General features: G+C 35.5%; 2 protein-coding genes across 2 annotated transcripts; both read left to right on the forward strand.

Moving 5' to 3' along the window:
• The first annotated feature begins 17479 nt into the window (after positions 1-17479).
• LOC127136274 (E3 ubiquitin-protein ligase RSL1) lies at positions 17480-18373 on the forward strand. The gene is made up of 2 exons (XM_051062859.1): positions 17480-18193; positions 18281-18373. The coding sequence occupies exons 1-2, from the start codon at positions 17856-17858 to the stop codon at positions 18354-18356; spliced, it is 414 nt and encodes a 137-aa protein (XP_050918816.1). The 5' UTR covers positions 17480-17855; the 3' UTR covers positions 18357-18373.
• A 22341-nt stretch (positions 18374-40714) lies between these two features.
• LOC127106652 (E3 ubiquitin-protein ligase RSL1) lies at positions 40715-41719 on the forward strand. Its single transcript, XM_051043961.1, has 2 exons — positions 40715-41465; positions 41566-41719. Exons 1-2 carry the CDS (start codon positions 40750-40752, stop codon positions 41717-41719), a joined length of 870 nt encoding a protein of 289 aa, XP_050899918.1. The 5' UTR covers positions 40715-40749.
• The last annotated feature ends 20268 nt before the right edge of the window (positions 41720-61987 follow it).

The raw sequence follows: 61987 nt of genomic DNA on the forward strand, positions 1-61987 counted from the left end.
TAACACGACCTTAACCACTCTCTCTCAGCATCTTAAGAACCGCAACAATGGTCGTGGTGGTTGTGGCATGGGTAAAAACAATGGTCGTCGTGGAAGTCGTTCCCAGCCTCAGCAACATCAGTGGACCGCTCCCGCTTATCTCAGACAACAACAATAATGGGCATATCCTTGGCAGTCATGGCCCACTCCAATATGTCCATATCCCACAACGGGGGCTCTCAATCAAAAATCAGGCATATGAGGTCACAAGCCCTCAGCAAGCTCACATTGCATCTGCTCCACCTCATATAAAAACAGTCAACAAAGCTCATCTTCTTACGCTATGACTGACATCATGGATGTTATGCATACTCTCTCCATCTCTTATCCTGATGATCAATATTACTATTGGAAATGGTCATCATATTCCTATTATTGGTTGTGGACTTGCATCTTTACCCAAGTTACTAACCCTAAACAATGTTTTACATGCTTCAAAACTTATTAAAAATATTTTTTCTGTCAGAAAATTTACAATCGATAATGATGTATCTGTTGAATTTGTTCCTTTTAGTTTTTCGTTGAAAGATTTTCAGACAGGAACACTATTAATAAGATTTAATAGTTCTAGTGACCCTTACCCTATTCCCACGAGACTAAACACAATAACTCTATATCATACGATCATTTTTATTTTGAGGTAGGCGGTGCATAGTTGTTAGATGCCCAAAAGTGCTTATTTGAGCTATCATATGTGGGCATCTTTCACTCTTTTTCCTTGCTAAAATTGTCAAAACCACATTTGTTTTACATGGAATGCATTACATTGATAAACAAGCTTGGTGCCTTTGATTTGTGTGTTATTGTGCAGGAAAGACATGAACTAATTGAAAATGAAGACACAAAGAAATTGGCAAAGGAACCAAAGAATACAAGCATTTCATCAGCCTGCTCGCTAGGCGAGGCTGTGGCGAAGCATTGGTTCGCTAGGCGAGTTCCTGGCGAAAAGCTCCAGTAAATTAGCAAATTAATTCGCTAGGCGAGCTCAAGGCGAATGTGGTAGCGAATTCATTCTGTTTTGGTGAAAAAACGCAGCCAGCACTCACTCGCTAGGCGAAGCTCTAGCGAGTCCCCAACGAGCATTCCAGTAGCAAAACCTCTCAACCTCGCTGGGGCGAAGGTTGAGGCGTGTCCTTCGCTAGGCGAAGGTATGTTCGCTAGGCGAACATCACAGTTCAGCAGGCCCTGTTTTCTCTGGGCGCAGGGGCCTTTTGTGCCCATTTTTGACCCTCGCTAGGCGAGCAATTCAGCTCGCCTAGCGAACTTGACAGACCAGCTGAGGTCTATAAGTAGCAGGTGCCACTTTTGGGCACCATACCTCATTTTTTACCAACTTTTTCCACTTTTGTACTTTCTTCTAGATATTTTTGCAGCATTGTTCTTGGGATCTTTATGCCCTAGTTTTGATTTTCTCTTCATCTTAGAACCATCTTCTACAAAAAGAAGGTGGATTCCCATCCAACTTCGATTATTCGACTTGGATGTTGATCAACCTTCTTTCCTTACTTGCCGACCAAGCTACCATGAAAATGAGTAGCTAAGTCATCCATTTGTCAAGGTTAGATGTAAGTGATTACTAGCTTTGTGTGTAAATGTAAGGATCCTCATATGTAAACTCTTTAACGGTAAATATATGATGAAAACTTTGTTTCTATTTAAAACTCTTTGTGTTGGTTTATGATCGAGAGATGTTTACCGACTCTTGACCTAGGTTTTCATCCAAACTTGTTTGTTAGCTAGAGATAGTAACGAATGATTTTGTTCACCATAAGGTTGAACCAAAAGTTGTCATTTTGATAGATTGTGTTCGAGAGAAACAATGGATCAAAATGGCAAAACTCACAATAGGTGTTCGAGAGAAACATATTGAGAGGACTTTGTGAAATGATTTATCATCTAAAGGAGTTTATAAGATTGTTGACCGAGCAAATACATACAAAGTGATCATTGAAACCTAACTTTGATAATATTTCTCATTTAATCAAACCATAACTTTTACCGCAATTTATTACTTTTTATGCAAGATACCTTGATTAAAACCAAAACCCTATTGTCACATTAAGTTAAGATTAAAACAACCATCGAACGGCGGTGATATCTTACAATCTCTGTGGATACGATAACAAAAACCCGACACGAAATATACATTTCAACAAAATGGCGCCGTTGCCGGGGATTGTAAATTGATATTGCGAGCATCGCAATGGTTGTTTAAGTTTTAGCTTGTGAATTTTTGACTTGTGCTTGTAATTTGTTTGGTTTAGTGTGCAGCTTACGTTTTATGCGAGGGCAAATCCCTGTGGACGAACTTCTTTTTGATCCTGAGATCGAGAGAACCGCAAGGAGGCTCAATAGCAAAACGAGACGTAGGAGGCAACAGGCTAGGCAACGCCAAGAGCAAGGAGAAAGTTCTTCAACCACAAATCCTCACCCATTCATACCAAACATGGAGCCACAACCACCACCACCTATTTCTACTCCATGTATCAATAGTCCAAGGAACACCGCTCAGTTTGCCAACCACACAGGAAGGCAAGCTGAGATGAAGACGGGAACTCTGAATTTATTATATGGGAGTCCATTCACCGGAATGGACCATGAAGACCCATTTGCTTTTCTCACTAAATTTTATGAGATAGCATTGGCTGCCGGAGTGGATCAGGCTCAGGAGCTTCCGTTGTTCAGACGATTATTTCCCCACGCTTTGCTCGGTAAAGCAAAGGATTGGTATCTCGATCAAACACCTGCCGTAATGACAGATTGGAACGTGTTAGAGGAGAAATTCATTGAAAGATTTTTCTCCCATAACCGATTCATGGAATCAAAGACGGCCATCTCGGTGTTTTCTCAAGGAACCAGTGAATCTTTAAATGAAGCGTGGGAGAGATTCAAGTCCATGCTTAGGAAATGCAAAGGGCATGGATTTGACGAATTGACTCAAATCCATATCTTCAGAAATGGACTTCAACCAAACTGCAAGACGTTGTTGGATGCCACCTCGGGTGGCTCGTTGATGTCAAAAAGTGCCGAAGAAGCCACAAACATTATTAATCGCATGGCTTTGAATGATCTTCAGAGTCAAAGTCGTGGAAATTCTTTGAAGAAGGCGGGAGTGCTTGAGTTTAGGACGAATGATGCCATCCTTGCCCAAAACAAGCTCATCTCACAACAAGTGGAACTCTTAACGCAACAAATCAAAGAGTTAAGAGAACCGTCAAAAGCTAAACAAATAGCTTGTTGTGAACTTTGTAAAGGTGAACATGACACCGGATTTTGTCCACCTCCCGGTTTTGACGAAGTGAACTACATGGCCAATCAACGGGACTATCAACCGAGACAACAACAACCTTATCAACCGCACCCTCAACAACAACAACAACAACAACAATTCCAAGGGAACCAAGGGTTCCAACCTAGAAGCAACTATTATCATAACCAAGGTTATGGAGGTGGTTCTTCTAGCCGTCAAAACCCTCCCCAAAATCCGTATCAATCTCAACAACCGCCGGTAGTCAATTCTAAATTGGAAGAGACATTGACGCAATTCATGCAAATGTCAATGGCCAATCAAAAGAGTAATGACGCGGCCATAAAAAATCTTGAAACTCAAGTTGGGCAACTTGCCAAGCAACTCGCTGAACAACAAATCGGTCCTTCTTTTTCGGCTAATACGCAAACAAATCCTAAGGAGCACTGTAAGGCGATTATGACGAGAAGTGGGAGGGAGTTGGGTAGTGAAAATGAAAAAAGAGTTGAGAGTGAACAAAGAGAGAAAGAGAAAGAAATTGAGGAGGAAATAGTGGAGGAAAATGTTGATGGTGAAGTAGGAGTGTGGAGTGATGAGGAAGTAGTTGAAAAGAATAAAAATAATGGTGAAGTTGAAAAAGAAAAAGGTGTGGAGATTGAGGAAAATAAAAGTGATGAGGTAATAAGGGAGGTAGTGAAGAAGCCTAGATGGAAAAGTGCTAGAGTTGCAAAGGGAAAGGAGGTAGTGAGCGCTACTCCTATCCAAAACCTTCCTTACCCTCATGCTCCTTCCAAAAGGGAGAATGAACGGTATTACGCCCGGTTCATGGATATTTTTAAACAGTTGCAAATCAACATCCCGTTTGCCGAAGCCTTGGAACAAATGCCAAAGTATGCCAAATTCATGAAGGACATACTAACCAAAAAGTGGAGGTATACGGAACCGGAGACCATCGTCCTTGATGCGAGCTGTAGTGCCATTATTCAAAGGACGCTTCCTAAGAAAGAGGTTGATCCGGGAAGAGTTACATTGCCGGTTAAAATTGGTGACGTGTTTGTCGGAAAGGGACTTATTGACTTGGGGTCGAGTATAAATCTTATACCTTTGTCAATTATCAAGAGGCTTGGCAACATCGAGATTAAGTCCATCCGAATGACATTGCAATTGGCGGATAAGCCGACGACCCATCCTCATGGCGTAGCCCAAGATGTGTTGGTGAAGGTCGACAAATTCTTTTTCCCGGTGGATTTTATTGTAATTGATATGGAGGAAGATGATGATGCTCCGCTCATATTGGGCCGACCATTCATGAAGACCGCAAGAATGATGATAGATGTTGATGACGGTTTAATGAAGGTGCGGGTTCAAAATGAGGAGGTCACATTTGATCTATTCGAGGCGATGAAGCATTCCAAGGATAGAAATGATAGCTTTCGCATCGATGTGATTGAAGACGCTATTATGGAAGTTTCAAAGCATATTCATGAGATATCTCCTATGGAGTTAGCTCTCGACGACTCATTGGAGGCTTTCACTGTTGAAGAGGAGCTAGCTCTTGAGGAATGCTTAAAGGAACTTGATAGTTTGGAAGACCTACAACCGTGGGAAGTAGAGGAAGAAAACTTGAAGAAGGAGGTCATTGACGAGAAAGCGCCAATTGAATTAAAAGAGTTACCTTCGACTTTGAAATATGTGTTTTTAGATGAGACCGAGGCAAAGCCGGTCATCATAAGCAACCTTTTGACCAAAGAAGAAGAAGCCCGTCTAATCATTGTGCTAAAAACCAATCAAGAAGCTATGGGTTGGACTCTTTCCGATCTAAAAGGAATTAGTCCATCCTATTGTATGCACAAGATTTTGATGGAGGAGGATTTCAAGTCGGTAGCTCAACCACAACGCCGCTTAAATCCTACCATGAAAGAGGTTGTAAGGAAGGAAGTGGTGAAGCTATTGGATGCGAGAATGATTTACCCGATCTCGGATAGTCCGTGGGTTAGTCCCGTGCACGTGGTTCCGAAGAAGGGTGGAATGACCGTAATCCGAAATGACAAAGACGAATTGATCCCGACTAAAGTTGCCACGGGGTGGAGAATGTGTATAGATTATAGACGGTTGAATACCGCGACTCGTAAGGACCATTTCCCACTCCCATTTATGGATCAAATGCTTGAAAGACTATCGGGCCAACAATACTATTGTTTTTTGGACGGCTACTCCGGGTACAACCAAATTGCGGTTGACCCGGTTGATCATGAGAAGACGGCTTTCACGTGTCCGTTTGGAGTGTTCGCATACAGAAAAATGCCCTTTGGGCTGTGCAATGCACCGGCGACCTTCCAACGATGTGTCCAAGCCATTTTTGCCGATCTGATAGAGAAAACAATGGAAGTCTTCATGGATGACTTCTCGGTATTTGGTGGGACGTTTAGTCTATGCTTGGCAAATTTGAAGACGGTGTTGGAAAGGTGTGTGAAGACCAATTTGGTGCTAAATTGGGAAAAGTGTCACTTCATGGTGACCGAGGGGATCGTGCTAGGCCACAAAGTCTCTAAAAGGGGGCTTGAAGTGGATAGAGCTAAGGTTGAAGTAATTGAAAAATTACCCCCTCCGGTGAATGTGAAAGGCATCCGTAGCTTTTTGGGGCACGCGGGGTTCTACCGGCGCTTCATCAAGGACTTATCAAAGGTGGCTAAACCTTTGAGCAATTTGCTCGCCAAAGACCAGGTATTTCTTTTCACCGAAGATTGTTTGCAAGCTTTTGAGGTTTTAAAAGAAAAATTGGTTACCGCTCCAATAATAGTCGCTCCCGATTGGAATGAAAATTTTGAACTAATGTGTGACGCGAGTGACTATGCTGTTGGAGCGGTACTTGGCCAAAGAAAAGACAAAACTTTTCATGCGATACATTATGCGAGAAAGGTTCTTAACGAGGCTCAAATAAATTATGCCACAACGGAAAAAGAACTACTCGCAATAGTGTATGCGCTAGAAAAGTTTAGGTCCTATCTTATAGGGTCTAAAGTCGTTGTGTATACCGACCACGCGGCGATTAAATATCTGCTAACCAAGCCGGATTCGAAGCAAAGGCTCATCCGTTGGATCCTCTTGTTACAAGAATTCGATGTCGAAATCAAAGACAAGAAGGGGTCGGAAAACTTGGTAGCGGATCATTTATCCCGCTTAGTGAATGTCGAGGTTACCGCATCTGAAAAGGAAATCCGGGAAGAATTTCCTGATGAAAAATTGTTTAAGGTTCAAGTTAGGCCGTGGTTTGCAGACTTTGCAAACCACAAGGCTAGTGGTTTCGTGCCTGCCGACCTAACTTCGAACCAAAAGAGGAAGTTCCTTTCGGATGCGAAGTATTATGTTTGGGATGACCCATACTTGTTTAAGTTGGGTAGCGATAACCTGTTAAGGAGATGCGTAACTGGTGATGAAGCCCAAAGCATCCTTTGGCATTGTCACAACTCGCCTTATGGCGGACATTATAATGGGGTTAGAACGGCCACTAAAATTCTTCAATCGGGATTTTATTGGCCAACTATTTTCAAAGACGCACATACCCATGCGCAAAGTTGTGACAGTTGCCAAAGAAGTGGTGGGATAGGTAAGAGAGATGAGATGCCTCTCCAAAATATCCAAGAAGTGGAAGTGTTCGATTGTTGGGGCATAGATTTTGTAGGACCTTTCCCACCCTCTTATGGGAATGAGTACATGCTTGTTGCTGTTGATTATGTCTCTAAGTGGGTTGAGGCGATTGCCTCACCTCGGGCGGATGCCAAAACGGTGATAAATTTTTTAAAGAAAAACATCTTTTCCCGTTTTGGAACCCCCCGAGTGTTGATAAGTGACGGAGGGTCACACTTTTGCAATGCACCTTTGGAAACAATTCTAAAACATTATGGTGTGTCGCATAGGGTGACAACTCCGTACCACCCTCAGGCTAACGGGCAAGCGGAGGTCTCTAATCGAGAGATTAAGAGAATCCTAGAAAAAACCGTGTCTAATTCTAAAAAAGAGTGGTCCCAAAAATTGGACGAAGCATTATGGGCCTACCGTACGACCTTTAAAGCTCCAATTGGCCTAACTCCGTTTCAATTGGTATTTGGTAAAACTTGCCATTTGCCGGTTGAATTGGAGCACAAGGCCTTGTGGGCCCTAAAGTTTTTAAATTTTGAACATGAGTTGGCCGGTAACAAAAGGAAAGTACAACTACTTGAGTTGGAGGAGATGTGCAATGCCGCATACCACTCAAGTTGGTTGTACAAGGAAAAAGCAAAGAAGTATCACGACAAGAAGATCCGTAACAAAGAATTTGTGCCCGGACAATTGGTCCTATTGTTCAACTCCCGGTTGAAGTTGTTTCCTGGGAAGTTGAAATCAAAATGGTCCGGGCCATTTCGGGTGAAAGAAGTAAAAGAGTACGGGGCCATTGTCATTGAAGACATGGACAAGAAAGATAGTTGGACCGTGAATGGCCAACGATTGAAAGTGTATCTCGGCGGTCATGTGGATCGCGAGAGTTGTGCTCAGCCGCTCGATGCTCCTCTGTGAGCATCGCATCGTCGAGCTTAGCCGACGTTAAACAAGCGCTAGTTGGGAGGCACCCCAACATTGTAAGTATTTATTGTTTTATGTATCATGTTGAATTCTGTTACAGTGTGCTAAATCAGGCTGGATGACTTGCAAGTGCTGCATTTGCAAATGCACTTGCTGTCATGCTCGCTTGCAACTCGCTAGGCGAGGCTGCAGCGAGCACGCTCGCTGGCTGCTCGCTAGGCGAGGCAGTAGCGAGCGCATCAGTACTGTTTTCTATAAATTTCTCAGCAGGGCATTTTGCCCCAAACCCTTAAAAACATTCTGAACGGCTCTGCTGAGAAAATTTTGCGAAGCTTCTCAAACTCTCGCATTCGCATCGCTATCACCAACCCTCGCTCCTTCCTATCGATTGCAAACTCTCTTCACTTCACATTTCCAAATCCGTCTAACTAAGGTTTGCCCTACTACATTTGTCTTTTTGTTAGAACTCTTAATTTCCAAATGTGTATGACAAATAGGATGAGTGTGGTATGGGAACATTGAGGTTGCATGTGGTATTTTGGAGTTTGCAATTTTAGAGAGATTTAGGTTTTCAAATTGGGGATTTAGTGTTACTTTAGGTTTTGCATGCAATTAGGCAATCCCCAATAGCATAGAACGATTAATTTTCATGAGAAATCATTAGGTTCTGATGTGGGAACCAATAGAGTATGGGTATTGGGGGAAAAATCTTTGAAAATGCAGAAAACCCCAAAACCCGTAAGGTTCGCTAGCACTCGCTAGGCGAACCTGGGGCGAGCGTTCGCTGCCACTTCGCTAGGCGAAGCAGCAGCGAGCAAGGCAGTATTTTAAACTTTGCTTTGATGGCTAATCTGTTGTTTGGTGTGTGTTGTTTCTTTGTATATTTTGCAGATGGAGTCTAGATCTGGAGCTGGTAAGAAAAGAAAGGGAGCATCTACTTCCAGGACCGTGCCGATTCAATTCGATACCGACAAGTTTGTCGGTCCAAAACAGGCTGCACGGTACATAGCTCTGGAGAAGCGAAAAATACTTCCAGAGAAGCGTTTTCTGATCAACCCTCAGGGCACTTACAGAACTTTCGCCGGGTTGATAGATGCTAAGAAGTGGGATAGGTTGATAAGTCCCTTAGAGCATTACGACATTGCGACAGTGCGGGAGTTTTATGCTAACGCACTGCCCGACGACGACGAGCCCTTTACTTGGGTTTCTAGAGTTGCCGGGCGTGCAATTCCATTTGACCGGGATGCTATCAACCGAGTCCTAGGGGAACCGCTCCAGCTGGGAGCTGACCAGAGAGACCAATACCACACCGACCTAAGGCTTCACAGAGATGTCCCTGCCATTACCGCCGACCTGCTTTTACCTGGGAAATCGGTTGAGCCGAACCCATCTGGGGTTCCTGTGAGATATCACCGGGAGGACATGACTCCCATGGCTCAGCTGATACTACTCTTGGTTTTGACCAACATCCAGCCCAAATCACACACCTCTACTGTGCCGATCCCAGTGGCACATTTAGTCCATTCCATCCTCACAAATGTCGAGATAGATGTGGCGAGGATAATCGCCAATGAGCTGAAGACCGTCGTCGAGAGCGGGCTTAAGTCGGGGGCTCGTGTTAATTGTCCCCTGGCCTTCCCGTGTTTGATTATGAGCTTATGTGTTCAGGCTAGGGTGAGACTTCCGTCTCGTGGGCAGGTTAGGATCCCGGCACCTATCGATGATAGGTATGTGGCTAAATATTGTAGGCCAAAGACTACCGGTGGCAGTGCAGCCTCAGGAAGTACTAGGGCTATTGATGGTCCTAGTGCTTCTACTCCCGGGCTTGATCCCTACCTACGAGCGGTGTGTGACTACAGTTTTGAGTGGATGGCAGCATCCCAACGAGCTATGATTGATATGCACAACAGTATGCAGAGGTTGGAACTGCAAGGTAATGACCCCTCCGGTGCTCGAGCATTGTTGGCGCGTGAGCAGTTTATGCTTAACGCTAATTGGCCTGTGGACAGGCCAGTCTATGGTGAGGGGGTGGACGCTGATGCTGATGATGATGATGTTGATGATGAGGCTACCGGTTCTGAGGCCGGTAGCGAAGAGGAGTCCTGAGCCCTTAGTGGGTTAAGTTTTTGTATTTTTTCAGTTTTTATGTTATTTCTATTTGTATCTTCGGATTTTGTATTTTGACCATGGTGTTGTACTATTGGGGTGTTTTGTCCCCCACGAACAAATTTATATTTTCAGTTAATGTTATTTATTTTTTGTTTTTAATTTTGTGTGTTTAATAAATTTTTGGTTGATTGAGTGGAAAACCCTTCTAGATTGGTTGCTCCTCAAGAAGTACCCAATGAAGGTGCATCCGAGCTTGGATGGCAATGATAAGAATAAACAAGTGAATGAAGCTAAGGTACATGGTTACCGTCGGCTAGAATTTTAGAATGCATTAGGAACTTTACTCTTTTTGGTAAATTGAATATTGTCTTTTTGCAACATAATTGAATGAATGCTTCATCTAGAACTTAAAACCACAAATTGTGAGGAAACCTCCATTGTTCACTTAAATGCTGGATTCTAATAACTTTTGTTGATTCATGTGATTCATTATTTGTCTTTTATTATTGTGAAATTGTGGAAGCAATTAGAAATGATCAAGGCACTTGTTTTCTTTCGAGCACAACTACATCCAAAAACAACTTACCTGTGAGCAGAGAGAGTATTTGTTAACCCCTTTGAGCCTAAACAGTTGAATCTCGGCTTGAAATAAAGCGAGATCTCAAAAATCTTTTTTTTACAACCCGAAAAATCTTGATTATTGTTCTTTTGCCGTAAAAAGTTAAGAGCATTCACTTAGGGTGTGGAAGAAATAAGTTGGGGAGAACGAAAAAGAATTGGTAAGTACCACAACTCTTGAAAAAGAAAAGAAAAAACCGAGCAAGCATAGAAAAATATATGTATAGAAAATATAGAAAAGAAACATCTGTTTGTATATATGATGTGAAAGAAAAGAACAAAAATAAAAGAATGAAAATGAATGCTTGCTTGGAAGAAAAAAATAAAAATGGAGTTGTAGAATATGTGTTGTGAAGGTTACAAATAAGAAACAAATGAAACAAAGTCGAGTAGTGTGAATAATACTGTGAATGTCTCTTTTGCATCGGCACTTTCGTTTCAATGGCCTTAGAAATGACCCTTGTTTGTTAACCTAACCAAGCTTCAACCGAAAAGCCCTTAGTGATCTTTATGCTTCCACAGTACCATTTTTTAATTGTTAGACATTGTATGAATCTATTTGATTTCTTCATTATTTGTTAGAGAGTGAGATTAGTCCCGCGGTTGCAAACGCGCAAAATCTTCATTCCTTATTCGAAGAGGAGAGATAGGATGATTCATTCAGAATAGTATTGTTGTAGATAGATAAATATTTTGCATTGCTATTTAAGTTTTAGTTCCTAGGTATTATTTTATTCGAACCGTTGGGAACTTGTATTTGCTGATTTCGCTTGTGTTTGAGCCGTTTATCCAACTTCGGAGAAACCGTTTCTTAAAGCAAATCCTCTTCTCCTTCAAGAGGCATACTTTGCTTGAGGACAAGCAAGAATCTAGTTGGGGAGAGTTGTTAGATGCCCAAAAGTGCTTATTTGAGCTATCATATGTGGGCATCTTTCACTCTTTTTCCTTGCTAAAATTGTCAAAACCACATTTGTTTTACATGGAATGCATTACATTGATAAACAAGCTTGGTGCCTTTGATTTGTGTGTTATTGTGCAGGAAAGACATGAACTAATTGAAAATGAAGACACAAAGAAATTGGCAAAGGAACCAAAGAATACAAGCATTTCATCAGCCTGCTCGCTAGGCGAGGCTGTGGCGAAGCATTGGTTCGCTAGGCGAGTTCCTGGCGAAAAGCTCCAGTAAATTAGCAAATTAATTCGCTAGGCGAGCTCAAGGCGAATGTGGTAGCGAATTCATTCTGTTTTGGTGAAAAACGCAGCCAGCACTCACTCGCTAGGCGAAGCTCTAGCGAGTCCCCAGCGAGCATTCCAGTAGCAAAACCTCTCAACCTCGCTGGGGCGAAGGTTGAGGCGTGTCCTTCGCTAGGCGAAGGTATGTTCGCTAGGCGAACATCACAGTTCAGCAGGCCCTGTTTTCTCTGGGCGCAGGGGCCTTTTGTGCCCATTTTTGACCCTCGCTAGGCGAGCAATTCAGCTCGCCTAGCGAACTTGACAGACCAGCTGAGGTCTATAAGTAGCAGGTGCCACTTTTGGGCACCATACCTCATTTTTTACCAACTTTTTCCACTTTTGTACTTTCTTCTAGATATTTTTGCAGCATTGTTCTTGGGATCTTTATGCCCTAGTTTTGATTTTCTCTTCATCTTAGAACCATCTTCTACAAAAAGAAGGTGGATTCCCATCCAACTTCGATTATTCGACTTGGATGTTGATCAACCTTCTTTCCTTACTTGCCGACCAAGCTACCATGAAAATGAGTAGCTAAGTCATCCATTTGTCAAGGTTAGATGTAAGTGATTACTAGCTTTGTGTGTAAATGTAAGGATCCTCATATGTAAACTCTTTAACGGTAAATATATGATGAAAACTTTGTTTCTATTTAAAACTCTTTGTGTTGGTTTATGATCGAGAGATGTTTACCGACTCTTGACCTAGGTTTTCATCCAAACTTGTTTGTTAGCTAGAGATAGTAACGAATGATTTTGTTCACCATAAGGTTGAACCAAAAGTTGTCATTTTGATAGATTGTGTTCGAGAGAAACAATGGATCAAAATGGCAAAACTCACAATAGGTGTTCGAGAGAAACATATTGAGAGGACTTTGTGAAATGATTTATCATCTAAAGGAGTTTATAAGATTGTTGACCGAGCAAATACATACAAAGTGATCATTGAAACCTAACTTTGATAATATTTCTCATTTAATCAAACCATAACTTTTACCGCAATTTATTACTTTTTATGCAAGATACCTTGATTAAAACCAAAACCCTATTGTCACATTAAGTTAAGATTAAAACAACCATCGAACGGCGGTGATATCTTACAATCTCTGTTGATACGATAACAAAAACCCGACACGAAATATACATTTCAACAATAGTAGGAAAAAAGTTTATGAAAAAATGTATCGTGTAAGATCAATACACATTATATCATACACACATGTTATGAGGTGACCCATTTCAGGGAAGCACATATATTTTGCCTTCGGTGCCAGTCCACTAATGCAAGGAACGAGAGATCCATAAATTGCATCAACATTTTCTTTCTTTCCGTAAAACAATGTGTATGACTTTATGAATCCTTAACTCATGGACAAGTTGATGGAAGGCAAGTGTATGTTTATCTTCTCCTTTAACGATTAAAGTCGAAACAACTTGATAAATGCAATTACAGTCACCCTCAATATTAACGATTCACCGATGTATTTGTGCATAAAAACCGACATCTCATCAATGAATGGAATCTTTGGTGGAGGCAGCGAAGGAGGTGGTTTTCTAATGCAATCTCCTATGAAAACTTTTTTTTTTAGATTTTGGAGTTTGTGTGTTCTGAAAAACTTTGTCAACATGTTCAAAATACGAAGGAGACGACACTTTTGAATTGTCACTCGGTGTAGGCTTGAGCTTCCTCAGATCACCTTTTATTTTTACCGATTGAGATGGTTGCTTCAAGTCGGTGGTTTCTAGATAAGAAATCTTCCTCAACTGTTCTTTGATGTAGAGTTTCACATTTTCATCGAATTTAAAATATGTCTCTTGTATCACTTTCCATTCAATTAAGATAGAGATATTTGATTTGCTATCTTTCATGATACCATCATCATCAAACCTAAGCCTCTTCCAGTGAGTGCGAACTTCATCCATTATTATCGGGCTACCAAGTTTCACCTTCTTTGCAATAACACAAGCACACGGGAGACCATATGTTTTCATAATGGTGCATCCATACTTTGTGCTATCAGAGCCTACATTATCAACTCGTTTAGCTTCGTCGAAAATATAATTCAAACCCTCTCGAGATATGATGTTGACCAACTAAGAATAAATATTATTGTCTTTAAATATGTGTTCCAAAACTGTGATGCTTCGACCAAATGATGTTTGTATCTCATTATGTTGTTTCTATATCATTTGGTTCAAAGTGTCCCAATCTCTACACAAATTGTCCTTACTATTTCCCAACCAATTCTTAATGTAGCATGGGCAGACTGGAATCAGTTAGTTGTTGTATTTCTAAGGTGTATAACATGATTGGTCCATGCACATACAACTTTCTCCTTCATATGGTCAAGAATTATGCTTTCAATATATTTCAACAAATCAGGATATTTCTCACACACTTTCCTGAATTGTATAACGAAATCAGCATATAACTCTTTAATGGAAGAACTTATTATACCATTCCAAGCATCCATTAATTTTTCCACAACCACACCCACCTCCACCATTTTTTCATCTTCGAACTTTATCTGTTTCGTCCCTACCGCGGGTTTAACCTGACTTATCACATTCTTTGTTATGTTTTACCTACAAAGTGATGCATAAGAAGTAGGCAATATATTTGCAACCGAATTCATTAGTGTGGTATCACGATCTATAATAATCACTTTAGTCATCTCTTCTTGGTCCTTCACCATTGTCCTTCAAACCTCTAAGGTCCAAGTAACATTCTCCTCTTTTTCGCTATCTAGAAATGAACACTCGATAGAATAGGTCTTCTCAGTAAATGTAACACCAACCAACTCCAATAATGGAAGTCTGTACTTGTTGGTCTTTTACGTTGAATCAATTATGAACACAGTAGGAAACGTGTTGAACAATTTGATGGAATCAGGATGGGTCCAAAAAATATCTCTAACGGTTACTCCATCCTCGCACGTTCGGTACCTAGACACATAATTATTATCATCCAACAATTTCAAGAGTTGTTGCATTTTAGTTCTATCACCCCCCCCCCCCCCCCCCAGCGCCTTGTTAGTTTGGTACCGAATATTGCACACTTGCTTGATATTTGAGATATTTTCGGGTCTTTTACGTTTCAAAGTTGCAAGTCTATTTTTCGATTGAACCAAATTCAATATCATGTCTAAAATACATTCCTTCTCTTCTGGCATGAGGCGACACACAATTGGATGACTGACTAACTTTTCACACAAGTCATAGTTATGTAAACCACGCATGACATTAAATCTCCACTTCTTATTTTCCAACATATAACCACGCAAATTAAAGGGACACTCACATTTTCTTGAACCAATGCCATCTTGTTTAAAATTCTGGAAATGAGGTATATATTTCCCACTTCTTTCGCACGTCATTGTCACAAATGCACATCTTCTATTCAAACTGGACCTTCCGATTACCACACCAAATCCCCGTTTGGGGAAATCGTCGGGGTGCACCATAACTAATGAAAATAATTACAACAAACACTCAATAAGTGCAAATTCTGTAAACATAGGTGAAAAAATGAACACAAGATGATATCATAAATGTATTTTTGGATGAGTTCGTACTCGTTTCAGAAATATTTGTGAAATAAACACACGTTTCTTCAGACTAAAAACATGATTAATATGAGCAATGAGGCTTGAAATAAATGATATTTACCTGGAATTCCAACTTGTTTTGCTCCCTTTGATGTGCCGACCCAATTAATTTTGGGGTCCCGATCTAATTTTAAAAAGTAGACTTAAAAAATATGAATTTATACCGAATTTTTGAAAAAAAAATGATAAAACATTATGTTTTGAAAAGAAAATATGTTTTTACACCTATTTTTAGCAAACTGGTGTAAAATGGATTTTGAAAATATTTTGATTTAACACCTACTTAAGAAAATATAGGTGTAAAATTTTTAGTTGTACAGTAATTAAAAAGATATATGGGCCCTCCAAATTTTGGGGCCTAGAGTCATATCACTTCTTGTTCCGCTAAAGGTCGGGCCTCTGATCATGCAGTTTAGTGTTTTTTCCAATTATTTCGGAAATGTATATTTGGAAAAATCAAGCATGCAAAAGGTCACATATATTTCAAAATTTTGCCCCAATTCTCCGAAGATGCATTTTCCAAATATTTATTGAGTAGATCAATTGACAATATATTTGTTGAAAACACCCAGAGATACATCTCCAAAATATTTTTTAGTATTAATCTAGGGTGACACTCATTTGGTGCACCATAACGTTGGTGCATGGTGCATCTAAAGATATATCTCTAAAATCTGAGAAAATCTGAGAAGCAATTTTAAAATTTTAAAAAATACTTTTCAATCCGATAGAATGCCATAAGAAATTCTCCAAAATTTTCTTACTTTCAACCGAATTATGTATAAGTCTATTTCTTATAAAGAAATCAAAGATTTTAAAAACCAAAATGTGGGGTAAAAATTAAGTCCCTAAAACAATTTTTTTTTAAATTTAATTATAATTGTCGTTCTCTATTTTACTTTATTCATAAAGTTAGTTCTTGAATTTTAAATTCAAACAATTTTACTTTTTTTCTCACTTTTTACACTAAAAAACCATAAAAAATTTCATCCTTTTCAAAAATAAGTTAATCGCCAATTTTAAATTAAAAACAAAAGAAATCAAAATTGTTTTAATTAATTAATTAATTTAGTGATATAGATAATCCAAAATTATAATTAAGTATAATTTCTAATTTTTTTCTACATATTATTTGATTATTGAAAAAAGACAGAAGAAACAAAGTGAAGTAAATTGAATTTAATTGAAAGATAAATAAATAGATAGTAATATTTTTATTTAATTGTTTATTATAAGAGAAAATGGAAGTATAAGATTACAGGGAAAAAATTAATGCATTTGTAAATCAACATAATTACTCTCAAGTAAAAATAAATTAAAATTAAAAAAATGTAAAATAAATTTAAATTTAAATCTCATCGCAATCACTAAAATTAAAAACTACAAAGTATTGATAGATAAAATATAATATATTTAAAATTATTATTTTATTACTAAAAATTAAAATATGATAAATAAAATATAGAATGATTTTTTATATATTTACATATGAGTAATAAATTTTAAAATAGTAGTATCAATAGATAAAAGAAAGTATTTAAATAGTATATAATTAATAGAGCCCCTAATAAAATTTAGGCCTCTCAAATCAAAAATAAAACAAAGAAATAACGACAAACATTTAAAATAAGAAATTATCTTCTATTAAATATTTTTAATTAATCGTATATCTGATTGACAATGCATAACAATTAATCTCTTTATTAATTTAAATTTTCTCTAACTGTTACATATATTTGTATTTCATAATTTTTGGAGTTAATGTTGAATTTCACCGTTTTATCCCGATTAAAATTAAAAATATTCTTCACAAAAAAGTTATTGATAGTATATTCATCATTAAATTGTTGTTAATAAGCCATGAATTTCATTTTTTTTAAAAAGTCAAAAACCATTTGCTGATTAATGGGATCATATTTAATCATGATTTCCGAATGAAACTTTCAACTGATTACTCTCTCTCCTCCATAAAATATGGTCAAATTTACCTCACTTATCTTACTACAGGTGTTATAAGCACACTTTCATATACACAAACACAACCACTCTTGAGATAGTAAAATGGGAAACAACGTTTGCATTCTTCATTGTGTTCCTATAAAAACCAAAAAAAGAAAGACAATAAAACAAAACCTCTCACCTCCATCATCACCTCAACAAACCCTAACCCTAGACAATTATTTTGAAACCAATGAAATTACTATTCCCACCCCACTTCCCATAGAAGGAGTCCCCTTTTATGATTGTGAAATTTGCTATGAATCAAATCCTCTAAATGACTCATTCAACATAGATGGTTGCACTCATTTCTTTTGCACAAAATGCACAATCAAATACATAGTTTCAAATCTACAACAAAACAAGGTTAACCTAACTTGTCCCGAAATAGGTTGTTCCGGAACATTGAATCCTCAATATTGCAAACCAATTTTACCTAACAATGTTATGGATTGGTGGGAGAAAGCTTTGAGTGAATCAGTGATTCCGGAAAAAAATAAATTCTATTGTCCTTTTTATGATTGTTCAGCACTCTTAATTAGTGAGGAATATCACATAGGAGGAGTGATAAGTGTATATTCTATTTGTCCTCATTGCAATAGAAGGGTTTGTGCTAAGTGTAAAACTCCTTGGCATGAAGAAATGAGTTGTGAAAAGTTTCAAGGATTGAAGAACAGTAATGATGCTCTTATGATCGATCTTGCTGGTAGAAGAAAATGGAAAAAATGTCCAAATTGTAAAAGTTTTGTTGAAAAAACTAATGGATGCGATCATATGAAATGCAGGTTAGTATTTTTATTTCATTTTATTGGGTTTTTTTTTTATAATTTTATTGATTGTTTTATTTAATAATTATTTTTCTTTAATGGCAGGTGTTCTTATAAGTTTTGTTATAATTGTGGACGTGGCATTAGTTCTCCTAACTATGGTTGTAATCACACAGATTGATCCTTTAAACCGAACAGCCGATCTCTCTTTTAAAAGTTTTAACACCTCAGTGTTTTCGGAAAAAGAGAGCTAAAAGGAAGAATATTTATTTTGCCTATTTTTTTTACATGATTATTTTTGTAATTAATAATGGTTGAGTTTTGTGGTGTGTTTTATAGGGATTTTGACTTTATTGTATTTTATTATTTATGATTTGGGTAAAATAATGTTCAATCCATTAAAAGGCATATTTTGATAGCCATTTTATTAGTAGTTTTAATAGTCGACCTCATTGTAAATGTAATTGTGGATTTCTTTGTTGTTGGGATTGAGTAATTTGATATTTTAATAGGGGGAAATTAATTTTTTAAGGGAATTTAAAATAATTTGACAAAATCAATTATTTGGATAAAAAATACTAAGGGTTAAAATGATGTAAATTAATAAAATATTGTATTTAAGTTAAATTTAAGTAATTTCAAATGAAACCAAAAAATAAAGAATTTGATATTCCAAAATCTTAAGAGTGTGTTTGGATGAAGCATTTTAATAAAGGAAAATGGTTTTTGACCAAAATTTAATTGTTTGGATAAAAAATATAAAGAACTGTTAAAATAATTTTGTAAGTTAAATTTAAGGAATTTCAAATGAGACCAATAAATAAAGAATTTGATATTGTTCATTCACTTTATACAATGCAAATGTTAAATTATTTATTATAAACTTCAATATTTTGTAAACAATGCACACTCCAATACTCCTCAACTTTTTATATATAAAAAGGGGTGTTTTTATTGTTACAAACTTCAATATTTTGTAAACAATGCACTACTCTTACTAATTAATAAATAGGTTTCAAATGATAATCAAAATATTTAATATTTTACAAAATACAAAAATTAATAATTAATAAATAGGTTTCAAATGATAATTATCACTAAAAAAATTAATTAATAATTAATAAAATACAAAAATTAAAAATATATTTGATTAAAACAATCATATTTTCTAATAATAATTATTATTAAAAAATATTAAAATTGTAGTCATGTGATATTCACGCCATAAATATAAATATAAATACATAAAATCTATCATTACTAAATATGCCATGTTCTTCGTCGTGACCTTTTTGGGCACCAACTCCTTCATCTTCACACATTGAACCATGGTTCGATTGTGAGGCAAAAAAATTATCGTATTTGTGCCTCCATCTCAAATTGTCTCTTCTTCATTTACTCAATTTCAACATTTAGGGCCATCTCACGAGCCACCATCTCGTGTCTTGTCTCAGTTAGAATCAATTGTGTCACTGTTTCCATCATTTCGAGTCAATTCTGATGGACGAGACGTTCCTTCCCCACCTTCAAGTCTTTGAAATAAAGTTTCATCCCCTCTTTTGTAGTCGGTGGTCAAAAGTCCAATACAAAAAAAAACACTCATTAGCTTCCTTCCTGCTAGTTGTTAAACTCCAATCGGATTTGAACTGGTCAGAGTATACTAAGGATTTTCAATTAAAAATTGTATGAGTAATCTCTGATACAACTCCTACACATACATCAAAAATTAAATTAAATATAATTTAAAAAATTTAGTTATATATAATAATAAAATAAAATAATGAAATATAAACAACTTACTAAAGTTGTTTTGGAACAAGCGTCAACAAACTCTCTGATTTTTTGGTACGAGTCTTCACGAACGGCTCACTAATCCATGGCGTCTCACCAAATCTTTAGTCTAATTAATTAATATATATATATATATATATATATATATATATATATATATATATATATATATATATATATATATATATATAAACAAATTTTCAAGAAAAAAAATTATAAGAGCTCGACTCATATACATTTTTATATGAAAATCAAAATGAATATACCTTTGAGTGAAGAAACAAATAAATTTAAAGCCTTGATATTGATAAACTTCCTAATAAATCTTGAGTCTTGATGATTTTAAGTCTTGACCAAAAAAAACTATATTTTAAATTAAGGAAATTTAACAAGGAAGCTTAATTATTAAAAAAATCATAAACAGAACTTATATTAGAGTTACAAAAATGGTGAGAAATTTGTGAAAAGTGGAAGAAAAAGCTGTAAGAACAAAAATTGTTCTACAACAGATTCCTTGATTTTGATGATAACAAAGGATGAAACCAAAAATGGCACCCTAACGAAAAGTTTCTAAGTGTGCAGGGTTCTAAAGAAAGAAGAAACAAATCTGATGATGTCATCAGATGCACAACAAGATCAGATACAAATTATCAAGTATCAGAAGCATCTAAAGTGGAATCTCGTTTCAAGAAGCTCTGACTCTGGACACAACTGCAAAGTATCAGAAGCATCTGAACATGAAGTAAAGTCTAATAGTTCTGATTCTGAACAAATGCTTTCTGTAAACTCTGGAAGTTATCAGCGCCATCTGAACTTTCAAGAAATAACATCAGAAGCAAGATTCTCCAGATACACGAAGACTCTAATCAGATTTGTTAATCATGATGAAGTAACGTTTAAGCCAAGTTAAAGCTCTGCAAATGGATTTCCTCAATTAGAAAGAGACGTTAATCTCCGCTTCCAAGAGAAAAGATACTACTTGTGGTAAGTAGTCACTTCTAAAAGAAAAAGTCTCCTGCAGAAGCTATTTATGGAATGGCGTAATTACATCTCATTATCCACCAGATTCAACTCTACTTCAACTCTATCTCAACTCTACTTCAACTCATATAAATAGAGATGAAATCAACATTCAGGATGCAAGAAATCAACTAGCCAAAACTATACTGAATTATTTCACGCTCAAGAAAATCATCTTTGTTTTCAAAGAATTTCACTAAGCTTTTGCTTATCAAGTGAAAAATCTGTTCTTAAATTTGTAATACTTGCTTAACTAGAAGCACTCTAGATTACATATCTTGTATCTTTTATTTGTTTGATTTCCTCAAGTGACTCTTTGTAGTCTGTAGACTTGAGAGGACTAAGAGATTTTCTTCTCTCTTAGGGGTTGTTTGTAATCTTTCAAGATTAGTGGATTAAGTCCTTGTTGAAGGCGAAATCACCTTGGCCGGGTGGACTGGAGTAGCTTTGTGTTATAAGCGAACCAGTATAAAATCATTGTGTGATTTTCTTTTTGGAAAAGTGCTTATTTTTCAAACAATTCAAACCCCCCCTTTCTTGTTTTTCTCACCTTCAATTGGTATCAGAGCTCCGGCTCTGTTATTGATTTTCAAATCAAACACTTAACCGTGTAGAGAGATCCAGTGCGGGAAAAACAAATGGCTCACTCAAATGAAAGAGATTCTTACAATGCTAAACCTCCTGTTTTTGATGGAGAAAAATTTGATTACTGGAAAGACAGAATCGAAAGTTTCTTTCTGGGTTATGATGCTGACCTCTGGGACATTGTCACAGATGGATACAAACCTCCAGTCTCAAATGGAGCTGAAGTTCCCAGAAGCAAAATGTCAGAAGATCAGAAACGTGAGTTCAAAAATCATCACAAGGCCAGAACAATACTTCTAAATGCTATATCATACAACGAATACGAAAAGATCACCAACAGAGAGACGGCTAAAGATATACTTGACTCTCTGAATATGACCCATGAAGGAAACTCCCAAGTCAAGGAGACGAAGGCTCTGGCGCTGATCCAGAAATATGAAGCCTTCAAGATGGAAGATGACGAAGCTATAGAAGCTATGTTTTCCAGATTCCAAACTCTTATTGCAGGTCTTAAAGTGCTAGACAAAGGATACACGACTGCAGATCATGTTAAGAAGATTGTCAGAAGTCTGCCAAAGAAATGGAGACCAATGGTTACTGCTCTGAAGTTATCAAAGGATCTGAACAATATCAGCCTTGAAGAACTTGTTAGTTCTCTCAGAAGCCATGAGATAGAACTAGAGGAGGATGAGCCTCAGAAAAGGAACAAGTCAGTGGCGCTGAAGTCCAGACCTGAAAGACGGAAGTCAGACAAAACCAAAGCCCTTCAAGCAGAAACTGCAGACACTGAAGACTCTGAATCTGAAGACTCTGATGATGAAGAAGAACTGTCCCTACTAACCAGAAGAGTTAAGCAACTCTGGAAAAGGAGGAACAACAACAACTTCAGAAGATCAAGACCCAGAGGGGATCGATCAGAGTCAACTTCAAAAGGTAAACCTAACAAAGATATTACCTGTTTTGAATGTAAAGAAACAGGTCATTACAGAAATGAATGCCCCAAGCTGAAGAAAGATAACTCTAAGAAAGAAAGCTTCAAGAAAAATACCTTCAGAACAAAGAAGGGATTAATGGCCACCTGGGACGATAGTGAATCCGAATCATCAGAATCTGACTCTGATGAACAGGCCAACGTAGCTCTTATGGCTACCACATCCAGCAGCTCAGATGAAGAATCTGAAGAGGTATTTTCTGAACTTTCTAGATCTGACTTAGAATCATGTTTATCAGAAACTCTTACCTCTCTTCAGAAATTAAAACAAAAAGTTAAAGACATTAAAGGCCTTCTTAAAGCAAAATCTGAAGTATGTAGTAGACTTGAGACAACAATTCTAGCACGAGATGATACTATCAGATCTCTAACGATAGAAAGAGATGGAGCCAAAACAAAAAGCTTAGAATTAGAAGAAACGTTGTCTCAAGCACCACAAACTTCAAATGAAATTATTTACAAATATGAAGAAGTCTTTCAACAATTTCTGAAGAATGGGATAGATAGGAGTATTATGGCATCCATGATTTATGGAGTAGGTCAGAATAATAAAAGGGGAATTGGGTATGATTCTGAGGAAAATAAAACCTCTACCAGTAACCAGCTTAAATCTCCGTTTTCATATCATTACACACACACACAAGAACAAAAATTTAAGAATGATAGAAGACCCAAAGTTATAAGAAACTCTGGGAAGACTAATCTAAAAGGACCCAAGAGATTCTGGGTACCGAAAGATAAGATTATCTATGTTGCAGATATCCTATGCAGCAAAGTTCAGACACCAGTCATGGTACCTGGACTCTGGATGCTCGCGACATATGACGGGAAGAAAGTCTATGTTCCAAAGCCTGGAACTTAAAGACGCTGGATTTGTAGGCTTCGGAGGAGATCAGAAAGGAAGGATCAGAGGCTCCGAAACTATTGGTAATGGTACTCTTCCCTCTATATCTGATGTTCTTTATGTAGAAGGATTAATGCATAACTTGTTATCCATAAGTCAATTAAGTGATAACGGTTATGATGTAATCTTTAATCAAAAAACGTGTAAAGCCATTAGTCAGAACGATGGCTCTGTCCTTTTCACAGGCAAGAGGAAAAACAACATTTATAAAATAAATCTTTCTGATTTAAAAGATCAAAATGTTAAATGTTTAATGTCAGTTCACGAAGAGCAATGGGTATGGCATAGACGCTTAGGCCACATTAGCATGAGAAAACTTTCTCAGCTAACTAAACTTGAGTTAGTCAGAGGCCTGCCTAAACTGAAGTTTTCTTCAGATGCTCTGTGTGAAGCTTGCCAGAAAGGAAAGTTTTCAAAAACATCTTTTAAAAAGAAAAATGTTGTTTCTACCTCTAAGCCTCTGGAGCTTCTTCACATTGACTTATTTGGTCCTGTGAAAACAGCATCAGTCAATGGAAAGAAGTATGGACTAGTAATCGTTGATGATTACAACCGCTGGACATGGGTAAAATTCCTAAAGCACAAGAGTGAGTCTCACTCTGTATTCACCAGTTTCTGTTCTAAAGTGCAAAAAGAATTTGACTCTAAAATTGTTAGAGTCAGAAGTGATCATGGTGGAGAATTTGAAAATAAAGATTTTGAAGAACTATTTGATTCTAATGGAATATCCCATGATTTCTCCTGCCCTAGAACTCCACAACAAAATGGAGTTGTAGAGAGGAAGAATAGGACACTCCAAGAAATGGCCAGAACCATGATCAATGAAACAAATGTTGCAAAGCACTTTTGGGCAGAAGCTGTAAATACAGCGTGTTACATTCAGAATAGAATCTCTATTAGACCTATTCTGGAAAAGACTCCCTATGAACTGTGTAAGGGAAGAAAACCCAACATTTCATATTTTCATCCTTTTGGATGCATTTGTTTTATATTAAATACTAAAGAACATCTGAACAAGTTTGATTCCAAAGCACAGAAAGGTATTATGTTAGGATACTCAGAACGCTCTAAAGGCTATAGAGTATACAACACAGAAACCAAAATTGTGGAGGAATCAATTCATGTTAGATTTGATGATAAGCTTGACCCTGAAAAGTCAAAGCTAGTCGAAAAGTTTGCAGATTTAGAGATCACTCTGGTAGAATCTGAGAAAACTCCAGAAGCAACTGTCACTCCAGACTCTGAAGAAATTAAATCTCCAGAAATTCCAAGGAAAGTTAAAAGTCGTATTAACGTATCTGAAGATTTGATTTTGGGAAACAAAGATGAACCTGTTAGAACCAGATCTACCTTCAGAACTTCTGAAGATATTCCTCTGGGACTAGTGTCTCTGATTGAGCCTACGTCCTGTGATGAAGCTCTTCAAGATAACGATTGGGTGGCAGCTATGCAAGAAGAGTTAGATCAATTCTCCAAGAATGATGTCTGGGATCTCGTTCCTAAACCCAAAGGCACTCATGTCATTGGAACCAGATGGGTTTTCAGAAACAAACTGAACGAGAAAGGAGAAGTTGTCAGAAACAAAGCACGACTGGTAGCTCAAGGTTATAGTCAACAAGAAGGTATTGATTATAATGAAACCTTTGCTCCAGTCGCAAGGTTAGAATCTATTCGTCTTCTTGTATCTTTTGCTATTAATCACTCTATCAAATTATACCAAATGGATGTCAAGAGTGCATTTCTAAATGGTTATATTTCAGAAGAAGTGTATGTAAATCAACCTCCAGGTTTTGAAAATTCAAACTTTCCAGAACATGTTTTCAAACTTAAAAAATCTTTATATGGACTAAAACAAGCCCCCAGAGCTTGGTATGAACGTCTGAGCAATTTTCTTCTGGAACAAAATTTTATCAGAGGGAAAGTTGATTCTACACTCTTCTGTAAAAATCATGAAAATGATCTCATGATATGCCAAATTTATGTTGATGATATTATTTTTGGTTCTGCTAATATCTCTGTTTGCCAAGAATTTTCTAAGTTAATGCAGGCAGAATTTGAAATGAGTCTAATGCAAGAACTAAAGTTCTTTCTGGGAATTCAAATTAATCAAACTCCAGAAGTCACGTACGTCCATCAAAGTAAATACATTAAAGACGTTCTGAAGAAGTTTGACATGACTGAATGCAACTCTGCAAAGACTCCCATGCACCCAACTTGCATTCTGGAAAAGGAAGAGGTAAGCAACAAGGTTTGTCAGAAGCTCTATCGAGGTATGATAGGCTCTCTTCTCTATCTGACTGCTACTCGTCCTGATATTCTCTTTAGCGTCTGTCTTTGTGCCAGATTCCAATCAGATCCTAGAGAATCTCATTTAACAGCTGTTAAGAGAATTCTTAAGTATCTGAAAGGAACTCCTAACCTGGGCCTGATGTATGAGAAAACATCAGAGTATAGACTTTCTGGTTACTGTGATGCAGACTATGCAGGAGATAGAATAGAACGAAAAAGCACATCTGGAAATTGCCAGCTTCTGGGAAACAATTTGATCTCCTGGGCTAGCAAAAGACAGTCAACTATCGCTCTATCAACTGCAGAAGCAGAGTATATCTCAGCATCACTGTGCACAACTCAGATGCTCTGGATGAAGCATCAGCTAGAAGATCTTCAGATATTTGAGAGTAACATTCCTATCCTTTGTGATAATACTGCTGCTATTTGTTTGAGTAAGAATCCTATTTTACATTCCAGAGCCAAACACATAGAAATTAAACATCATTTTATTAGAGACTATGTTCAGAAAGGGATAGTAACGCTGAAGTTCATTGATACAGAACATCAATGGGCAGATATCGTTACTAAGCCTCTAGCTGAAGATAAATTTCTTTTCATCTTAGAAAATCTGAACATTAAAAATTGTCCTGAATGAAGTATGGCTCTAAAAAATATAAAATAAGATTCTGATAAAAACAAATATGATTCTGCCTCTGACTCTGATACTTCTACATTGTTAAGAAGATATCTGAGTTAGAAATCTTCAGAACCAATCTCTTGGTATTCCTGAAGATCAGATACATTAAACACGTGGAGCTCTGAGCGTCAAACCTTAGAACTTCTAGACAGCTGTCAAGAAATTCAAAAGGCAGACTTTTGAGTTTTCCTCGAGCAGTGTGCAAACTGTGGGATTAGACATTCATTTATGAGCTGTAATCATTTTTCCCCCCAAGCGTGCCTTTTTGAGTTTTGTGTCTAACGCTTTCTGAGGTGTCGTTTTGCATGTGTTTACTTAGGTATATAAACACTTTTCTCACATTTCACACACTTATCACTCTCACTCACTCTAAAACCCTAAACCCTTCTCTGCAAGTTCTTCACCTTCTTCATCAATCTTCTTCATGAATGCTCAAGAGCAAGAAGTTTTTAACTTCTCCCAACAGATGGAATCCGCTTCTAATCCACAAACCTCAAACACTCAAACACCCACTGTTACAGGCGTTACCATAACCCCTGTTTATCAAGAACCTCACATTTTGGAACGTGAACGCCACATTCATCTTGCAACCTCCTTTGAAAATTTGGATGTACTGTGTGAATCGCTGGTAGATTTTGAGAACTTGAGAAGAAACGGTGTTGATCTTACTGAAGATCTTCGCAAGCAAGGTTGGGAGAACTACTTCGACAGGCTTTATGGTCCCATTTACCCTCTTCTTGTCAAAGAATTTTGGAGACATGCTGATGCAGATGACCAGTTCATTGTTTCTTTTGTTCTGGGAGTAAAGATTGTCATCACTGAAGCATCAATTGCTTCCTTGCTAAACATGGAGAAAGCTGGAGGTAAAAGGATTTACAACATTCCTCCAAGGTCAAAGCGCATCACTGAAGTCATTAACCCTACAATCTTCAAACCTAATGTTGAAGGAAACCCCTCTAAGAACAAGGAGCTTCATCAGAACCTCCGAGTTTGGCTAAAGATTATTCTGGGAACAATCCATCATCGTCCAGCCTCCAACTCTTCAGATTACATAAACGCTGATCAGAAATGCATTTTGTACTGCATCCAGAAAGGCGTGAAGATCAACCTCCCTGTTCTCCTCTTCAGATATCTGAGAGATTCAGTCAGAGAAACGAGGAATAATATGAAGCCCAGATCCTACATTCCTCTAGGAAGATTGCTCTCTGATGTCTTCATTGAGCATGGCTTGGTAGATGATCTGGAGAAGACCAGATGTATGGATGATCTGGCAATTGATGTGGGAAAGCCTCTGAATGCCAAAAACCTGAAGAGCATGGGAATCATCAAAGAGATTAGAGTCAAGCCCACTATGGATGTGTCCTGGGAATCTCTAAAAGATCAGAGGAAGATGCCTCATGGCCTGGTCAGATTCTTCAAGGATGAGCCCAGAGACGCTGTTGCCCTCTATCTTCATCGTATGCTGGAAGAAGGTGTTGATGTTTCTGATTTCCGCCTTGAAGACTGTCTGGACTCTGTAGAAGATCTTGTCAGATACAAGAGAGGTGTCTCTGAGAAACAGATAGCTGCTGAGGCAAGGAGAGCAAAGAAAGCCAGACTTGGAGAAACTTCTGGCAGCAAAGCTTCAGCACCTCTGAATGTCTCTTCCGGTAAGTCTGTTCCTCCTGTCTCCTCTGAATCTATAATGGCTTCCTCTAACCCTCTCTCCTCTCAACCAATTTTTACTACCTCTGAAATCCCACCCTCAATCACCAGAACCTCCCAACCAACACCAGTTCTAAACATAGCTAGAACTTTCATTCCTCCCTCTCAACCTATACAAACCCACCAAAGCACTTCTTCTTCCTCATCCTCTGAATATGAATCACCTCCTTACCTTTCCCTTCTTCTGACCAAGAGTTATCTGATCAAGAGTCCTCTGACCAAGAACACTCTGACCCTAACTCCCCAACAATAGCTGAAATTTATGCTAAAAATTTCGCTTCACAACCCACAAGACAATCTGAAGTAACCTCACCCCTCCAAACTTCACTTCCACCACAACAAACAACAACCTTACCCTCTGAAACTCAACCATCTGATCCCTTCACCTCTAATATCACTCCACCATTTATTCCCGCTGTACCTGGACCAGACTCTGACCCATTAGACCTAAATCCACTATATGCTTCATCCCCTAGTCTTCAACCAGACGCAGATTCTGAACTTCAACCAGAAGCAGAATCTGAACCTCAACCTCTAAATCTTAGCCCTTCAAACTCTCCACCTCATTCACCTGAACCTGAACCTGAACTTACCATACCTACCCTTGAGGAGGCCATTATACAGGTTGCAGAAGCTTCAGTCCAGAAGGTCAAGTCTCTGGCTAAAAACTCTGAAGTTAGTGATGATCCTAAATCTGTTAGGACACACTGGAACAGAGTCATTAGTTGGATGACCTCTGAGTCTTATAGGCTGAAGAGTATCTCTGAACAAGTCAGAAATGGCTACATCAGAGATGCTGAGGAAAGGCTCCAAGAGAGATTGGCCAGAGAAGCTGAGGCCAAGAGATTAGAAGAGGAAAGATTGGCTAAGGAAGCTGAAGAAGAAGCCAGAAGATTAGAAGAAGAAAGGCTGGCAAAGGAAGCAGAACTTCTAAGGATTAAGGAAGCTGAAGCCAAGGCTCAGGCGGATGCAGAAGCCCAAGCTGCTGCTGAAGCTGAAGCTCAGCAGGCTCTGACTCAGGGGGAGTCTTCCTCTGCGATCCCTATGATTCTTCATGCTCTGAAAGAGATCAAGCAAGATCAGAAAGAAATCAAGCAAGATCAGAATGAGCTCCGTGCCAGGATGGACAAGCAAGATGCTTTGAATGAAAACATCCAGAACATGTTTGCCATGTTGCTTCAGAGACTTCCTCAACCTCCAAACCCTTAGGCACTTAGGATTTATTTTGTTTGCTTGCCTAGTGTTTTTGCTTCTGTCTTCTTTAGCTCTGATATTCTCTTGGATCTGATGTTTTTGATTGCTTTTGTGCTTTTGTTTAATGAAATGTTTTTCTCTTTATTGTCTTGTTATTTTTTTTTTATCTACCTTTTTGATTCTGACAAAAAAGGGGAGAAATCATTAAATAGCTCTGATGAAAATTGTCTAAAACCTTAAGCACTATGCAACATTTGTAGATATAGCTCTGATAAAAATAGCTCTGATTAAATAGCTCTAACATTAAATTTAAGAAATTGCAGAAAGTTTTCAGAAATCTTATTACTTGAAAAGCTCTGGTAAGAACTTCTGAACTCCCTAGCACTAACTCAGGGGGAGCTTCTGTCTATCTGATCTTATTTTATTCATGTTTCATCTGCTATTTTAAGTTGTTTTGTCATCATCAAAAAGGGGGAGATTGTAAGAACAAAAATTGTTCTACAACAGATTCCTTGATTTTGATGATAACAAAGGATGAAACCAAAAATGGCACCCTAACGAAAAGTTTCTAAGTGTGCAGGGTTCTAAAGAAAGAAGAAACAAATCTGATGATGTCATCAGATGCACAACAAGATCAGATACAAATTATCAAGTATCAGAAGCATCTAAAGTGGAATCTCGTTTCAAGAAGCTCTGACTCTGGACACAACTGCAAAGTATCAGAAGCATCTGAACATGAAGTAAAGTCTAATAGTTCTGATTCTGAACAAATGCTTTCTGTAAACTCTGGAAGTTATCAGCGCCATCTGAACTTTCAAGAAATAACATCAGAAGCAAGATTCTCCAGATACACGAAGACTCTAATCAGATTTGTTAATCATGATGAAGTAACGTTTAAGCCAAGTTAAAGCTCTGCAAATGGATTTCCTCAATTAGAAAGAGACGTTAATCTCCGCTTCCAAGAGAAAAGATACTACTTGTGGTAAGTAGTCACTTCTAAAAGAAAAAGTCTCCTGCAGAAGCTATTTATGGAATGGCGTAATTACATCTCATTATCCACCAGATTCAACTCTACTTCAACTCTATCTCAACTCTACTTCAACTCATATAAATAGAGATGAAATCAACATTCAGGATGCAAGAAATCAACTAGCCAAAACTATACTGAATTATTTCACGCTCAAGAAAATCATCTTTGTTTTCAAAGAATTTCACTAAGCTTTTGCTTATCAAGTGAAAAATCTGTTCTTAAATTTGTAATACTTGCTTAACTAGAAGCACTCTAGATTACATATCTTGTATCTTTTATTTGTTTGATTTCCTCAAGTGACTCTTTGTAGTCTGTAGACTTGAGAGGACTAAGAGATTTTCTTCTCTCTTAGGGGTTGTTTGTAATCTTTCAAGATTAGTGGATTAAGTCCTTGTTGAAGGCGAAATCACCTTGGCCGGGTGGACTGGAGTAGCTTTGTGTTATAAGCGAACCAGTATAAAATCATTGTGTGATTTTCTTTTTGGAAAAGCGCTTATTTTTCAAACAATTCAAACCCCCCCTTTCTTGTTTTTCTCACCTTCAAAAGCATGGAGAGAGAGAGAGAGAGAGAGAGAGAGAGAGAGAGAGAGAGAGAGAGAGAGAGAGAGAGGTGCTATAAGCTGTCTAATAAATAGACACTTCAACATTGAGAAATTCACGTTGCAATTAAAGTGATTTTTGACTGTTGCGACGTGATTTCCCTGTCACCAATATAAACTAAATAACGACGTGATTTTCTACTCATTATCTCCCGCATGTCAGAACGGTCATACATTTGTGACATAATTTTTATGTCATTAAATAAAAGAGTATCAGGGTGCTTGTACCACAATCAATTCAACCAGTAACATTTTCCACTTAAACTATTTAATTTTTTAAACTTATTAGCGACGTGAAATAAATGTCACAACAATTTTTTTGGAACTTTTCAATTTTTAGTGACGTGGATTTCATTTTTTAATTATTTTAAACTTTGAGTAGCAACATGTTTTTCACGTCACTAAAAAGTTTCACACATTTTAAATTGCATTAGCTGAAGTTCAATTTTTTATTATTTTATAACTGTTGCGACGTGTTTTTCATGTGGCAACTTCCTTTTTTAGTGACGCAAATTTTGCGTGGCTATATCATGTGGATGGAGCATGGTTTTCTTGTAGTGAATGTTCATGAATAAAAATGAACGTAGAGAGAAGTTCTAACTTCTCTCTAACCTTTTTTTTTAAAATATATTCAAACCCTAACCTTCCTTAAACCTTAACCTCTGCAGTGTTGACAATGGCATCTGCAATGCTAAAACTGAAACAATGTGATGATGAAGAAGATTGGACTAAAGTCTCTTATAACAATGATAGAGGGAAAAAGAGGAAATGGAATTCATAGAGAACTGGGAGTAGCAAGAAGGATGAAGAAACAACAACCATTTTCTTCATAGAGTTTTCAGATCACATGAGTAAAAGAGTTATATCATCTATTTAAGGATCATGGGAGATTGATGAGGTTTTCATCCCTCCCAAAAGGGATAAAAGGGGAATGAGTATGGGTTTGTTCGTTTCTTCAATGTACAATATGTTCAAAGACTCGTCGTTAAGCTTGACCATATCTTAATTGATAACAAGAAGTTGTTCGCTAATATAGCGAGGTTTCAGAGATCAACTTCTGGAATTTTTCATAAGAATGCAGGGAGGGATGAAAGTTATATGAAGAACTCTTATGTTGGTAGAATATGGTAGGCACCAATCAAAATATCTCTCACTAGAAAGTTTCCATCAAATTTCCATGCTAAGGAGTTTTCTCACCATCGAAGGAATACGTGAAGGTCTTATGCCGAAGCCGCCAATAACAAACATGGGCAGGATAATAGCAAGAGAGACAAAAGCCTTTCACTACTACAAAAAATGCATCTCACCTCAGATGCAAAATGGATTTTACCTCGGTTACACAACCGAGGTAACAAAAGGCGACATGAAAACCAGCCACCTTATCCCTCGGTTATAAAAAAACTGAGATTATAATGAAAATGTCATTGGTTCGATCCCTAGAAACAACATCTTTTTATTTTCAAAACTATGAAGTGCACGCCATGCAACACCCCTTTTTATACCCCAAAATACTTAACATATAATCAGAGTAAATAAGCACGCATATAAACAAAAGGGCGTCACATCGACGTTTTCAAAAACTCAAAGCTTTCAAAAACCAAACATCATTCATCATCAATATACAATACACCTGGTCATTTAAAATAACACCTTTCAATTATCATGAATATTCAAGAATATGCGTTCGCAGCGGAAAATAATAAATACTCATGCATTTCATAAAATGATCCATGTCCCATACCATGATCATCTCTCAATAATCTCCTCAAGATAAAATAAAACCATATCCATAATATTTGGCACTATGGCCTCTCAAACAACAAATTGCAAATAAGCATGTTCACAAGTAATAACATAGTACTTATCCAAATAGGATACGAGTTCAATACTACTAATCTACCCCGTGTTACATGACCAGAGCATTGACTCACTACCTAGTCTCCAAACTAGAATACGGAATCTCTCCGGCTAAATCTCGAATGAGCTACCTTCCACTTACTTCAGCGATACTACTCCTGAGTATCTGCATGATACCCATGTAAAGGTAACATTCAAACAGAAAGGGTGAGAATTCAAATCATTATGAAAAAGTATAATAAGGCACAATGATTAAATCAACAATTAAAGGAATTCATCACACTTCGTATAACCATGTAAATAGTATTAATCAACATTTATTTCACATGTTTCAAACATCCATCACAACTCAAGGAGTACAATATTAAAATCCAATACTATATTCCCAAAAATACACATAACTACAATTATCACATAATCGCATATTTTGCCAAGTTATGTATCCAAACATCACCAAACTCAATTACCATATCTCATACCCACATCACAATCACAACAATGCATACACTCGATGATCACATAACTCTAATGTGACTCAATGCAAGACATGTGACTCTATGCATGTGGTACCGTAATGTGAACCCAATGTTTCACCGCTTTCCGATTCAATATCTAGAATCCAAGCCACGCTTCCAATCCGGACAACATCAAAGCCACTACGTCTATTTCCACTTAAGGATCAACGTCTACTACGCCTATTTCCAATTAAGGATCAACGTATGCTACATCTACTACGCCTATTTCCAATTAAGGATCAACGTATGCTACCATGTGAACCCACAATTTCACCGTTTCCACCATGAAGCCGACCATGCCATGAATGAATGTACAAATACCAACACATATGCAATTAAGATCATCTCTACCATCTTAACATTCCACATATCACCATAATTCAACTCTATGAATTATCCACCAATGGTACATATACACATTCATAACAATTACACCATTCACATAATATGCAATTAAGATCATCTCTACTATCTTAACATTCCACATATAACCATAATTCAACTCTATGAATTATCCACCAATAGTACATATACACATTCATCACAATCCACTATTCACATATATATGCTAATTATCAAATACACACACCTAGATTTCATTCCAAATTGAATACAACTTTTAAAATCTCAATTTTTCATTTTTCACAGCAAGTAACCGGTTAACGCTCGGTGAGAAACCGGTTAACATAAAACATAATTAATTTCCTGCGTAGATTTTCAAGCAAGTAACCGGTTAACGCTCGGTGGGTAACAGGTTAACACAAAAACAGAATCAACAGAATTTTAAGCAAGTAACCGGTTAACGCTCGGCGGGTAACCGGTTAACACAAAAACAGAATGCAGATTTTTAAGCAGGTAACCGGTTAACGCTCGGTGGGTAACCGGTTAACACAAAACAGAATGCAGAATTTTCTGCGGTTTTCATCGTTGGAGGACTTTCGGACCTCCGATTTCGATTCCGTAAAATGCCAAACATTCAGAAAATTATAACTCATACAATACTCTAAGTATATAACGTTAATTTGCAGTTTAACACAATCAAATCACCACAATTCACGAATACTCATCAAACCTAACAATTTCAAACAACCATACAAAATTAGGGATTTTAACCTAAACATACATATACCCATTGACCCAATCATACTAACCCATAATAATAAGGATTCCCCCCTTACCTCTTCAATTTTCTGGAAACCCTAGCTCCTCTCTTGTTCTTCCCCTCTTCTCCTTACTTTTCCTCTTCTTTTTCTCTATTGCCTTCAAATGCTCAAATGAATCCTAATTCTCACTCTCCTCACCTCTTATATACTAGTATTCTATTTGGGCTTAAAGCATGATACCTCTAATTTAATTAATAGGCCCAATAAGACCTAATATTTAAATATCTCCATTTAATTCAAATAAATCAAACCAACTCAATATACACACCAAGTTAATTAATTCCATTATTCATTATATCTCATATCAACTAAATAATTAATTAACACACCAAATTAATTAATATAATCGATTATTATACTACCTAACAACCAATTAATTAATTAACACTCCAAATAAATAAAATAAAATATAGTAATACTAACATAAGAAATAATTACTAAAATTGGGTTGTTACACGCCACCTTACCTCTTAGTTTTATTTAAAATAATAGGTAATAAGTTATGTTGGTACGTTGATTTTATTTAATAACCGAAGGTTTAAATATTATCTATTGTCATATATAATTTTTTTTAAAGCTCATTTTGACTGGCCTGTATAATTTTTTACACAGAAACAGGATATTGACAGAACCAGAATCAAATCATTTTAAATGCACAAATTTACATTATTCTCATCAACACAGAATACAAGATTTACATAGTTTTGAAAATCAAATGAACAAACTTACATTGTTCTTATTAACATAGTATACAAGATTTACATTGTGTTCAAAATCAAATGTATAAATTGTCGTTGTTTTCATCAACACATAATACAAATTTTACATATTTGCACAACAAAAAAAAAAAACTATTGTTGTTGAGGTTCATAATAAGATAAGAAGACACCGGTCCAACGTGATCGAATGTTCTTCTATATCTTCTTATGAATATGGTGATTTGTCGCTAAACTCCTATAATTAGAACAAAATTTGAATTATGATAAGTTAAAAACAACAACAACTTAAGAAATATACATAAATTACATGTATATGGATTAAGCTAATACCTTATGCTTAGTCCATCCATTTGTAATACATCTGTAGATAATATATAATATTTGTCTTATAACATAGTATCCACAAGAATAACTGTCGGGTTATTTTCGCCACTACAGATAATTTTCATAGATTTAGATCACTACACAAATAAAACAATGTAAACAAGCACAAGTAATATACTTATTTTTGGGTAAATGAACCTTGGCTTTTTACCAAGTACATTACGTTTGATTGCACTGTATCTCTCCACCGCTCTACATATGTCAGTTAAAATTAAACATGAATAAAATGTATTCAAAATAAAAGGTAACATTTGATTATTAAAAATAATATCGCTTACCCACTCAAATTTTTAATCATAATTTCTTCAATTTTCTTGTGCAACGAGCAAAACATAACTACAACATTTTGCTTCAGAGATATAATTATTAGTTGTCAATGATTACTTCATAAACATTTAGAATGATTAATAATATGTATAAAATTGATTTATAAATGAAAACGCAAATCAATACTTACCGGCGGAAAAACGGGGCCAAATAACATTCTTTGTTCTCATTCAACAAAAAAAATTGTGTGTAAAGTGCGATGATGTTTGTTACCGCACCACCATGAAGGATAATGTGCCCTAGATCTATGAAACCATACTTTCTTAAATTATCCTTTTCAACACACATCTCATGCAAGAACCTGCAAGGGTCAAATCTTTATGTTAAAGTACGAGAACGTATGAATATAAATAGAAATCAACGTAAAAATTATACTTACGAGTACCACGATTGTAATATGATATTGTCTAACCATTCATCCCCTTTTCAAAAATTCCATAATAGAAGTCTTAGAAAGTACGAAAAACATATATGGATCATGACTTAATTTAATATCCTAGTAGATATCTGGAATACTTTCTAATGTCATTGAAAGTTTGATAGTGTTATCTATTTATGGTGGTGTGGTTTCAATATTATCCTGGTAGACAAAATAACTTTCTTTTGTTCTTCTACCACCCATAACTTTATCATGAATGCACAACTACAAATTTTAAATTGATTGGTTGAGTAGATCCAATGAATTCAATTTTCACATCATGAAAACAACAAAAATACAATACAAAAATTAAAATACTCAAACAATAAAAACAACAACATACATCACAAATTTTTTAACTTATACTTATACCTCAAGCACATCATGGGTACACTTCTCATACATTCTCTCAATCTCTTCCTCTTTCAACTTCTTTTTCTCCTCATTGGCCAACCTCTCTCGCTCGAGTTGCTCCTTCTGGACAGTCTCCCGCACTTGCTGCAAAAAAATCTCCCCCTCCTCTTGAATCCATTTCTCACATACCTCTCACACCTGTACAACAAGTATCTCTTTAATCTCTCTCCTACGATTTAATTTTCTACATGATTTAGATGGTCTAAAATGTGACTTAAAGTCAACGCCTCTTACTATACCACGGACACGCCCAGGATGCTCCTCGGCTCCAATCGCTTCTACCAAGATGTCATGACGATCTTGTGGAACTAAGAGGCCGTCTTTGGATTGTTCAACCAATATATCTTATAACACATATAAAATTTCATCTTTACCAAATTGATTTAACTAAAATAAATATTATTGAAAAATTATCTACTTACAATCTTTTCAGCCACTTCGCGTGTAGCCTCTGATGTGAACTCATCGCCTTTTCTTTGAGGTCCCCTCTTCCATTTCTCATGGCGTGATAGTGGATATGAAGTGCGATCAAGGCTTATAGAATCTCTCAGCTCCAATTCACTTTATTTTTTGTGTTCTTCAATCCTCTTCTTTTCAAGTTTTTCATGTCCTCCGCGAGACAACCCATGTGGATATATATTTCTAGATCTATTCTACTTTCCTTTTTCGCTCTTAGCCAAGAACTCAGGAGTGGTGTGAGACTTTAGAAATTTCTTCCAAACATCCTAATCAATAAATGAATACATCAAGTATGAATGCTTATATTCAGGGTCTTCTTCCTCTCTTGGATGAGTAATATGTAAGAAATTTCTTTTTCACCATACTATCATTTAGACTAACATTAAACACCTCATATGTTTACACAATCCAGCTGTTATTAGTATCAAACAAAAAAATATATGATCATATATACTTGTAAAACAAATCATAAAAATTCAAAATAAATACTATAATATCGGTCCATATGATGTTTTTCAAATCATCTTCAACATCGTGTCAACTATCTATCAAAATACTCACTTTACTTCTACCTTGTAATGCAACTTAACCCATAAAAGTCCTCATCATTTTCGCCATAAGCCCTGCCAAGGCAACATCAATTGTAACCGGGTAGCGAGTACCCTTTTCGTGAGATTTTTTAACCTTGGTATATATCGTGGCACCTCTAGTTTTTCTTTTACGTTTTATATTAACATAGGTTACATCAGATGTTGTACGGGAGGTGCTTGTCAAATTGACTATGACTATCTAAACAAAGAAGCATACTAACAAGCATCATTTTAATGATAAAGAACATGTAGAAATAAATGCAAGTGATCCTAAAGCCATTTCAGTGATACTAAATCCATTTCAATTAACTAATTGTAAGTGAAAAATAACTCACAGAATAAGAACAACATTTCAATGATAAACAACACGTAGATACATATTAACTAACAATATTTCAGCGATCAAAATGGAAAAATTATGATCAAGAGAAACTAAAACCATTTCAGTGATACTAAAGTCATTTCAATTATATAAATCATTTTAGTTATCAAAATGAAAAAACAAATGATCAAGAGAAACCATTCAGTGATATAAACCTACTATTGGAAGAAGAACAAACTTGAAAAATAAGAACAAACGTACCTCAAATGTGATGACTTTTGATGTTCGAGTGTTGATGAATGCCAATTATTAGAAGAGTTTTGATGAGAGTTACGATGAAAATCACCTAGGGTTTTTGCAAAGAGAATGGCGATATGAAGTTGACATAAGATAATTGCAACCTCATGTTTTAACTAATCTAAATTTCCAAGTTCAATGACTTTACTACATATATCATTGAAGAATAAACACAATTTGGTTATAGTTACCCTTACATTTTTTGGTAGAATGCCACGGATAGCCACTGGTAGAAAATGGTGCATCAAGACATGGAAATCATGAGATTTTAAGCAAACTAATTTGAGATCATTCATCTACACAAGTTTCTTCATATTTGATGAGTACCCTTGGGGAACTTTGATATCCTGCAAACAATCGCAAAAACTTTTTTTTTCTTTTTTAGACATAATGTGACATGCAGGGGAAAAATATGTTATATTTCCTATATCTTTTAGGGCTCACTCTTGTCGTATACCCATCACCACCATATCTTCACAGGATTTCTTAGTATATTTTTTCTTACCTTTAAAGTTTAGAAATGTTCTAATCAAATTATCACATACATTTTCTCCACATGCATGACATCAAGACAATGTCTTACATCGAGGCTAGACCAATATGGAAGATCAAAGAACACCGACCACTTTTTTCAAATATTTTTCTCCACAGACCCTTTTCGTTTCTTTTCAAAGACAACATTAATGTGTTGTTGTCTTTTATAAACGTATTTCCTGGTTAAGGGCTTTGGAGTGATACCAATCTTCTATTTTCCATTAAAAGTGTTCCGCAATCTACGGTATGGATGATTAGTAAACAATCTTTTTTCCATTTTTTTAATTGGTGGAAACATGTATCATCTTCACATACTGTCGATGGCAAGTCCAAGTCTATGGTTCCTTGACTCAAGGGCAAAATATGGAAACAATGTATCAATTATCTTCCATTGGAATGAATCAGCTACATGACAAAATTTTCCATCAAATAATCCTTCATATGCATGTCATCTAATATTCTTTGTGTCATTTACATTAGCAAACAATCTCTTGTACTTTTGAATTATTGATAGGTACCACATCAACTTAGAAGGAACACCCTTTCTAGTTACACCATCATGATTTTCCACACCACTGTCCTTCTTCTTGTAGCGTGACTCCCCACACCTCGAACACTTCTTCAAGTTTTCATACTCTTTCATATTACAATCATCACAACATGCATGTATTTTGACATAGTCCAAATCCATTAGACACAATATCCTATTGGTCTCATAACTACGGTTCAACAACGTGTTACTTTCTGGAAGCATTTCTTGCAATAATTCAAGCAACTCAGTGAAAATTTTATCCTTTCAATCACCTCTTGCCTTAAGATTAAATAGTCTTAACACAATTGATGATATTATAAATTTTTTGCATCCCAGATATAACGATTTTTCCATGTCACTTTTCAAAGTATTTTTCACATGGACTTTCTTAAAAGCATCTACTCCAATATCACGAACCATATCTTCTACAACAATATTCATAAATGGATGATCTTCTAGAGTATTATTATAACAATAAAAAGTATAATTTAAAATAATAAAATATTTTCTTTTGCATAATTTCAATAGTTTTATTAAAATTTTCATTTAGTTAGTCATTTATTTCTTTATATAAATAAAAAATATTTTTTCAATAGGAAATATTTAAATTATAATTTATTTTATCATATTTTTTATTTTTAAATTATTAATTTATATAAAGTAACAACTTATTTAAATTAATATCTAATTTATAAATAAATACTAATCCAACAAAAAGACTCAACTACTATATATATATATATATATATATATATATATATATATATACTAATTGAAGTATCCCACCAACTCTCTATTTCATCTTATTTATGTTTTAAATGCAATTTATTTATTTGCTTTTACTTAAATAAACCCGTTAAAATATATCCCAAAAAAATAAATATAAACCCGTTAAATTAAAACCCGTACACTTCGGGTGTATGGACTAGTTCAGCTTTAAAAATAAAATTTTGACTAAGATTTATATTATTATTATATATGTCAAAATAAAAAAATATAACCATTCAATTAAGTGCCAAAGAAAACTTAATTATTATCCTGTCAATTTAAAACTTGTTTTATTTTTTTGCGTGGAAATGGTCTGCCGGCAGTTATTTTATTTTTTATATTCCCTTGATATAGTAATTAATGAAGATACGTGTAGTAACAGAGTCCACGTTTTACTAATTTGTTCCGCTAAGTTTTGAATCTGTTGCACATTATAGCAGTGAAAAGAGTGACAGTGGGAGAGTCTCTCCGCTCATTCACCAAACCCTAATGATGACAAGAATGAGAAGAGGAGGCGGTGTTCCACCGTCCACCACGGTGGTAGTTGCCAAACCATTTCTCTTTTCCCCGAACAGAAACATCTCCACTATCATCAACCTTTGCAAACAAGAAGGCAACAATTCTAGGATCATAAGTTACATTCCCGAAACAATCCCTTTTGTTTGCGAAATCTGCACGGAGGCTAAAACAATGAAAGACGCTTTCGACATGAGAGCTTGTTCCCACACTTATTGCTCCGACTGCGTCGTAATGTACATTGATTCAAATCTGAAAAACAACATCGCCAGCCTCCGCTGTCCCTTTATCGGTTGCAGTGGTTTGCTGGAAGCTGATAGTTGTCGTAAGATTCTTCCAGCGGAGATTTTCGACCGGTGGGGGAGGGCCTCTTGCGAGGCGTTGTTTGATGTTTCACTGAAAGTGTATTGTCCCTTTGCAGACTGTTCGGCTCTTTTGGTCAAAGACAGAAAGGAGGAGGTTATTGGAAAAACAAAATGTCCGAATTGTAAGAGGATATTCTGTGCAGAATGTAAGGTTTCATGGCATGAAGGAATAGAATGCAGCGAGTTCGAGAAACTGAACGCGTATGAGAAAGACAACGAAGGTGTTATGTTGATGCGCCTTGCAAAGGAGATGGAGTGGAGGAGATGTCCCACATGCAGGTTTTATGTTGCCAGATCTGAGGGCTGCGATCACATGATATGCAGGTTCGTTAAGTTTCAATTGTACCTCATCATTTTATTTTCTCATTACTATGGTTGATTCTTAATTGGAAATTATAATTTAAATCGTATTCTGAAATTGCAGGTGTCGATGTAGATTTTGTTACAAATGTGGAGATGTTTCCAACTTTAAAGACTCGTGCAGTTGTTTTAAGCCCAAACCTCTTCCCCTCCCCGTTCATAGAGTGTCAACTTATATTTTAATTTCTTTTCTATTTCTTTGTTATGTTTGGTATTAATCTCACTCATTTTTCTTGAATTCACTTTTCTTTTCTTTTTATCTAGTAGTGTTTTTTAATAAGAGAAAAGGAGTGATACACTCATGGTGGAAATTTATTTTACACTATAGATCAATGATGATCATGCATCCTGACAAGTCAAATTAAAATTTTTAAATTATTTGTATGACATGACAAAATAATATATTTTTATTGGATGACAATTTACAATGTCAGAGTATCATTATTTAATTTTTTAATAATAAAATAATATATTTATAGAAAGGTGATAATCTCTCGATGAATAAGTTGGATGATGTACATTGGGTATGTTATATTTGGATAATCAGTCTTGTTATACGTACCTAAAATCATAGATTTATTAATGAGAGCGAAGTGCCTCCTTCTCTTTAACTTTCTCAATCATCTTCATTTTTAGCCTAATCCAAAATTATCCACAACCTCTATCACATCCCTGATTTTGATCAAATACATGTAAAAATTAGACATTTCGTAAACTTCATGTTATCCCTAAACATAAACTAAATCTTACCAACTCCTCTTTCCTTAACCTAATTATCAATGAATTAAAGACCAGGCTCAAGGTTGGTGGAGAGTATCCTACACGAAACAAGCAAGATATGCAATTGGAGCAAGAATGGATTGGGATGCGGTGCAAGGAAAAGGTAGAAAATGGGAAGAAGTTCATACTCAATATTCAAGGATTTTGAGGAAACCAATGAAGTAGTGATCCAACCAAAGAAAGATAAGAGAGGAAAGCGATATAAATTTGTTAGATAAAAAAATGTCGAAGATATAAGGATTATGACAGTAAAATTAGACAATATTATCTTAGGAAAGAAGAAGATGTATGCAAATGTTCTAAGGCATGAGAGGGGGTGCAAGGACGAAAGAGGGATTGTGGGAAGAAGGAACAAATATCATTAGGAAAGAATGAACAATGAGGAGGTGGTGAACTCACAAATGAGTCAAGCATCCTTCATGGAAAATCAACAATGTCGAAAATGAGGCATGCATGCAAAGATGACCAGACGTCATATGCTCAGGTGGTAAGAAACAAATATAATCAAAGAAGTAACAATAGGTGGACGTAGAGTGAAGAAGTACATAAGCGTGCAAAAGAACCTAAACCAATGTTTGCGCGTATTAATTCCAACCTAGAGGCAGAAAATCTAGCTAAACGAAATTCGTATGTGTGGTGTCTAAATCGGGCATGACATTGTCATACCCTAAATTTTGCCTCAAGTTTTTAGCCATTTCGTTAAGACATTTGCATCTCATTGCATTGCATTCTTAGGCAGCCAACTTTGTTTTGTTATGCTCGAAATAACAATGCAGTTTTAAGATAGATCGGTTGAATGGATTTCTAACCGTGCATAAAATCAAAGGACAATATTTTTAGGTTTAGGCACACCACTCTATTTCTTATTAAATTATATCATGCATATGTTAGTTTGGTACGCTCATTTTGTTCGCATTTACGTGCATTCATATTTTATTAAATTTAAACATTTTTCATCCGAGTATTCTTAGATGCAATAAATGACATGCGACTGTATTTTTTTATTGAACACTATTCATGTAGGTGAGTTTGATGTGCTTTTTTTTTAGCATTTGTGCGCTTCACATTTTATTCGACTCAAGTTGTTTTTCGTTTTAATAACAAATCTTTTTTTCTATCAATTCACAAAATCTATAAAAAAAATATGTATTTTATTTCAAATACCCAAAAAATAATAAATAAATAAATAAATATAAATATATATATATATATATATATATATATATATATATATATATATATATATATATATATATATATTTTATAATTGTATTAAGAATCAAGAACATTATTATTTTTAATAGAAAAAGGAATATGCATTTACAGTATAAAATATTTTTACACTGTCAACCAATAAGACTCGTGTATCCCGCCACATCACATTTTTATTTTTAAAAAACTATTATGATTTGTGATGCGCTGTAGCGCACGGGTCAAAACGAGTATTTTTCAGAAACGTAGTACGACGACAATTTTAACTCGGATATCGTTATAACAAGGATTCTTGATTATTATTATCCAAAGGTAAATCGAATTAGGGGGGGTTGTTTGGTTTGGTGTTCGATTAAGAGAAAGTGATTATTAAAAGTAATTCTTGAAATAAGCTGTTATGAAATAACTGATTACGAAATAATTCAATCTATCGATTCAGTTCCTACTATCATCGATTAATATAATTTTAATACCCAAAGTGGATTCTCTATTCCTATTTGGATACAAACTCAATGACAAGCGCGGTGGAGTTTGTGAGATGTATGATCCTATTGTCCGAATTAAGCAAACAGGATAAGTTTTCATGGATTAAGCAAACATGATTGATCAGACACAAAAACGAATTAAGCAAACGTGACGTGCCTATGTTAGGATCATACAATCAACCAAATTGAATCAATATATTTCATGCAATCGAATTAAGCATACAAGAACACAAAATATCATTGAAAGGAATTAAACTAAAATTAACATTATAATAATCTCAAGTTTTGGAACCTGAATTACGACAGATCAAATCAGAGGAATTAGTTCTCCATGGAATTCGCACAAGCTTTCAAATTTTCATGAATAGTCATCCCCTCTACTGTTTTAGGCTGTTCGGCTATAGGAAAAGTAGAATAAACCTAATTTGGTCAAAACATAACCCAGACCCAAACTAAATAACCTAACACAAAATATAAATCTAGTGCTGAAGGCTTCAACGGATTTTTCAACCATGCTACAGTTCGAATTAGCTTCTGACTTCTTCATGAAAGTCGTAGCTTCTTCTCTTAGCTTTCCAATGACTGGTAGCACGCCTCGACCCGATACTCCTAGCTTCAGTTATGAATTTATTCGTGCAGACTGCTAATGCTGAAAATAAACTGCGAAAAACAAATAAGTGTAAAAATAAGATAAATTATAAAAACACATTAAAAGGGAAAAATAACCAAACTAAAATATGGAAATGTATAAGTATAAATATAGAAGAATGTACATTAAAATGCACTGATCAAATTCCCCCACACTTGAACTTTTGCACTCCGAACAAAATTTAAAATAAAACAAAGAAAACACAAACACATCATTAGTTACTCATCCTAGGCTACAAGTCTTCCTCGGTTAAGTTTGCATCGATAGGTACTAATCTTGCATACTAAGGATATCGTAGGAACACTAATCCACAATTGTGCAGTCATAAACCTCCTGAATACACAAATCAACTTGAATCATGTTATTATGTTAAAGCCTAACTTACTCATCCTTCTTTTTGCTCTTTTTCATTCAGGCGCAATCACATTAAGTCTGTTATCTCCACACATCCATAGCAAGGCGACCGGTTAGTGACTCCGATCCTTTTTGTACGGGATTCTAGTACTTACGTGGCATAACCCTTTGCTTACTCAGTTGTAGTTGCGGGGGATCGAACCGTAATTCGCCCTACCAAGTTCAGCACCAGAAACCACTGAACCAACTGACAACGAGTCTTATTTTCAAAAAAAAAAATTGAAGGTTCTACATCCGTTGGGTTAAGTGACCGGGTGAGGGTCACCAAACTTAGAAGATGCATTCCCTTTTCTTTCTCTTTTTTTTTTCTTTTTCGGAACACTCACTTATTATCATCGGCTTCCCTGTGTAGAGTGTGTGTGAGATGGTGCTGACTGCTGAAATAAACTACTCAAGAGCTATCAGAGAATTAAAATTTAAGGCTAAAACATAATAAGAATTCGAATCAATTTCCATATGCAGGAGACTTACGGTGTTAAGACGATACTGATCTTGTGAATTTTTCCCAAGTCTCCGCAAACTAATCTCAAATTAGTCAGTCTATAGCCTAAAACTTTCAAGAAGATGCATTTTTTTATTTTTTTATGACTGAAAACAAACAAAACACTAACAAAAAACAAAGAAAACTAAACAAATCAATGGTTCCCTCCCCCACACTTAAAACATACATTGTCCTTAATGAAAGAGCATAAATATAAAATAAGAGTGAGAGAAAGGAAAGAATACACCCGAGGAGTCAAGGCGGATAAATGATCGCATAAGCAGCCTTTCCCAAAGAGAGCTCTTCTACAGTCTCTTCTTCCAAAGTCGGATTCTCATGGAGTAGCTTTGGATAGTGTCCATTGACCTTGAAATTTTGATTAGTGCATTTGTCTTGTATTCCAGGATCAAAAAAGTATCTTCGATAAGTAAAAGTGTTGAATGGGCACGTGAAAGTGATCTCTTTTTTCACAACATCAAGAATTAAAGGATTACGGGGCTGCCTCACTACTTTTGTTTCATCTTTAAGTGAGATCCTATGCATACATATGGATGAGCTAATATCACGAGTGTCAGCCAAAGTCCATCCAATTCCCTTCTTATATTTCTGCTTAAGTTGAAGCTTTGTTGAATCATATGAATCCTCGGGAAGTGGTTTAGCCTCTAAAGAATATGGTTGTTCAATGGATGGTATGTTTGGGGCAGCCGGAATGTCAAGAGCTTCAGCCACATAAACAACTTCATTTATATTATCACCCTGCAAGGCAACATCAATCTCAGCACAAACAACACAAAGGTTAGTGTCAGTACAATCATCACATGAATAAACATCATCAAACTCAGATAGAGATGGAAAATCAAGTGAAAACAATTCAGAAAAGGTGTCATCAACCAACTCAGAGATCAATTCAATATGAAAAACAGAATGCTCCTCCGAGGGATGTTTCATGGCATCGAAAATGTTAAATTTTGCGACAATGTCACCAAATTCCATGGACATGGTTCCATCGTCGACATCAATTTTTGTTTTCGCCATTTTCATGAACGATCTGCCTAAAATGATGGGCGATCTGCTTGAATTTGTTTCTCCATACATGTCCAGAATGTAGAAATCTGCAGGAAAAATCAAGTCATTAACTTGAACAAGCACATCTTCCACTACTCCAATAGGGCGAGCATTACTTCTGTTCGCTAGTTGAATGATTAAACTTGTATGTTGTAAAGGACCAAGATCAAGGTTATTATAAATAGAAGTAGGCATAATATTAATGCCTGCTCCCAAATCAAACATGCAATTGTCGAATTTGCTATCCCCAATGGTACATGGAATAGCAAAAGTCCCTGGATCCTTGAACTTTTGGGGTATGGCCTGATTGAGGGATGAAACATTAACTTTTTCAGCTGAATGTTTAGGCTGGATAAGGGCTGAAATATTTCGTCCCAAATTTACTCTCTCATTTCCCTTCAACCTTTTCTTACTTGTGCATAAGTCTTTTAGAAATTTTGCATACCTTGGAACCTGCTTAATAACATCAAGAAGCGGAAAGTTTACCGCCACTTTTCTGAACACATCAAAAATCTCTCTCTCCTTGTCTCCCTCCTCAATGCTTTTATTTTTCAGATGTCTATGTGGGAAGGGGACTGGTGGCACATACTCCTTTTCTTTAATTTTTTCAGATGAAACAGGTTCAGATGGAGTAGGTTCAGGTTCAGATGTTACCTCAATAATTTCTTTATTTTTTTCAGGGGATGTTTCTGTAACCTTTCCAGATCTCAACGAAATCGCACTCACATTAGCATTAGAATCCCTTGGATTGATAACTGTTTGGGCTGGAAGCTGGTTCGACCCTTGGGCTTGCATGTTATTTATTTGAGTAGCAAGTTGTCCCATTTGCGTGTTCAAGGTCTGAATGCTAGAATCGGTGCTTTGTTGGAATTGGAGATTGTTGGCGGCCATTTATTTGACAAGATCTTCTAAGGATGGTCCGGAAGGTGCAGGGGCAGCCACTTGAGGTGGGTTCTGTTGTGGGTTTCCATATCGAAGGTTTGGATGGTTCCTCCAATTGGGATGGTATTTGTTGGTGGACAGGTCAGGAGTATTATTGTACCTGTTTTGATTGTAAAGGTTGGCTGTGTAAGCTTGAGGCAGCTCAGTAATTGACTCGTCTCTCAAAATAGGATAAGTATCGGTCGGGTGCTCATGAGAAGTACAAATACCATAAACTGTTGTTGTTTGAGGTTTTGCTACTGCCAGCTGTTTAACTAAGGCAATGAGCTCGTCAATTCTGGTCTCTAAAGCTTTGTTGGAAGAAACCTGAATTTGATTCACGCCTTTGCTTTGCACAGAATTGTCTCTAGTAGTGAACTGTTGGGAATTAAGGGACATATTTTTGATAAAGGCTTTGGCAGCAGCTGAAGTCTTATCAACAAGTGCTCCACCACTAACAGCATCAAGAATGTTCCTATCCATCGGTGTCAAACCCTCATAAAAGTACTGGATGAGTAGTTGCTCGGTGATCTGGTGCTGAAGGCAGGTGGATACCAAGTGTTTGAATCTCTCCCAATACTCGGTCAATGACTCATTACTCTATCTAATACCAAAAATCTCCTTTCTTATCGAGGAAGCTCTGGAGGCAGGAAAATATCTCTCTAAGAACACTTTTTTCATATCATTCCAACTTGTAATAGAATTTGGCTCAAGATAATATAACCAATCTTTTGCAGCACCTTGTAGTGAGAATGGAAATGCTCTAAGATTGACATGATCTTTAGTAATTCCTTGAGGCCTCAATGATGTAGAACACACAATATGAAATTCTTTTAGATGCCTATGAGGATCCTCACCTGTAAAACCATTAAACCTTGGCAACAAGTGTATTAAACCAGATTTCAATTCGAACGGTACAACAGCAACAGGAAATTCAATACATAAAGCATTATAATTAACATCAGGGGAAACAAGTTCTCTGAGGGTTCTTTGGTCAACCATGTTAAACTCAATAGCAAAGAAAATAAAATCAACAAACAATGAGAAAACACAACTAATTCAGCAATGCAACAACAAATAGGAAAATACCGACAGTGTCCCTATTACGGAAAAACAATTGAAATACAAAAAAAACGATTAAAATAAAATACAAAAAATACAAAAACACGAAAATTAATCTAATAACGTCAATTAAGAATATTTTGAATTTTTGCGGAATTTTCTAAAACTACCAAAACAGAAAATAAATCATAAAAAATAGAAAAATAGGGAATTTCGATTTTTTAGGCGGCTTCCACTATTTAGTCCTTAAATAGAGGCTTTCGATCCTTAATTTTTTCCTAGTTAATCGACAAAGAATCAGAATAATTTGAGATAATTTTCTTAAAAAACAGATTTTTTTAATCCTAAAACACAAAAAGACCAAAACGCAAGAAAGTTAGGGCAAAAAAAATGCTAAAATACACCACCTATGACTATAATAATAGCTATACTATAATAATGGTTAAAATCTACAAGAATCCCCAGCAACGTCGCCAATTTGATCCGCTGTCGCGCGCGGGTCAAAACGAGTATTTTTCAAAAACGTAGTACGACGACAATTTTAACTCGGATATCGTTCTCTCAAGGATTCTTGATTATTATTATCCAAAGGTAAATCGAATTAAGGGGGGGTTGTTTGATTTGGTGTTCGATTAAGAAAAAGTGATTATTAAAAGCAATTCTTGAAATAAGCTGTTATGAAATAAGTGATTATGAAATAATTCAATCTACTGATTCAGTTCCTACTATCATCGATTAATATAATTTTAATACCCAAAGCGGATTCTCTATTCCTATTTGGATACAAACTCAATGACAAGCGCGGTGGAGTTTGTGAGATGTATGATCCTATTGTCTGAATTAAGCAAACGGGATAAGTTTTCATGGATTAAGAAAACATGATTGATCAGACACAAAAACGAATTAAGCAAACGTGACGTGCCTATGTTAGGATCATACAATTAACCAAATTGAATCAATATATTTCATGCAATCGAATTAAGCATACAAGAACACAAAATATCATTGAAATGAATTAAACTAAAATTAACATTATAATAATCTCAAGTTTTGGAACCTGAATTACGACAGATCGAATCAGAGGGATTAGTTCTCCATGGAATTCGCATAAGCTTTCAAATTTTCGTGAATAGTGATCCCCTCTACTGTTTTCGGCTGCTTAGGTTATAGGAAAAGTAGAATAAACCTAATTTGGTCAAAACATAACCCAAACCCAAACTAAATAACCCAACACAAAATATAAATCTAGTGCTGAAGGCTTCAACGAATTTTTCAACCATTCTACAATCAGAATTAGCTTCTTACTTCCTCATGAAAGTCGTAGCTCTTTCTCTTAGCTTTCCAACTACTAGTAGCAAGTCTCGATCCGATACTCCTAGCTCCAGTTATGAATTTATTCGTGCAGACTGCTAATGCTGAAAATAAACTACGAAAAACAAATAAGTGTAAAAATAAGATAAATTATAAAAACACATTAAAATGGAAAAATAACCAAACTAAAACATGGAAATACATAAGTATAAATATAGAATAATATGCATTAAAGTACACCGATCAATTTGCCAATATGAAATATTTTGATTGGATGTGAGTGTAATACTTCTTTACACACTTGCAGTGCCCTACCTTTAATCTCTATTTTTAATTGCATTTAATATTGTCATTATTTACATTTAAATTTAATTAAATCTTAGACCCAATTCTTTTCTATAAAATGATAAACAAACGAGCCCATGGGAGACAAAAAAGAAAAACTCTCCCTCTCTCTGTTTCATGTAAAAAAACACCATCACCATCATCATAAACCATCAAATATTCATCACCATCATCCTAAACCATTACTTCACCATCTCTACCATATCCTCACATGCCGTCAACAACCTTAAACCACCAGAATAATAACAACCATCCAACACACACAAACCTTCAATTAACAATTAACAACAAAAATTTTATAACACAATCAATACCAACAAACCAATAGTAACAATCAAAGCAAACAAGATTGGAAACACAAATATGAAATAAGAAGAAAGAGAGAAGCAAATTGGAATTGACACCGCTCCACCTCACCAAGCAGTACAACGTGAGCCACTGGTACAGTTGCCTTCAGCCTCCCTCGTGCGAATCACCACCGCGTCGACCCTCTCCACCGTGTTTCTGCGTCCAAATCTGCCACCAGCGACCACAAATCCAGATCTGATCATTGGTTGCATCATTTGATATTTCTTCACATTTTTTGATTTAGTTTATGAAATTGTTGTTGTTGTGAGAAAAAGGGAAGATAAATTTTGGGGAAGAAGAGAAGAGGGAGTCCTAGAAGGAAGAAGAGAGTTATGAGATTTGTGTGTTTTTTTATCAGCATTGCTATTTCTACCCTTTTTTACACCCAATACTCACACCGTATATACTACTCACTGTATTTATACAATGAACAATTACTTAAAGTAGAGAAATAAGTTGGTTAATTAAATGTAAAATGTTGGTTAATAAACGTTCATATATTAAAAATAATTTTTATTTAAATCAAAGTTGGTTAATGAAAAGTAAAACATTGGCTAATGAAACTACAAATTGGTTAATAAACGTTCGGATATTAAAAGTAATTTTGAATAGTCACAAAAGTTGGTTAATGTAAGGTATGAAATTGGTTTAAAAAATTTGTGAAATTAATTAATAAACATCCAAATAATAAAAAAAATATAATTTGTTTTATATTTAAAATATATATATATATATATATATATATATATATATATATATATATATATATATATATATATATATATATATATATATATTATAATATTTACTATTCACCGTAATGGTGAACAGTAATATATGGTGTATGTGTACAAGGCAGTGTATGAATATCATTTTTCTGTTTTTATTTAATTGTTACATCTGACTTTTGTGTTTGCTTTATTTTATTTTATTTTTAAAAAAATAAGTAAACTGCTACGTGTCTTCACGTGATTGGCATCTGGTTTAATTTGGGGAGGGAATCTGTACATGATTCCCCATAGTGCTTACCATGATCACGTGGATGATCCTGATAACGATCCAACGGTCTAAAATCATGATGATGCAGTCTGCGTTAGGACCGTCTGATCATCATCAAACGATCCATATTTTTCTAGTCTTCTTCCTTTTGTTTTTTGTTTTCTTTGATGGGCCTCTCGTTTGGGTCCTAGTGTGAATTAATTCTTCAACCCCCTCACTTCATTTCCTTGCCCCTTTCCCTTTTTCTTAAATCTTTATTTATTTTATTTATTTAATTAAGTACTAAATTATTTACTTAATTACTATAATTGTCGAAATAAAAATATATGATTTCATTAAATAGTTCAATTAATTAGTTAATAAAAAATAAAATCATGTAACCTCTTATTAAAAAGTCAAACTATTTTTCATAATCGAATCAAATATTTTTTATAAAAAAACCGGTTGAAAAGGGGATGAAGGATGCACATCCTTCTTCTCCTCGTATAAGCGAGTGGTTGGCATACGCCATATTTCTTGAATATTCATCTTCTGAATAAAACACTTTAATCAAACTTGGATGAAAATGGAATGGGAGATGTACATCCTTCTGCACCTCGAATAAATAAGTGGGAGACGCACACCTTGCTGCTTCAAATATTCGTCTTCCGCCAATAACTTACAAAATTCAAAACTTCGACAAAAAAGGGAATGGAGGATGCACATCCTTCTGCTCCTTGAATAAATGAGTGGTTGGCATGCGTTTTATTGCCTGAGTATTCTTTGTCCACCTAAAAAACAAACACAACCAATCAAACTCATTTTTGCTCAATCACAATAAAAAAATGAAACCTTTTTCATAAAATAAATATGCTTAGTCCATTCCTAGACGATGCGAACAACTCTTTCTTCCTATCATGTGCGAGTAGTAAATAACGTTTTCTGCTCGAATACGAGGAGAACATAAATCTGAGAAAATCTGGATTCTGTTGTCCATTCTGATGCAATGCAAGTCTTTATTTCTCCATGTTTGGGTAGCAAGCAATGTCTTCTGCTCAAATGTGACTAAACGACTTTCGCTAAAATCGACAACCCAATAAATATTTACTACCCAGAACTACGTAGCTTTGAGTTATCCATCACACCTGGGGATATGTAACAGCGAGATTCAATGTCTCGTCAAGCACCCTAATAAAAAAATGATATTTTCCATTTGTAAATACATTGTAATAATTATAAGAAGTCAAATAGTTAAGCTAACACTCGTATTCACAAAAACTAATTAAACGGTTCTCGTTGGATACAACAGATGTGTGAGGTGCTAATACCTTCCCCACGCATAGCCGACTCCCGAACCTGAATTTGGTCGTGATGACCATATTTTTGTTCTTCAAGGGTTTTATCGATGTTTCCCTTTTAAAAATAAAACTTCGGTGGCGATTCTGTTTTATTTCGAGCATTCATTTGCTCTGGTATTTTTTGCGCTATGACAGCTGGTGACTCTACTGGGGATATGAAAAGTCAAGTCCAGTTTAGTTAGTTTTAGGGTTGAATGTTAGCTTTGTTTTGTTTCTTCCCTCATTTTTATATTTTCTTATTATCTCACATGATTATTATACTTCATTCATTTATGTATATAGTCATTTATGGGATTGGGAGTTGCTGATAAATGAAGCTCTACACTCGAGCTTTGAGAAAAAAACTTTAAGCTTAAGATTAGAGATTGTGTAGTTTTTGCCTGAGAGATGCGCATATCATTAGGGAAATACTCCACCTAGGCTAAATTCATTTGGAAATTTTTATCATGGTGTAGCTAGCCTATTATTCTAGTGAAATTTCAAATAAGATCCATGAGCCTAGGAGCCTTGCCTATACCAAAAATCTGTGATTAGGATTGGAGATTGCATAGTGCTGGTATGAGGGATGTAGATCTCACTAGGATAATGCGAAGGCTCCACCTATAGGAAATCCTTTAAGATTTTCATCATGGTGTGGCTAGCCCATTATTGTGACAAAATTTCATATAAGATTCGCAACTTTAGGATTTTTCTTAAAACCAAAACCCTAGAGCTAACCTTTGTGAGTGGTTGGGTAGAAAAAACATAGAACTATCATATTGTTAAGAGCCTTCCTAAATAGGTTGTTCTGTTGTCCAATTACCCATATCTTCCTGATCCCAACATGACATTACATTAGATTCATACATGGTATGCCTTTGCATTTCCATAAAAATATTTTAGCATATAAAAAATGCATGCATCCGTATTCATCAGTATGCATACCTATTTTTTGAACCAGCAAACCTTTAAGCTGATTCCCCGACACTCTTATGATACAAGAGCTAATTCAATAAGGAAGATGGATAATCTAGAACAAGGATATGAGAAGATGAAATGAGATATTGATGAACCCAGAGGAACTATGAGCAAAATGATGGAGATGTTATAGGAGTTATCTACTAAAGAAAGTCAACCCCAACGTATTGTGATTTCAGAGATTACTGGTTTATCCGTAGAACCTCAATATACTCAGGGAGTAAATACATGGCCACAGTATGGACTACCACCTAGCTACACTCCTTTGTTTACGAATGCTTCTGGAGTAGGACCTTCCACTCAGCATATAGTATAATTTATGTTGACCAAAGAAGCACCGCATATCGTCCATACTTTTGCTCATGGTCCCTTTAATGATCCTCAGTTTTCATACCACTCTAGTGGTCCCAAAGACGATGATCTAGAAGAGACAGGAGAGGTTGAGGAAGTAAAAGAAAAGTGTCGGATCCTAGAGAGAAGGCTGAGAGTCTTAGAGGGAAGTGATATATTTGGTATGGATACTATGGACATGTGCATGGTCTCTTACTTGACCATTTCGTCCAAATTCAAAGACCCTAAATTCGAGAAGTATAAAGGTCATACCTGTCCAAAAAGTCATATAATAATGTACTACCTGAAGATGACCGCCCACACAAAAAATGACAAGCTGTTAATCCACTATTTTCAAGATAGTTTGAATGGAGCCTCTTTGAAATGGTATGTGGGCTTGGAAAAGATTCAAATATAGATCGGGAGGTATCTGGACGACTCCTTCCTCAAATAATACAAATATAATATGGATATGCCTCCTAATAGAAGACAATAGTAAAACATGGCCATGAAGGAGACATAATCCTGTAGAGAATACACCTAACACTGGAGAGAGCTAGTTACTCAGGTGGAGTCACCTTTGGCAGAAAAAAAGTTAGCATGTATATTCATGGATACGTTGAAATCTACTTTACAAGAAGTGTGTTGTCTAGCTTTGTTGATATATTAGCCATTTGTGAAAGGGTCGAGCAAGGACTAAAGAGTGGCAAAATTCCTAATGTTGTTGGGGCATCCAGTGGTGTAAAGAAATTCTCCAAAAACTTTCAGAAGAAAGAGGAAGGAGAGACTAATGTCATTTCTATTGGTGGAGGGAGATCCCGCCGAGGGAAACCTCAACCACCTTTGGTGTACTAACAATCTATTATGCCACTACCATATTATGCACTACCATATGTAGCAGTTGTTGCGCCAGCATATCCGTAACCTCCTATTGTGTTAGTATATCAACCAACACCTGATGCTCCAGCATATCAACCAACATATGTTGCTCCAGCATATCAGAAACTTAGGGCCCAAATACCTCAGCATCACAATGCTCTTATGAATCAGAATCGTAACATAAGAAATATGACTCAATTTGATCTTATTCTCATGCCTTACAGTTGTCATACCCTCAAATTTCCCCTTCCTTCATATCACATTTCACAACCCTAATACATGAGCATACATCCCTCATACATCATTTCATGTGCATCTACACCCATATTGATCCACAAACTCAAGGCATGAGGTTCATCTAAGAAGCATCAACATCTTTTGATCCCGTTGAGGTGTGTCGAAGTCACCTTAACCCTAATCTTCATCCTTAAGCATCCTTGGACCTTGGAGGATCACTCAAGATATCTCACTTGCCTACATAACCCTAATTGGATGGTGATCCCTCATTGAAGACATATGAAGATTCATCTAGTCACCCAAGGATCTCAACCATAGTTTTTGATCCTCAATGAATTTTACAAGTTCCCATTCACATTGTGCCTTGGCCATACCTTTGAGGACCCCTAACACCCAAACTTTGTGCATACCACAACCTCTTGAATTATTTCAACACACCTTTTACACCCCAAACCCTAATTTGCCAGGCTATGGCTCTTGATGTAACTTGTGGTCCAAGAAACCCTAATTCGTGCAATCCTTTAATTTTATCCCTTGCCTCACTTGATCATCCCACCATTCAACACTTCATTCACCTTTAATTCAAGTCATTTCCAACCACAATTCATCAAACAATCACCCATGTCATCCATGGTACAAGTCCTTGATTTAATCTTGAACTTTGAACTTTCAATGCATTGGTTTCACCCATGAACTTGACCTAAAATCACCCCAAAAAGAACCAAGCCTAATTTTCCATCAAGATATGATCATATGAGCTTCAAACATCCATCATTGTGCCTTAAAAATCAAGAAAACACCAAATAGAATTTCTAGGGCATGATGGTTGGTCACATTTTGGCAAGATTGGCCTACCATTTGGTCTGAAACCCATAACCTTTTTCACATTTCAAGATTTTTAATATCTTCATTGAACCAAATGTCCTAATTGGATCCCAATTCAACTTTGTTTCAAGGTCCAAGACCTAATTCATTGATCAAGGACCTCAACTTTTGGATTGTCCAAGCTAGTCAAGATGCCTAACCAGACTTAGAATCATGCCCATGACCCCCACTTTACCTCATTGCCATTTCCAAACCACAACTCCTTTTGACCTGGTTCCTTTTGCAAATGATCAAGGGAATAGCAAAGAGCAATTAGCACAAGTTTCATGTAAAATGCACGAGCCAATTTTGTTTGGTCCAAGTTCAAAGTTGGCGACTTGCCATGTTACACACATCATACCACACTTAGACAGTTTTTGCATTTTGATGCACCAAGCCCCCAAACTCATGTGTTTTGATCCCTTTTGGCCTAAGAGAGATTACATAACATTGTGTGACATGTTTACAAGTCAACTTGAGTGGAAATGAGTCACATGGAAGCAAGCCTGAGCCAAGGTCAAAAAAGTGAAAGTTTCCCCAAAATGGAAAAACGAAAAAACCATAGCAGCTCTGATCAAAGACCCTTGCTTCACCTATCTGATGCTAAGGTGAAAAACCAACTGACTTGAAGTGCAAACCAGATCAGAAGCACACGACACTTCCTCCATAAGTCTCACTTTGGAGCATGCTCCGACCTTTCTACTTTTCTGAGAAAACGCCTTTCATTCTCCCTCTAAACCATCCCAACACATTCCCTATAAATAAGGGAAGGTATTCGATGCATTAGAAAAGCTTTTTAGCCAAGAATACTCTGCCTCAAAACCAAGTCTACTCATTCAAAACACAAATTTCGTTTTGAAGTTCCAAGTTCATTTAACCTAAAATAACCACCCATAAACCTTCCCTTAACATCACTTAAGCTTTCTGAAACATTAACACCATCTACAACCATCCCCCCTGAGTTATCCACACTCATCAGAGTTACCCTCTGAGACTGATTCCGACCAGGTAGTTGCATTCATATTTTCCAGTTAAACAAGTTATCCTCTTGCTCAAAATTCCTTTCTGATGCTTAACCTCATTGTCTAAACCTTGATTACTCCATATCCACCATTTAATATTATTTTTAGGTCAAGTTATATTTATATGTTCTTGAGAAATGCTCCACACTCAGAGCCAATCAATGGCTCATGAGTGTGGAGAAGATAACCATGAGGAGTATGGAGGTTGAATTCATGGTTGATTCCCTCCAAAAATATGAGTTTTGTAACCTGAAATTTGATGGTTGAAGGTTGAAGATGACCCCTTCATACTGTTGTGTAGCAGTAAAAATTTTGAGATTAAGCTATTGATTAACTTAACTCACAAAGCAAGAGTCGTTACCTCACTATTTTATTTCCAAAGGAAAAGGGAAAAAGTACAAACAAAACCCAAAGAAGTTTTCAAACAAAACTAATAAAAAGAGATAAGGGTTCGGGGGTTAGTTATGCAAAGGGAATGTATTATCACCCTAAACATCCATGGTACTCCATGGGAACCTCTTTGAAAATATGTACATTTTGGCTTAGGAAAAGTGTTGTTTGCAAAAGATTTGGGAGATGAGAAAAAAATGTTTTTCTTATTATGTTTGCCAAGACTTCCTGAGTCTCATGCCTACGTACCAAAAAAGTGCAATGGAGGATCAAAACCTCGTAGTTCGTGATAAAAATAATAAAGATGTTTGTTTTGATTTATTTTTAATGAAGGGGCATTTTGTCATTTTAAGGAGAACACTCAACTAGCCTCCCATAAATATGAGAACTTTGCATCATCATAGAGAAGGACTCCTACTTGGATAAAGATCAACAAGTATGCCACTAGTTCTCTTAGATGGAAAATAATTATCATCAATACTATAGGGGTAGGAGAATTATATCTCAACTATGGAAATGACTCATATCTAAACTTTGAAAAAAGGTTTTAAAAGCAAAAGTGCACAAGGGCACAAAATAATTTGAATGAATTGATGTTCTTTTTAAGTCTTTTAAAATTAGTTTGAATATGCTTAGAATGAGTTAGTATTTATTAAGAAAGGAATTTGAAAATCACTTGAAAAAGGTCAAGGTTTATTGAGAAAATGATCCAAATTGAAAACAAGAAGATTTTTGAAAAGAGGGAGAAGATTTTGAAAATTAAAGAAGGATGAGGAGAAGAAGATACTATCCTAGAGCATAAAGTAAAAGTTAAGGAGGAAAGACCTGACCAAGAAATAGCAAGCTTTATGACATAAGTCAAGCAAGAATTTCATCCTTCGGATTAAGCCTCAAGCAAGCAAAAAAGAGCAAATAATATATCATACATCAAATGAAACCAAAGTAACCACACCAAGTCTTCAAAAGAGGGTCCAAAATCAAAGATATCAAATGAATCCCAAAGTATCAAATTACCAACTCCCAAAGCAAGGGTCAAGGTCCTAGTTCTAATTTCATAACTCCACAATAGTGCTAAGGATAGTAACCTCAAGTCCATAAATTAAAAGAACCAAAATTTTAGGGGTTTTTTCCTTTATTAATATCTTCAAAAGAAAAAAAAATCCAAATAGACAGAGAGAAAAAAAAGCATAAATATAAACAGTATGATATGGGATGCTAAAGTAAAAGTATAAAGTAAATGACAAAAGAAAGTAAAGGATATAAGATAAATGACATTAAAATAAAGTTAGTACAATGTTAGTGAATGATGTTAGTAATCAAAAGGGAAGAGCAATTTATCATTTTTTGGAGAACACTCAATTATTCACTCATAAGCATGAAACACATGGACCTTTACATTACCTATGAGAAGGGCTCCAACTTGGATAAAATTAACAAGTATGTCACTAGCTCTCATAAGTAAAAAGGAAGCAATATTTTCACAAAATACCATGAGGGGTAGGAGACTTACAATCTCACTTATAAAAATGATTCACTTTCGGGACAAATTTAGCGTTATGTTAAGCAATCGTAATTGAACTTATGTAGAGGTCACAACTATCTGAGGCTGATCAATAATAATGTTTGTATTAAAACATGCTAGAGAAATGATATGTAAATCATTCTCCTAAAGCTATGTCATAAAAAAGTGGAATTGATCAAGCACAAAGGCTAGGAGAGTGGTCCATTACATCAATATATATTTCATGATACTTAGAACAAACTTATGCATCAATCTAAAGTACCTTAAATGATTCATGATTAATTAAGAGGTGGATTTTAAATGATGAAAGTTCATCAAACATCAATACACACATCATGATCAAAGATGGACACAAACCATCCAATTGATCAAAAGGAAAGAAAAAAGAGAAGGGGATGAAGAAGAAGAGGACAAGAGAAATCAGAACCCAAATTAGATCAGAGGCTTGATCAAGTCATCATCAATATCAATCATCCATTTTGGTGGATTAGGGTTTTCACCCCATCAACACCCAAGATCCATTGAGTTTGACGAGATCTACAATCAAAACAACCATGATCCAAGGCCAACAAAAGTCAATAAAGATCAAACAAATATAAAATACAAAAGGATAAAATAAAATGCATCAAAAACACTTTTAAAACGAATTTTAAAAGGGAGATAAAAGAGAAAACCATTAAATATTCAAAATAAAATAGCCATAAATATTATTGTACATCTAAAAAAACCATTAAATATTCAAAATAAAATAGCTCTCAATAAAAATAGTTCTTTTATGCATTCATGATATACTACACACCTATTTCTTTCAAAAGCTTCAAGTCTTTTATATATATATATATATATATATATATATATATATATATATATATATATATATATATATATATATATATATATGAGGCACATAGTCACTCCTATGAGTGTGTGGGTAAGTGTCCCCACTAAAAATTTAAGTCTCTGAAATTTAGTATTTTATAATATATTATTATAACACTTAAGTGTTCTATAGTAAATAAATATTATAAACTAGTCCTCAAATTTTGTTTTCACTTTACCATCATGAATCTAAATACAATATATTTAAAACAATATAATATATATGATTTATATTGATACCAATTCAACACTCTATGTTGCAATAGATTATGAGTTTATTTATATTTTATAGATTGTTAAATTTATTTTGTCAAAAAATATGTTGTAATATTTATTTATTTAATAAAAAATATTTTATATTAAAGAGTAATTTATTATATTTAAATATATAATTATAGATTGTTGGTAGATTTTTTTAAAAATATTATAACAAAGTGACTTAATTATGAGAATTAATTTAATAAACATAAAATTATTTTTATACTAAAAACACGTATTCTTTAAAGTGAACACTTATTTTAGAATTTTATTGAATTTTGGTACCTTCCTCTAAAAAATAATGAAATTTAATGATATATTATATTTTAAAAAGTTACATTTAAAAAGTTTTTTACGCTAAAAATATCGATCGATAACCAAAACTCATGGGTATCAAAGAATTTATCAATCTTAAATATATATTTATTATTATATTGCCCCCACATTCTAAATTTTCTGGCTCCGTCCATGTATATTATCTCTTAATTCTTTAAGTCTGAAAATCAATATAGTCAACATCTTAAACATGACTTTTACGCATACACATGGAGGTAGGTTATAACTCAACAAAATCAAAGGTCGGATATATGAGAATAACTTTGAATACCATGCAGTTTTATTCTCCGAGTAGAAAATGCAAGACGTGTGTTTCATGCCTCTAGCGCAAAAATAGGGTTTTCAAAGTTTTCTAATTTAAGAGAATCTACAGGATGTCAAATTTTTTTGACAATAACTTTATCATTTGCATTCCATGTTATGTGTTTTGTATCTTCTGAATTCATATACATACGCCTAAATCATGGAATTATCTGAAAATACCATAATACTTGGGTTAAAGTTGTTTCTATCTTCTTATATCACGGAGCACCATATTTGCGGGGCACATTAAACAATGAAAACTCATTTCGAAATAAAATATAATCATTAGTAAAAACATGTAACTTCTCATAATTAATGTCAATAAAACACAATACTTTTTTAGCTATGTAGGTTTTTCTAGGGAGCATGTTAATTATTCTCACGAAACATATCTTTTAAAAAACTTAGTAAATCGGTGAAACTCTTATCAAACCATATTTTACAGCTTTGATGTTATAAATATTTAAGACTGTAGACAATTTTCATGAACTTAGTGCGTCCATCATACAATGGTGTTTATGCATCACTCAATCGCCGGCTTCTCAAATCTTTCAAGACAATCATGAAAATCTTCTTGAATTACATTTGCCTGCAGTACATTTTTGAAATCAATGCATACATCTTGTATATCTACTTGGATTACTTAACTCATATTTTCCTTTTCGACGGTATATCTAAAATGTAAATATTTTGATAATTCTATTACATATTAAATGGTATTCTATAGCTATGATTCCTACTAGTATGAGTAGCTAATTTTTCATTGATTAAGGCTTGGTAAATGAACCTGTATGAACCAGTTGAAATGTATGTCTAAGTCATGTACCATTTGCATATTTTGATTAATCAATACTTTTTGTTTAATTAATTTTGTGTTTATTTGAAAAGTTGGTATAATGAACTTAGAATCGTAGGGATTATTAATCCTAACTATATGACTATGAACTAAATTAACTATTCAACTTAGGAATTGATTAGAAATAAGAAATTATAAGTTGTGACTAAATTAACTATTCAAGTATTGCATATTTTAAGTATCTAGCTGACATGAGAGATTATAGAGTAGTAGTGTAGAATAGTTAGTTGTACACCAAGGATAT

This window comes from Lathyrus oleraceus, chromosome 1 (genome assembly GCF_024323335.1).
Source record: "Lathyrus oleraceus cultivar Zhongwan6 chromosome 1, CAAS_Psat_ZW6_1.0, whole genome shotgun sequence".
Lineage (NCBI taxonomy): Eukaryota > Viridiplantae > Streptophyta > Magnoliopsida > Fabales > Fabaceae > Lathyrus > Lathyrus oleraceus.

What these genes read in the sequence shown, in the direction of transcription:
- LOC127136274 (XM_051062859.1), top strand. Translation starts at nt 17,856, where the DNA reads ATGGATTGGTGGGAGAAAGCTTTGAGTGAATCAGTGATTCCGGAAAAA. An exon ending in TGCGATCATATGAAATGCAG is followed by an intron (nt 18,194 to 18,280) that starts GTTAGTATTTTT and finishes CTTTAATGGCAG; the next exon opens with GTGTTCTTATAAGTTTTGTT.
- LOC127106652 (XM_051043961.1), top strand. Translation starts at nt 40,750, where the DNA reads ATGATGACAAGAATGAGAAGAGGAGGCGGTGTTCCACCGTCCACCACG. An exon ending in TGCGATCACATGATATGCAG is followed by an intron (nt 41,466 to 41,565) that starts GTTCGTTAAGTT and finishes CTGAAATTGCAG; the next exon opens with GTGTCGATGTAGATTTTGTT.